We start from the raw sequence: 72089 nt of genomic DNA, 5'->3' as shown, positions 1-72089 counted from the left end.
AATGGCTGCCGTCTTTACAAGTGTATATCAAAAAACACCCTAGGTTTTTGAAAAGTTAAACTAACTATAAAGGACGCAACTTGACCGCGATAGTTGACCTTTGCAAAGGCACAACCTATTATTGAAAAGGAGTGTACGTAAAACACGAGCTGCACGAGAAAAAGGAAATAAAAATTTGTGTAACTATAAATTAGTGTATTGGAAAGTTTTAACTGATCAAATGTAAGTATATATACTTTGATACTGCACTGTATACAAACTAATTCCATATAAATATACACGGCTGCCTTAAGCACCCTTGATTTCTACAATGAAATAATCGATATGAATAATCAGCCTATCGTCAACCATCGCGGTCAAGTTGCGACTACTATAATTAATGTGTGTTGTAACTGTTGTAACTGAATGGACTGTAAACGGACTATGTACCAGATTTTGCACTTGTATATATTTGTAAATAAATCTTTTTTTTTTCTACCAGCTGTGTTACATTTTATGAAAATGTCTTTCAAAATGAATTCCCTTAATTCAGCTTCGTCACCTAACTATATGAAATTAAAACACAACACAATTTACATTTCAAATTCAATTTGTAATTTGTAAGTTACTGTATAGCACTTGGGTTACCGTATGAATACACATGGCTGATAAATCATGTTAAGTAAAACATCAATATTTATCATCATGAAATTAATAATCATGGTTCACATCATCAGCATAATACATTTATAATCACGATTTCGCATTCTACCAGCTATATCATACATGAATACTACTGTATATTATTTACTCTCCATTTTTAATGTAAACATTATTTATGTTAACCGGTCGGTTACCCAAAGCTGAATGACTTTACACAATACAATCACCGCAAATATCGTGCAAACCGTTTCACGCTTCACGACGTCACCTACCGGTGACTACATTACACTTAAAGGAAAATAATTTCCTTCTAATTCGTTCCTTAAACGAAGAAAATTATATTTACCGCTACTAGACCTACAGTATTTATTTTTAACTCTGATTTTTGATCATGAACGGTAATGATAAGAAATCGGATTTAAACATAAATCAGCTGCGTCAACTTCACTGTTGACCTAGATAATGCAACCAAGACATAACTAACGAGAACGATATGCATGTGAGTCGTTAATTATTACGTAGTAAATGCGGTAGCTATTTCCGATACACAGAATTTACTTCCGTTTTATGCAAACCGCAAAAATTAATTCCTACTTTTATCGAAGGTCGCAGAAGTAAAAAACGCAGAAATAAACTAGACCCCTTTGAGGACAAAACCGCAGAATTTTTTGCCCGCAGAATTAAGACGCTATACGGTATGTGCATTTGAAGTCGGAAACCCCACTTTTCCGAGAAGACCCTAAAGAAGTAAATTCCTAGCTACACTAAATCTTGTGTAATTTTACCAAATTGAGAAATGAACTGGTAAAATGTACCTTGTTGAGTTTGCATGACTTGACTTTTTATCTTGCGTTACTCATTGTTTGCAATTCTTCACACACAAAAAAGAAATTCAATGTAATATGTGAGAATATTGACCCTGTGGCTCGTGCCTTTTTTCATGTCAAGTCCAAATACACAATGCTTTGACTGGATTTCAAACTCTTTCTATATATTTTCACAATATCAAACCAAAATACAAATTTTCCACCTTAGGTAAAGGAAAAAATATAAAAAGGAAAAACCTTTACCGTCTACTTAGTTCAAAACACACTGTTATACGACTTTGGTATCAAATTTCAAGGGAGACAATTTCAGGTAAAATTTCAGATTTATCTTGCCTTTGTCTCAAAATATCAAATAATGATTTAGCCTCGGCTTAAATATTATAATGAGACATACAATACAATAAAACCACATATTTGAATCAGAAAAGACATTCTTTCCAGAATAAAATCATGTGTTTTATTCAATATCTATAACAACAAAGAATCGCCTTTTCTGTATGTCATTCTAAGTCTTAGGGAGTTATGGAAGTTGTACATGAGACAATTGCCACTGTTTGTTGAAATAAGGTGAGCACATAAAGGCTGTGATTAAAATTCAATTATTCCTGAGCCATAGAAATCACTGTGGGGAATCACCTGATTAAAATAATCTCTAAACAAAAATAAATTTATGAATAACATGGGATAATATTAAAGCAAGTTTTGCTGTAAATCTAAAATATAGCCTATCATATGGAAACATAGATGTATCCTAAAACTACACAGATTTCAATAACAATCACCTTCTGATTATCTGGAACACTTCGAGGAACTGAGACTTCTTATTTTCCTTAGTGTTTGTTATTACAGGAAATCTATCATTATTGTTAACTATATACTAATTTAACAATTTTCATTAGTCGTATGTTAGGCTATGTTTAAATTTCATATTTCATCATGGTAGGGAATTTATTCATGTTCTTTAAAATATAACTTTGGTTTAGAGATTATTTTTATTATGTGATTCCCCACACTGGAAATTACAACCATCCCCAAAAAGTGAGCAAAAACTATTGGTAGAAAGAAAAAAATGGTTTCAAGTCAGATAGGTTAAGAGTTCCAAGTTCAACTACACAAAACACTAAATGTTCACAAAGACAAAGCTTAGAAGGAAAAAAAATATAACCTATTGTGTGTGTCATGATATCTGCAGATACCAGTAAAGCATAATCCGACAGTTGTTTCTAACAAAAATCAATGTATTTACAATGTGACGTTATAGTTCGGACCTTGTCTTTGAGATAATTTTAATTCTGTAACTAAAGTCAAAAGTAAGTATCTTTCAAAGAATAAAATTAAATCTCCTTGATCCAGGAACATTATCAGAAATATACTGCTTTGTTCTAATGGAAAGTTGTTGAAACTCATTTTCAGTATAATATAAGAAATAAAACATGAAGATCCGTATATCATCGCTGCCACAGATGCGAGTTCGGATCTTCCATAGTGCTTACGAATTCACTAAAAACACAAATTTGAACTATGCACTGTTATTAATGTACAGCAATGTTGGAACAGTTCAGCAAAGTGCACACATCTTCAAGAGCATCATGGGCATTATACTGTATGTAGAGAATGTCTTGTACAAGATCTCCCTGCTTGTAACTACTTCTGCCAGAATAGGTCTTGCGAAACATAGCTTACAACAACACTAGCTGTAAAAAAATCTTCCAACTTCATCACATTAGAAACTGCAGTAAGAAGCACTGAGAAATCAAACTCAAGCTCAAATTCTCTCAAACTCAAACATTTTTTTTTTCTGAAGGCCACCGGCCCATGACAACATAATATAACAAAATATATAAAACCTCCGCCCATTGAGTGCCAGTAACTCTGCTTTTTCATATTTTTTCAGCAGCTTTATGAAATTTTCAATAACACATTGTATGTTGACAATTTCTACTCTGGTTCCAAAAACATACATAACACTATCCGCTATACTAATAACAGTGATATGCTCTGCACCTTCTGATATAGGTAGCGTAGGAGTAACATATGTTGAAAACTCGCTACCACTGTTTACTTCTCTAACAGCAATCGGAGTCAAATGAGGAGTTTTCCCATTTCGTACTGAAATAAACAGTAAAGCATTTCATAATATTCCAGAAATATTCCACCATTCTCAAGTTACATGTAATAGGTGTGAAACATTCCTAATGTTAATGAAAAGCAATACAGTATCTTACTAAATACAGGTCTATAGTGACACAAGTAAGTAGCTATACAATATACTAACTAAGATCTATAGTCTCCAAGTCCAAAACAACAAATTTTGGCATTGAGTTTTTAAGTTAATTTGAGAGGCTTAATATCGCCACGAGGTACAGCATCTGGTATTTTCTCAACATCTACTTCATCCTGTAGACCAATTTCTGAAAGGTTAAAGTAAAACATTTGTCCATTCATATGTATGTAAAACAGCATGGTCTTTGCAAAAGTGTTATTTTGATAGACACAGTAAAAATTTAACTGTAAGAATGTTAGGTCCTTCAACCTTATTCAGCACAGTTGAGTGATCACACAGTTCATGTTATTATGTAAAACACAACAAAAAATTTTGCATGGATCTTGATCAGGTCTATGACCATACCATTGATAGAACTCATAATCTTCATATTCATGGCTTGGTACTCTAGTATAAATACCAAGTGCACTAAGCTACCTCCCAAGACCACTGTGAATTAGGTTGTCTAGTGACTTTGAATGTTTTAGAGATGGTACCTAAAATTTTAAATTATGAAAAGCAATGAAAAAAATAACTTTGGTTGTCTAAATATAACATTTAAGACGGAATATAATACATAAGTCTTGATTTGATGATTTTGACACATGTTGTTTAAAAGTTTCTTAAACTTTTTATTTAATTTCCATGTATCCCCTCTTGCAGACAGTCCTACCTATCAAGTCATTGATCAATCTTTAATCCCCAATTATACCTGAACTCAATCCAAAAATAAATGAGCCGTGCCATGGGAAAACCAACATAGTGGGTGTGCGACCAGCATGGATCCAGACCAGCCTGCGCATCCGCGCAGACTGGTCAGGCTCCATGCTGTTCGCTTTTAAAGCCTATTGAAATTGGAGAAACTGTTAGCGAACAGCATGGATCCTGACCAGACTGCGCGGATGCGCAGGCTGGTCTGGATCCATGCTGGTCGCAAAGCCACTATGTTGGTTTTGTCATGGCACGGCTCATATGTCAAGTACATGATGATTGTATGACATCGGAAGATGTTTTAAGTATAATGAAATAAATTCAGATCCACTATTTAAGCTGAAATTTAGATATAATGTTATTTCTACCATATCACACCTCAAATATAAAAACAAGAAAAAAAACTCTTCAGTATTTGCCATGAAATTTGAAATTAAAATGAAATGACTTCATTAAGTTTTCAACCATACGGTTACATCATTCCTCCTGTTAACAGGTGTCATACAAGTGTACAAGTAAATGCAGGGAAGGATTATTATTTGTGTCATTGATTGATCTCTAGTACTATATCTAAATGTTTGTTCTTTAATTTTGTTTTTGCAACACGGCAGGCAAAACAATTATAGAAAAACAAAAATCAAACCATATACAGGGTGCTTGTATCGTTTACAAAGAGCCTACAAATTCATTTACAACAACCCCGAAACAAAGAAAGGAAGCCGTTGACAATAACTATTTTGTTTTGTTTACTTCTTAGCTTCACATATTTCTACAAGTAAAAAGCTAACCTGACTGATATGTGGCACCTCCTAGAACTTCAGTAGCTCTTTGACTTATATATCTCTCTTGTTTCAATGTAAGTCTGCAACGCTTGGAAGAAGGAAGACTTGATCTTTCCATTCTACGTTTCGCTCGTCCATACACTTCTTCGAGTACTTTTGTGTGTGAAAACCCGGGGAAAGGCCAACATCTTCATGAGCCTGACATAGTTCAAAGTGCGACAATTTCATACATTTACTAATTAAGATAATTTGATAGATCTTGTCCAGGTTTGGTTGCCAGTCTATGTCATAATGTGGTAAGTTGTTGCGGCAACATGGGTTACCATTACTTTTATATTGTTCAATGCAATAATTCATAAGAATCGAATGATGCCCAATAGCTTTTACCAATATGATCAAGGTCTCATGCCATGTTGTTGATGCTTTTTTAATGATATATAAAAATTTGACAAGGACTTGACTATTATTAAGGCAGTATTTAATAAATATTCACTTTGGGAAAAGTTACATCACTATGCCACTTTGCATATAACTTATGTTGCTAGTAATAAAATACAATATAAACATATAAAGATAAATTTGAACAGTACTTACTTATAGAAGACACCATATGCTTGAAACAGGACATGAAAATATCCAAACAATATAACTGTAATACAAACAAATGATACCAACATGAACTGTAAACATCAAATACATAAGAAACATGAGAAACAAATAATCTTGGCAAAACCTTTCAGTACTTTCAGAATTGAAAAGGGAATACCTTGCTTAACTCTTAACCTGCTGCATTTATGCAATGGACTTGGCTTGCTTGGAATGTGGAAGAGTTCACTCTACATTTTAGGACTATCAAAACAAATATTTGTAATGTAAAGCAGCTGACAGTATAGCCGTACATCCGTGCAGTCTGACCAGGCTCCATGCTGGTTGCAATGTCTTTTCATTGCTGTAATTATCAGGATAAGTGTTGACCTAGGACATTTTTGAATCTTCTGATTTTGTTATTTGATACTAACTGATAGCTACGTAAAATGTACAAAATAATTATCATCTTGTAAGAGAGAATGATATGTCAAAACAAGAGGGCCATGATGGCCCTATATCGCTCACCTGAGTAGAGTTGTTTGTTTGAACAAATTTCTTAGCTAAAGCTTTAAAAACAAGAACATTAGGGGAGCGGGTCAAGGTAAAGATTATGCAAGATTACTTTTGAAATCTGTAAAAAAATATGTCAAGGGGTCCAACTCCTTTTGTTTCAGCTTAGAAAACAAGAAAGTAGGTCAGTAGGTCATACTGATGGTCACTGAAAGTCTGTTTAAAGATCGGCATGCAAAACTATACATGTCATACAAATTTCAAAGCTGTATCTTAAAAAACAAGAAAGTAGGTCAGTAGGTGACATCGATGGTCACAGAAAGTCAGTTCGGTGTGCAAAACTGTACATGTCATCCAAATTTCAAGGCTGTATCTTAAAAAAACAAGAAAGTAGGTCAGAAGGTCAAGGCAACAGTCAAGTGACACCTAATTACTTGGGCTCTTAAGGAGGTAATTATAATTTTATAATAAAACATTCTAGGAAATATTATCAGATAATTTTTGAAGTATTTTCTCCTGTATTTCTCATATAAAAACTATGTTACCCTCGGAGCGGGGTCTCTTTTCACCCCAGGGGCATAATTTAAACAATTTTGTTAGAGAGCCACTAGGCAATGCTACATACTGAATATCAAAAGCATAGGCCGGCCTTGAACTTTCAGTCAAAAAGATTTTTAAAAGTTTTCCTATGTAAGTCTATGTAAAACTTGCCCCCCGCCCCTTGGACCTCTTTTTACCCCAGAGGCATAATTTGAACAATCTTGGTAAGGGACCACTAGGCAATGCAAGATACCAAAAGTCAAAAGCCTAGGCCTTGCAGTTTCAGACAAGGAAATTTGGGACCCCCGGGACGGGGCCTCTTTTCACCCAGGGTCATAATTTGAACAATCTTTGTAGGTAACCACAAGGCAATGCTACATACCAAACATCATAGGCCTAGGTCTTGCAGTTTCAGACAAGACGATTTTTAAATTTATTTCCTATATAAGTCTATATAAGTCTATGTAAAACTTGGGACACCCTGTGCGGGGCCTCTTTTCACCCCAGGGGCATAATTTGAATAATCTTGGTAGAGGACCACAAGGCAATGCTACCAAACATCAAAGGCCTAGGTCTTGTGGTTTCAGACAAGAAGATTTTTAAAGTTCCTATACAAATCTATGTAAAACTTGGAATCCCCTTGGTTGGGCCTCTTTTCACACTAGGGGCATAATTTGAACAATCTTTATAGAGGACCATTAGATGATGTCAAATGCCAAATATCGAGGCTTTACGCTTTGTGGTTTTGGACAAGAAGATTTTCAATATCTTAGCTATAGGCCTATAAGTCAATGTGAACCCCAGGGTGGGGCCATATTTGACTCTATGAGGATAATTTGAATAATCTTGGTAGAGGGCCACTAGATGGTACTATATGCCACATATTAAAGCCCTACAACCTGTGGTTTTGGACAAGAAGATTTTCTAAAGTTTTTTTCTTTTCGGTTGCCATGTATGGAATTCAATTCTTTGAAAAACTTTTAAAGAAGACCATCAAAGGAACATCCCTGTGAAGTTTCATCAAAATTGGCCCGGTGGTTATGGAGGAGATGTTGTTTAAATGAAAGTGTGGACGGCCGGACGGACGCCGGACGGTGAAAGATCACAATAGCTCACCCTGAGCCTTTTGCTCAGGTGAGCTAAAAAAGCTTATTCTGTGTATTAGCATTTAAATTTCTATCACAGTTTTAATACAATACATGTATATGATTTCATTCACAAAACAGTTTTGTTACATGATCACCTTTTACTTAAGATTTGAAGATTTGTTAAATAAACAGTAGAAAGCTAATAAAAATGACAAAGGGTTGGATATCAAAATAGGTACCCATGAAACTTTTATTTCATATTACAGTTTTTTTATAAATTTGTGGCACTTTTACAGAAAGTCATCTAGATTAAATAGGTATGTTTTGTGTAAAGGTATTTTATGTCAAAGTGAGATCCAACCCTAAATAATAAAAAACAAGAGGGTCATAATGACCCTGGATCGCTCACCTGAATAATATGAGCTACATGTTTCAAATGTCAAACTGATGCTAAAATATTAAGAAAGTCAGTAGGTCGCATTCATGGTCAGTGAAATTCAGTTTTACGATTGGTGCGCAAAACTATGTATTTCATCCAAATTTAAAGGCTGTATCTTAAAAATCAAGAAAGCAGGTCAGCAGGTCAATGTCACAGTCAAGTGACATTATATTACTTGGGATCATCAGGTAATTATAATTAAATAGTCTTGGAAATAGGATCAGATAATTTTTCAAGTATTTTTTCCTATATAACTCATATAATAACTAAATGACCCCGGGGCGGGGCCTCTTTTAACCCCAGGGGCATAATTTGAACAATTTTGGTAGAGGACTACTAGGCAATGCATCATACCAAATATCAAAAGCCTAGACCGTGTGGTTTTAGACAAGAAGATTTTTAAAGTTCTCTTTCCTATATAAGTCTATATAATATTTGGGACCCCCAGGGAAGGGCCTCTTTTCACCCCAGGGGTACATTTTGAACAATTTTGGTTGAGAACCATAAGACAATGCTACAAACCAAGTATCAAAGGCTTAAGTCTTGTGGTTTCAGACAAGAAGATTTTTAACTTTTGTTCCAATATAAGTCTATAGGCAATATTTGATCCTAGGGGGATAACTTGAACATTCTTGGTAGAGGACCACTAGATAATGCTACATACCAAATATCAAAGCCCTATGCCGTGTGGTTTTGTACAAGAAGATTTTCAAATTTTTGCCTATATAAGTCTATATAAACCATGTGACCCCCGGCGTGGGGCCATATTTGACCTTATGGGGATAATTTGAACAATCTTGGTAGAGGACCACTAGATGATGCTACATACCAGATATCAAAGCCCTACGCCCTTTGGTTTTGGGCAAGAAGACTTTTAAAGTTTTTCCTTTCGGTTGCCATGGCAACCAGAGTTCTGTATGGAATTCAATTCTTTTAACAATTTTGAAGGGGGGCCACCAAAGGATCATTCCTGTGAAGTTTGATGTAATTCTGCCAAGTGGTTTTCAAGAAGATGTTTTTTAGGAAATGTTGACGGACACACGACGAACGACACACGACGCACGACGGACATTGAGCGGTCACAAAAGCTCACCATGAGCCTTTGGCTCAGGTGAGCTAAAAACAGACTAACAAGTCATAGTGTAAAACCTTCTGTTGAATACCTGGCTGATATAGCTTCTTCCTTCATTGATGAAAGCTGCTGTCGCATGAACTCGGAAGTCTAAGGGCTCAGAATTACCATAGTGGAGTGATTTAGGGGCCCTGATTGTCACCTCCCTGTTAGCGTGTTCACACTGTTGTGAAGAACCCAAGTCAGAGTACTGTGCTGCATTGCCAATGACAGGTGCAAAGACTTTGTCTAGCTCTTCTCGCAACTGACCGGTTTCATCTTTAATGGGGTCTTTGTATGGTAGACTACGGTGAACATACTTTACACTAGGGTCTCTCTTGTAGCCACAAAATTTCGGGTAGAACAAGCTGTGGTCTCCAAACTGATGGGGTATTATTGCTCTTAGATTTTTTTTCCAGATCTTCTTTGTTGCCTTGGTTTTTGGCAAAGGCATATTTGAGACACTTTACTGAGACGAACTTTCTTGGAAGCTTGCAACTGGAACAAGCGTTTACCCACATTCTTCACTACATGGTTCCTATCAAATCTCTTTTTCATACCGATATTCTGAATTGTGTTTAGTCTGGCTATTAAAGTATCGTCCCCATCACCCTCACATACTCCACTGGTACTCCTTCTTTGGCCAAGTCTAATATACCCTGTTCCCCGCTAGCACTCTCTATCAGCCTGGCACTCCCACTATGGTTATGAACACAACGGTGTTGGCGTACTGGTTGACCCGACCTGTTTCTTGTCCACCATTTGCACGTTCCGCATGTTCGATGTTTAACAATAGACTTTAAAACTTTTTCCCATACTTAGCCTTGCTCATGAAAAAGGTATGTGCTGTAAATAAACAAATAATGCAGTAAGATTAAGATTAATTTCAGGGATTTTATACAATGTATACAGTTTGACACAGAACCCCATTGCTACCCTTGCATTCAATTCTTAGTTACAGTGATCTTGGATGACAAGTATTTACTCTAAAAGGCTGTACACAAAGATAAAAAGTATGACCGGAAAAACCAGTGACATGTTTCACAATGTAGTGACAAGACAGACAACAAGTATGTTTGAAAGACCATGCCGCCTATATCTATACAAGCAATGGACAGACACTATTTGGATTAGCAGCTGGAGTTGTACTAGCTTACATTTATATGTATACATGTGTAAAGCATGTGCAACTAATTATAATGTTTTCTGCAAGGTGGTCTTACTGTGGAGGTGATCTTCATGAAAAGCTTAACTTTATATGATTATTTACACATATACATGTATATAAATTTTAACTTACAAGTAAGACTATCAAAGTTTCGTTTTTGCCAGGCAGTGTAAACAGCACAAGATATACTAGAGCGGGTTTAACATGGAAAATTCTTCACCAGACTTTTCTCAGTTTTGCTCAGCTTATGTCCATGGTTTTCTGTAATAAAAGGATGAATTAATAGAATGGTTTTATTATCTTTATTGATTTGTCTGAACATGCATGAGAAGTCTAGTAGGCTCAGTTTTATTAGTCTTAGTGAGAACACTTAGATTTGATAAGGGAGACAATTCCGTCAACCTTGTATCTCTTACCTGTCAAGAGTTGCCTGTTTGCCACAGTACATATTGGTTTAGATCTACACAATGTGTGGATTTGATGCCTAATGGTTAAGATATTTTTGACAGAATGACAAGTGGTGTATAACCTTAATCTGTAACATATAGCTCCTACAGTACAATGTAAAAGTTTTACAGATTATAAACTTTGAAGTCATTTTTTCAAGGTTTGTGTACATTTCATTGAAATGTGTACAATGTACTTGCAATTAATTTATGTTAAATGATACCTACCTTTTCTTAACAACCTTCTTTTGTGAACAGATTATAAACTTTGAAGTCATTTTTTCAAGGTTTGTGTACATTTCATTGAAATGTGTACAATGTACTTGCAATTAATTTATGTTAAATGATACCTACCTTTTCTTAACAACCTTCTTTTGTGAAGATTGTGGACTCACTTTCTCATCTGTTCAACTGATGTCTGTACTGCAACTTGGCAATATCAATTCCCTGAAAAGGCTAGAGGAAATAAGGTAAACAACTAGAGTCAAAACTTATGCTAATTCAAAAACATTTTTCTCATGTTCTCATTCATATACATGTGCAAAGTAGTTATGGAGTGTACATTAGTTTTGCCTTATATTTCAAACCAGATACGAGAGAAAAAGAGTCTGATAAAGTCAGTAATATGTAGCTCTTTGTAACTTACTTTTTTATTGGAGATGCCTCTGGGAGAACAGAAACTCTAAGGTCATTTATAAGTCATTCTCGCATACCAGAGGTCTACCGTGGTTCCCCGGATGAACCTCTGGCTCATTTCGCCGATATTTGTGGTTTGGTTACATTACAGGTAAAACGTTTCAGCCAATCAGCGTCGTTTCGCGATAAAATGTAGCGAACCAATCAAAATCGTCCGTGAAAAGCGTGACCGCGTCCTTTCATATCGATGCCGACTTACGAGGAATATTTTGTTTTCAGGTAAATTTCTTAACATCGAATAACAGAAATAAATCTTTATTAATCGCAATCATGGAATATCGCCTTTATCCATCGTTAGCAACTACCTTGCTTACATATTGTTTGAAATTCCAATTCGGCGTGCCAAATAGTGGCGAACATTGATTGGCTGAAACTTCTCCCGGTAGTAATTACGAGTGCGCATGCTCAACAAATAAACGACAGAAATAAACCAGAGGTTCGTCTCGGGATTTTGACGGACATCTGATGGATGAGAATGTTATAAGTAAGTCTGCAGACTCCTCTATTTCCAAACTCTCACACAGTCCCTTTAGAAAAATAGAAAATCATGATAGCATGGACACTTACTAGTTAAAAGCTATGGATATTCATAAGACACAAGGTGTGTTCAAGAGAAAAAACTTTAACCTGGTATACTGAAAAAATTCAGATGTGAAGTTCAATTTAGTTTTCAACTGTGAAACCAAACCATTGGCAATGTTTATTTCATGCTTCAAGTAACTTTCAACAACTTTTTGAAGACTGATAGTTGTGATAAACTTACTCCATTTCTCTCTGATATGCTTCTTTCGCTGCCGCTTTCATTGTCTCTGAAGCCACTTTTTCAATGCTCTGTCCTGCCCTTCTCTCCATCTTCTTAAGTTTACTATTGCTGATAGTTTGTATGTTCAGGGCTGCTAGCATGTTAATGACCTTATTCGGTCCTCCCAAATTGTCAATCATGGCTGAAAACACACAGCAACATCTAGTTCTAGTTGAAACTTAATGGTTACAGGTACATAAAAATGAATCCTAAAACATCTTACGTGTACTTAACCTTGTTCATTTAATTCTTCCATTGAAGTGTTTACAGTAGGCCTATACTGCAATGAATTTTATTCATGGCCGAGGCCGAATAATATAATACGGACACGGCAGCCGTGTCCCTACTTTGTTATTCGCACGGCAGCCGTGTCCCTTAGAAACTATTCGCACGGCAGCAATTGTAAGGGAACACTGGAGAGACCTATGGAAAAGAATTTTTCTGCTGAAAGTACGGAATTCGCAATTTATTTTTAGATAAATTTTCGTTCTATGATATAGGAAGGCCCGGAATTTAAAAGTGGCATATAATCCCCCTGCACAATTTAAGATTTGTGATGCATTATTAAAAATACACATTTACGTAATTTATACAGTTTATTTAAAATACACGACTTTTATTTCACAAAATTAATTTACACAAACTGATTTCCGACCACCATTCGATTCACTCGAATTAATCCCGACTACCTTTTGATGGTGCGAAAGAAAAACTTATATCTAAATTAATTTAGTGGAAACAACAAATTATAACAAAGTTCTCGACAGCCAAACGACAACTTATCTAAAAATAGATTGCAAAATCCGTGCTCTACTTTTCCGCCATTCTCCGTATACAACCGGTGATTCTTGAGTACGATTTACGGTATGGGCCGACTAAGATTGCCGTGACCTAAGAAGTTATTCGCGCGACTGTCGTGTAAATAGTCACTTCGTTCATTCATAGTAGCTAAATGTGTATGGTGTGTATGAATTATGCTTGCTGATATTTTAACATAATTTTCAAACTGTCTTGTCCGATTTGTCTATGAAAGGTTAATATCCGGAACAGGCAAATGAAAATAAAATACATAGCTAGATCTCTCCACCAAAATTGTAATAGTTTCTGTTCCGTTTATTGTCAGTAAATAATAGTTCTTTTAAAAATACAACTGCAATTACGTCAATGCACTTTGAATTTGGCTGACACGTTGTGTTTTCCAATAACAGCTATCTGACACCGGTGCATATCGTTAAATGAAATGCGCCTACAGTGACGTAATAATTTAAGGATATTGCTATTCGGAAATATTTTCTTTTCGCCATTAAACCACATTTCCATGTAGATCTACGTCATCTGAGACATTGCTTCACATGTATCATATTATGTATGCGAAACACAGTATGTTGAAGTCTATCGAGCGTTTCATGACAGAATTCGAAATTTTGATATAAAATTATCAAAAAGGAACCGATTAAAAGATATTTTAACCATATTTTAAGCTCATTTGCTTCGATAAAAACGCTTTCAGGCATGCACTTATTCTAACACGAGGTAGAAAAATAAAATTATCGTTGTCTAGCCTAAGTTCGTGGTTTAGTATAAGTTCGTGGATTCCCACAACATATATGACGTCACACTCCAGCTTTGGCATACGTACGCATTTGCCATCAGAAAATCCGGAAGTAAACACAAACTTTTGTCAACCACCAAAAAAGTCAAAATATGATGACGTTATCCGCGAACTTACATGAAAATGAAAGTAGGTTAACTAACAGCCATGCATGTTTTGTTTTGCATATTTCTGGAAGGTTTTAAATCCTACCAGGACTGAACTGTTTTGATATTTGTCTTCTGGCCTGTTTCGTCGGGCCCTTAAGGGTGTTTCTCTTGTTGCACTGTCTTCTGAAAAGGCATTGAGTACATACGTTTTTGGTTCTTAAGGTTTGTTTTTTATATATTTATACACGAGCATTTTTGTGTTTTACATTACATGCCTTTTTGTTTCCATTACGTGTGTAAGAGATTCACCTGGAGGGGATTACTTTTATTTACACTGTCCCATGTCTTTGGAACATGGTGGGGGCAAGAGTGAGGTTAGGTGCACCATAAACCGGTTTAAGCTCCCCAGTGGTGTTTTTGCCACTGACCGTTCCAAGGCGGTGCCCCACTGTGTTCCTTTGTTTGTTCGTTTCGTCTTATGTTTTGGCTTTGTGTGCGTGTGTTGTTCGTTTTGTCCTTATGTGTTGGCTTTGGGTGTGTGTGTGTATGTGTGTGTGTGTATGGTGCACGCGTCTGCGTGCTGGGGGTTTCGTTTTGAGGAGGCTACGTTTTTGGTGCGTGGCATTCCCTGTTTGATATTTTTCTTTGTTTTTTTTGTGGTAATTTCACGCATTTTGCATGTCTTTTAAAAGGATATGGATTAAATATTTAATTGTAAGTATACATTTGTTGTTGTCTGCTTATTTTATTCAAGTATGAAATGGTTGTTTCTTGTATCCATGAACTTTTACCAGACAAGGATACTTTAGATCTAACCTAATTTTTCGTGGTTTTATATAATGTTACAGTTTAGCATGATATGTTAAGTTCTGGGTACCACTTGCTTTAGGATGATACTTTTTGAAATACGTTTAAACAATATACAACACCAGAATAGTAAACAAAATTTAAACATCATTAATAATGCATTTATTTTTGTAAAATGTAACAAATATATTATAACAAGTGTATTTTTTTCGAAATTCTAAATCAACATCTGTATTATCGGCTCATCATTTATAAATAGTACCTGCTAGCTGCAGAATAGCTCTAAAACTGTTTCTATGTGTGTCTATAACAACGATTTCTGTTAATAATATGCTTAAAAGAAAATATCCCCTCGGAATCGGTAATGGAGAACTTAAGAAATGAACTGACTGAAAATTCGTACATGTGCAATAAAACTTGATTTCAAATAACAAAAGATACTTTTTGTGAAAATATGTATACGTATTTACTGTTGGAACAACTACCGAATCACCTTGTGCTTACTAAATAAAACTTGACTTCTACATATATCATGTTACGTCAGAGCCTCGGTATGTTAAATGTCGCACCTGCAGGATATTCCAAAAACTTGTAGAAATCAAAAGGAATTTATAATTTCCGATCAAAACGTATTTCTCTCGGACATCAGGTCCACACAGACCTGATACTTCTGTCTAGAATACAATGAATGCGGTCAACAAAAGCCAACATAATGCTTTTAAGAGGTGTTTTTATTTTTGGAAGGTGATTTATCAAAATCAAAATCACATTCTCTATGTAACCGCGCAGAATTAAATCAGGAATAGGCTGGACTGTCTCACAGTATCTATCTATCCGCTGTACAATGTAGTTCGATGCAGAATAATTTACCACCTCTGACATCATTATCGTTACAGACCGGAAATTTTGGCCTACTCTATTACCACCTTTGAGGCAACTGTGGACTTGATCACAAACTTACAAGTACTCATGCCTAGTAAAGAATAGTTCAACATACTTTGAATATATATACCAATGACACAGTAATTTCCTACAAATAACTATCGGCTGCGTGCCTTTACTTAACATCTTTGTTTACTTTACAGGGGATTTGAATGCATAACTGTATATATCACCAAATAACAAAAGATACTTTTTTTGTGAAAATATGTATACGTTTTTACTGTTGGAACAATTACCGAATCACCTTCTGCTTGCTTAATAGAACTTGACCTACTTATATCACATTACGTCAGAGTCTCGGTATTTGTTAAATGTCTCACCAGCAGGATATTAAAAAACTTGTAAAAATCTAAAGGAATTAATCATTTCCGATCAAAACATATTTCTCTCGGATATCAGGTCCACAGGCCTGATACTTCTGTCTGGAATACAATGAATGCGAGCAACAAAAGCCAGCATAATGTTTTTAAGAGGTGTTTTGTATTTTTGGTAGGTGATTTATCAAAATCAAAATCACATTCTCTATGTAACCGCGCAGAATGAAATCAGGCATAGACTGTCTTACAGCTATTTCGTATCTATCCGCTGTACAATGTAGTTCAATGCAGAATAATTTACCACCTCTGACATCATTATCCGGAAATTTTGGCCTACTCCATCACAACCTTTGAGGCAACCGTGGACTTAATCACAAACGTACAAGTACTCATGCCTAGTAAAGAATAGTTCAACATACTTTGAATATATATACCAATGGCACAGTAATTTACTACGAATAACTATCGGCTGAGTGCCTTTACTTAACATAATTTTACTTTACAGGGGTTTGAATGCGTAACTGTATATATCACCAAATCACAAAATCGCAGTATCATCATATTGATGAATAGTTAGCCGAATCATATCCTTAATGTCTTGGGTTTCTAATTATCAAAGCGCTGCTAGCGCTTGTGCCATTTTTGGAATTGATTCTTTTCATGCACGTACTAACAAATCACCTTCCATCAGTACTGTACTCAGTACTTTGATTACTTCTGTATTTTGCTGAAAGACCTCCTAATGGGCACAGATATATACTTAATTGCCATAAATATTTCAGTAATGGCATCATAAAGGTACAGTTTGTTATCTCTTTAACTAGAAAACCAAAAACATTATTGTCACAAAAATCAACAGTCGAAAGTGTGTATATCAATTTAGTATATACAGATGTTGATTTGGAGTTTCGAAAAAAAATGCATCTGGTATAATATATATGTTACATCTTACACAAATAAACGCATTATTAATGATTTTTAGAATTTTTTTTACTATTCTGGTGATTTATATTGTCTAAACGTATTCCAAAAAGTATCATCCTAAATCTGTAACACATCCAGAAGTAGCACCCCACAACTAACATGTCATGCTAAAGTGTAACATTTTATAATACCACGAAAAATTTGGCCAACAATAATTTTCCACCTGGTGTTATAAGTGCATAAGATATGGTTGAAATATCTTTTAATCAATTCCTTTTTGATGATTTTATATCAAAATTTCGAATTCTGCCATAAAACGCTCGGTAGACTTCAATATACTGTGTTTCGCGTGTTAAGCCATGTCTCAAATGACGTACATATCATTTATCTAGAAATACAATTTATATTTTTTGCAAGAAAGAGATAAATCTTTACCATTTCTTTAGTCAACAAGCCACTACCAGCGATTATTATCCTTCATATGCTGTAACGTTATCCGGGAAAAACTGTAGCAGCAGCATCCTAAATCTGTAACATGATATCCTCCATAACCGAGTCTCGTGTAACAGTTTCTCCCCCGTGATTACGCCGATTTGGAATAATTGTGACTCTGTGGACGGACCGTTAGGGGAGGTAACTACGGCACATAGCACGTGGTCAAATTAGGCCAATATACATAATTATTCAAATAATTCTTACTCTTTTCAGAATTTTTGCATGAATTCATTATAGCTGATGAAATAACACTTTCAATCGAGGGTCTTACTATTCGTGGGTTTTTTTCGAACATATGTACCACTGGGTCCCATTTAAAGGCGAAAAACTATAGTGTGAATTGACAGAGGACGGTTCGATATCAGCTTTCAAAGAACAACAAAATGTCGGGAATATTCCGAGAGAGTTTTCAAAACTTTACAAGGAGCGGTTGAAAGCCGATGGAAAGCTAGAGGCAGTAGTTGTCACTATTATGCCTAAAATACACAGAACGAAAGGAGATGAAGTGCCAGTAATTTATCATTTCACCGGAAAGGATACTCCTCTGATGACAAATATGAAAAAATCAATCGAGATAAGGTAATTTTGACAATCTATTTGGATGATAATATGCCAACAATGGTTCTATTCTAATTGCTTATAGTTGTAATAGTATGGAATGTTCATTATATAGTTGTAATAGAGTGGAATGTTCATTTTATAGTTGTAATAGTGTGGAATGCTCATTATATAGTTGAAGTAGATCTAGTGTGGAATGCTCATTATATAGTTGTAATAGTGTGGAATGCTCATTATATAGTTGTAATATTGTTGAATGTTCATTATATAGTTGTAATAGTATGAAATGTTCATGATATAGTTGTAATAGTGTGGAATGCACATTATACAGTCGTAATTACTAGTATGTAGTTCTAACTATAAAGTTCTTATAGTATGTAATGATCTTTATATAAGTAATAGAAAGAGTACGGGTTCACGAGAATAATTAGATGATTTCAAGAAAGCGTAGCCTTCGAGGAATAAGCTCATTATTCGAAAGGCCCCTACTCTTTATGTTTTGTATCATGGTCCGCCAATATGAACAACGCATTTGGCTATTATTTTTGATTGACAAATTACCTTTCCATTTTAAGCGTTGGTACTATCACGTGACAAGAGTACCCTCACTGAAATAGAGAACGGTTTCAGAAAGTTCAACATTTCCCTACAGTATTCTATATGTACAGTAGGCGGGACCTAAGACATGTTCTCTAACTTAGTTATAGTAGGGCTTATAGTCACGCCTCTTCCTCAGTTGCAGAATATTAAGATAGAAGTTAACACTTGTAATGACACTGCAGGTAAACCATGATACAAATATAGTTGTAATAGTATGGAATGCTCATTATATAATTGTAATAGAATGGAATGTTCATTATAATATATACTTGTAATTGTAATAACATGGATTGTTCAATATTGAGTTGTAATAGTGTGGAATGTTCATTATATAGTTGTAATAGTATGGAATGTTCATGATATAGTTGTAATAGTGTGGAATGCTATTTATATAGTTTTAAAAATGTGGAATGTTTATGATATAACTGTAATAGTTTGTAATGTTCAGTATATACTTGTAATAATGTGGAATGTTCATGAAATAGTTGTAATAGTATTGAATGTTCATTATATAGTTGCGATAGTGTGGAATGCTCATTATATAGTTGTAATAGTGTAGAATCTTCATGATATAGTTGTAATAGTGCGGAATGTTCATTATATAGTTGTAATAGGAATATTCATGACATAATTGTAATAGTGTGCAATTCTCATTATATAGTTATAATAGTATAGAGTATTCTTGATGTAGTTGTAATAGTATGGAATGTTCATTATATAATTGCAATGGTGTGGAAGGTTCATCATATAGTTGAAGTAGTGTGGAATGCTCATTATGTTGTTGTAATAGTTTGGAATCCTCATTATATAGTTGTAAAAGTATGGAACGTTCATGATATAGTTGTAATAGTATGGAATGTTCATAATATAGCTGTGATAGTGTGGAATGCTCATTATATAGTTCTAATAGTATGGAATGTTTATGATATAGCTGTAATAGTATGGAATGTTCATTATATAGTTGTAATAGTGTGTAATGCTCATATAGTTGTCATAGTGTAGCATGTTCATAATATAGTTGTAATTGTGTGAATGCTCATTATATAGTTGTAATAGTGTGGAATTCCCATTATATTGTTGTAATAGTGTGGAATGCTCATTCTATAATGTAATAGTGTGGAATGTTCATTATGTAGTTGTAATAGTACGGAATGTTCAAGATATAGTTGTAATAGTATGGAATGTTCATTATATAGTTTAAATAGTGTCGAATGTTCATTATATAGTTCTAAAAGTATATAATGTTGATTATATAGTTGTAATAGTTTGAAATGCTCATTTTATAGTTGTAATAGTGTCGAATGTTCATTATATAGTTGTAATAGTATGGAAATATTTTTCTTCAAGTGTTCACTTATTTATTTTTTTCCCTTACTTTAAACGTAAAATGCAAATAAAAGTACTTGGCAAAAAGGTAAAATGGGACTTCGTCGGGCCCTTATGGGTGTTTCACTTGTTGCACTGTCTTCTGCAAAGGCATTGAGTACATGCGTTTTAGGTTCTTAAGAATTGTATTTATATATATATATACAAGAGCATTTTTGTGTTTTACATTACATGCCTTCTGTTGCCTTTGCATATGTTAGGGTTTCACCTGGCGGGGATAACTTTTATTTACACTGTCCTGTGATTTTGGAACATGGTGGGGGTAAGAGTGAGGATAGGTGCACCATAAACCGGTTTAAACTCCCCAGAGGTGGTTTTGCCACAGACCGTTCAAAGGCGGTGCCCCACTGTGTTCCTTTGTTTGTTTGTTTTGTCCTTGTGTGTTTGCTGTGTTGATCGTGTGCGCGTTTGGGGAGTCTACGTTTTTAGAACACGGCTTTCCCTGTTGGATATTCTTCCTTGATTTTTCTGTTTTGTTCTTCGGTTCAGAAGTTATTATAAAATATGTTTACTGGTATAATGAAAGAGTTAGAGAATTTAAAGAGAAGGTATGAAAGGATGGAACTCATTTTTAAACAGGGCGATTTCCAGAAAACACTAACAACGTTATCAAAGCACTTATCGAAGTGCAAAGGATTACGTATATTATTCTTTGTCCTGCACTGGTAATTTCTTATTGTTCCTTCGATTGAGAAGGAACACTTATTGATAACATTTCACACTTGGCTAAGTAGGTAATGGATACAAGGGTACTGTCAAATGCATCCGAATACGAGTAGGGCGCTGGTTACCTACATGATGTTTTATAGCTTCAGATATAATCTGTGCAGTTGGAAATGTTGACGTTCAGGTTTGCAAATGCTTCTTTTCATTCTTCCAACCTGTCTAGACCCTTTTCTCGCGTTTTGTAAATGAATATGTGAAATATGTTTGTGTATATTATATGCAGGGGCTTGTGGGAATCACGTGACAAAAACATACAGGAAAGCGCTACTTCTGCACAGAATTTCAAAGATTTTAATATTAAATATAAAATAAACGAACAAGACTTTCTTCACCCTTATATGAAACATCTGTAATATGATAAAATCAGATTTTCTTTAAAGACAAATCATTCCATTAGTGCTAGAAGGAACATTTTGGTCAGCTACGTCTTGTAACACAGACTCGTTTAAGTTAAGTCACATTTCAATCTGTTTGGTCAATACGTAGCCTACGTAGAGTGTGCATACGCGAAATTTACTTCCGTTTCCAAGGAACGAGCAAAGTGTACGTATACTAACTTGTGTGTCTCCAATGTAAAACAAACTGCTTCCGTCATTGCTTAAAGTCAAGCTTCTGATTTGTCCATTACCTTTGGAGACATATGATCGAAAACCGTGACCGAATTTCCAAAAGTGGAGTTGAATAAAATCTAAATAAAGAAACAGATATTAGTCATTTAGATGATTTATATAAGCAATATATTTATATAAACTCTGTCGAAACTGTATGTAAGAAATTACTGGAAATAAATCTGAAAGCAAATTCACATCGTTCTATGCATTTTGTGTAATGCTTTGGTAAAAGTTTAAAATTACTATATTAGTTTAATGGTAAATTTGGGAATTTGGTTAATGTGGTGCGCTTGCATATTTATGGTAGAAAAGTATGTTTTTAATTACCTTTTCCAAAATTCCAGAGTCGGTCCCAAGATATACGACGAAGATGTTTTCGTAGGGTGTAACTACAACTGATGTGATCTTCTCTGAGGGTTTAGAAAGGACTGACTTATCGGTGTTTTTTAACGAACCATCAAAAACAATGCGCGTGTTCTTGTCCGTATAACCACACTCGATATTAATTAAGTCCTGAAAAGATTTCATGTTCATAGTGTCTGATAAGCATTTTCTGTCATTTTTACAAAGTACGATCTATTAGATCGAAAATGAGACCATGCAATCCACTAAAACATACGCTCAAAGTCACTTACAAATTAAGATCACTTATTTATAAGACACGTGTAAAATTGCCTGTGCTAAGAGACAACATGTCATCAAACATTACGTTTAACTGTCAAAAATAAATACATAAGGAAACTGGGATTCTACAAAAGACATAAAAAATGACACAGATAATGTCATTTTTTTTCATGATATTTTAACACTTTTAACAATAGTATAATAAACCTTTAAGAAAATATCAACAACACTAATTAAATATTTATATTTTCTGAAACCTAACTGTAGAAAAAAGTCACAATGATTAGTACTGAATGTTATCGGTGTACAAAACATTATAGCTCAAGTAAAAAATTGAATGCGCTTTTGGTCTAAAAAGGATTTTTTACCACTTTTTTGACGCATGATTCTCCAGGTGGCTGTATCCAACTCGGAAAACTGCCTTTCTTTCCGTCAAAACAATCCCGCTGTTCATCCTCAAAGTATTCCTTTACGGCGTTCATTGAAAATTTACACAAGATAGAAACAGGATATTTCATTTGCGATCCGCTAAAAGATGCTAGAAGAAAATCTTCCGTTTGGGTCTGGACATGGAATACCGCTATCAGGGTTGTATAATCATTGCTTTTTAGCTTGCTCTCCATATATGACCGGAAGTAATCACGACCCGTTCTATTTGAACACATTTGACTAATGTATGCTACTCTTCTTCCGTCTGAAGTCAATGTGTTCCTCAGAAAGTAAACGAAGCCCTTTCTTGAATAAAATGAATATATGAATTCAAATTTTTGACCCAGTTTTGATTTAATGTGATGATGTCTTACGTTCTCGTTTCTATAGTATATATTTAACTCACCATCGGCCTTATACAATACACGCTCCGAAAATGTTTCCACATCTCTGCTGCCACTTATAGCTAAATAAAGACGACATGATATTTCAGACTCTGGGCAAGGTACAAAGACAACTTGCGCCGGATGCTTTCCCCCTAAAGAAGATCCCTCCAAACTCTCACCGAATGTTTTAACTGGTCTGAACTGTGAAATATTAGAGGTATTGTATGTGATACATGACGTATAATTGCATTGCAATAAGTATTCTTCGCCTAGGTATTTAAAAAGCTTGAAAATTGAAATCTCTCCGGTTATGCCAATTTCAGATTGTAAATCGTCCGGTGAAATACTATTGTTTTGGAACTGGCGAATGTTGCTACCAGTAGCAACAAAGACATTTCCTATCGGAGAAACCGCAAGGGTCTTCACTGGTCCATTTTTACAGTCTTCTTGTCCTTTCAGATATGTTGAAGAGTAGCAAACGACACGAAATGCTAGCAAAACTTCAGCGAGCGCATAAGGTCCTGTCTTACTAGCTGCATCATGTCTGCAACATTATACAACCATACAGTTTTTTGACTTTGTTCTAAAATAATCTGTTCAATCGATCTAACTTTATCCATTTTTCTAACAAATGGTTATAGACCTTATAATTTGTGCAATGAAATAAAGGTAATATAATTTGTGTCCATTGTTCAATGCATCTGTGTCTATATTTTGTAACAAAGACGTTTGATGTAATTCAGTGCATTTACGTAGAATACTGCAATATTCTTTGCTTTTTCTGTAACAAAGGTTGCTGTTATGATTTTACTACTATTCTATGCCTTCCGCTCTGTACCAAAGTTTGTTCTTCTAATAGTATACCTGTAGTTTTCAGTACATTTATGAACAAAAGTGTTTGCCCATACAGGTCAGCAGCAAATCATTACGTTTGTTTTTCTAACATATTTTTGTATGTTATGTATGTAACAAAGGTTGTTGCTCTTATATTGAATGCATTTGTTTTCTATTTCATTATTTCATTGATGCTGTTGCCATTACAACGTACCTATCGGTAATTCTATGTATTTGCGTCATTTTAGTAACACAGGTTGTTGCTTTTTCGATTTACCGTTTATAGTTTTGTTTAATCTTAAACAAAAATTATTCAATGCCTTTGTATCTATCTGTTGAGACAAAAGTTATTCAAATGTTGCATTTGTTGTCATTTTTATGAAAATGCTATTGCTGTCACAACTTAGCTTTGATGAAATTTTTAGTGTCTTTCAAATATTCAAATATTCTTCAATGCATTTCTGTTTATTTTGTAACATGCGTTGTTTGCAAGGGTAAATATTGAATAACATGCAACTGACATCAAATTAATTTTGCTATTGTGCTGTCATTTAGCTCATTTCTGTCATTTTAGGAAACAACGATTGTTGCGCTATCATTGCCTATGCTATCTTATGCATGTGTGTCTTTTTATCCAATTAATGTAGTTTTGTATTTATTTATAATAAATGGTGTGCAATGCATTATACCTATTTCTGTGCCGCAGGTTTTGACTCTTATGATTTACATGTAATAGTTTCTGTTCTTGTAACAAATTTTGTTCAAAGCATTTGTGCTTGTTTTTGTAACACAGTGTAATACAAATTGCTCTTATTCAAAGCATTTCTGATTATTTTTGTAACGAAAGTTATTTCCTTGCTTTTACGCCTGTGTTTCTCAATAAAATGTATTCGAAGCTGTTCGCTAATGGTTTCTCTTATTACAGTAGTCTTTGAAAGCGAACAGCATGGATCCTGACCAGACTGCGCGGTTGCGCAGGCTGGTCTTGATCCATGCTGGTCGCAAAGCCACTATGTTGGTTTTCCCATGGCGCGGCTCATTTATTGTCAAAACAAGAACACTAAGTGTTCATGATCATTTTAATGATAGCAAATATACTTCAACGTAATTGATCAGAAAAGATGCGGGATAAGTTTAATTCCGAATAAATGCGTATGTGTTTGGTCCAAAAGAAGTCTATCCTGGTCAAAACGAAAGTAAACAAGATAGACAAATGGAAAAGCAGAGCAAATCTAAGAATACTGTATTTAATCGAATCTTAAACGTTTATTAATTCCCATAAGATGATCTTGCAAATTCAAAATACAAGATCAACAGTAGGATATTATGATGTAAATAGTAATAACAGTACTCCAATGACTATATACAAATAATAATTATAACATTTGACACTCAACACATCCTTTCGGATGTAATCAACACATCGTCAAATACATATATGAAACATATTTGTATAACTTATAAGACCCGCTAATAGCCATGCCTTTATGCATTAAAGTACTCATAGGACAGTCAGAACAGCCTCTGTCAATTATGTGCAAATTATCAACAACAAGCGTAAGAGAGTCTTTTCGCCATTGTATGTAAGTGTCTTAATGTAGACTTGAAACATTTTACTTTCCGAGTATCGTTCATTTCGAACGAAACTAATCCTGATATTATTTCAATGATCTGGTCCCGTGGTTATTATTGCACAGAAACGTGTATAATTTACGTTACCTAAATATTTGTGTAACGTTAGCCATAAACTATATCTTATATGACTTTTTTGTGAATAATACATAAGCAGATGTTAAGCAATACATTCAGCATCTATTTTGCATTAAACATAGATAATTGTATATTTCCTTAAAAATAACATACTAAGTGGAATTACCAGAATCATACAGTATGGTAAGTGATCTCTGTACAACTGACTGAAGTAACAGATGCTACAGGGCATCATTATTTCATTTTCTATCTGATAGAATTTATTAAGGCTCGCATCACAAGCTGCGCGGACACAAACCTCTAGATTCAATTCAAGGCTGATTGACTTCTTAACTATTTCTTTCCATAATAGATATTTTTTCGAGTTATTTATTCGTTTTAAGAATATATACCAAATATACCGATTTCAATTTTGTATCAATGTCACACACGCTGCATTATGATACATGTATTCATTTTATTATACCAAACAAAATTAAGTACATAAACAGTTAAAAGTGTTTTTTAGTTCTTTTCTTTTTCTTTCTGACAGTTACTGTCGTCCGAATCGCCTGTGTACACATTGAATAATACCATCACTACTATATGTGTACAAGGGAGGCAATCTTGATTTGACTTAAAAATTGAAGCAGTTATTTGCCCTTATATGGCATTCAAAATATCATCACGGTCGCATGACCTGGCAGTCACTTTCGCTTGGTCAGGCCAGCATTTTGTTATTTTCTGGTTTACGTGAGCGCCGCCCCTACTTTTTGACAAAACAAAATAAAAATAAAGGTCAATTTCAGAACTTTTATTTTCATTTTACCCGCCGACCGTCCATAATTGCTACTGATAAAAATAAAAGTTTTACTGTATGGTAGAGGGATTTTCGTTTCATCAATATCAGCAGACGCATGAAAAATGGTGACCTGCATGAATGTAAAATATGTGTGAAATTAAAATAAGAAAATATACAAGTTAACAGAAAATAATCTTTGGAATAAGTTGACAGATTAACAAGTATTGTAAACAAATTGGAGACATAAAGACCAGCTAAAGCTCAACATTAGGAATAATCACGTAAAAATACGAAAAATGACCTACACTATAAACGCTGTCCAGATGTTGAAAAATCAGGCGTATCACATGTACGAGATCTGTTGTCAGTACATTATAATTGGACAACGATCGAATTCATGCTGGACTGTCAGAAAAAATACCACAATTGATAAAAAGGTAAGAAACCAGAGAATGGAAGAGCAAAAGTGAGTATCACTTGCAAATACATTTTTCTTTTTACTTTGAAGTCTTGAGGGTCAGGAAAAAAAAACTATAAATACCACAATTTGTAGAAGTTCTGTTCAAAGCAAATTTAATGACACATGTCCACTGCAAGGGTTTTTTTTATCAGGAGGGGAAGGGGCCCAGGCCTATGATTTGGTGGGTGGGCGGAATAGCTCGGTATATGGGCAAAGGCAAAGGGGAATAAAAAACCTGATGTAAAGTCAATTTTGGGGGAAAACTGCATGATTTAAAAGATTTTTTTCTGAGGGGAAAGGACCTGTTAAAGGCCCCTTTTATGAAGGGGAAAACCCCTGCTTGCAAATGCCTGACAGAAATTGATAATTGATACATGTGATAAAAAGTTCAAACTAGTCAAAATATAATTGGACTGTCAGATTGTTAAATATTTATGAAGGACAATCTAACCGAGTGGAGATATTGCCCATATGAAAAGATTATCTCAATATTTTCTAGGTTTGCGTCAAATTAGTTTGACTAAAGTTCAAGCCAGGTACCGTAACTCAAAAGATAAATATCAAACATAAAACTCCCAGCAATATTCTCTTGTCCACTCTAAGTATACCAATAAAATCTGTAAGAAGACCCTTTGAAAGTAAGTATGGGATGAACATTGAAACACTGTATGCCGCATGTGCCTTTGACACTGAGGAACACATAATGACATATCCAGTAATAAATTGTTTTTCGGACTCATAACTTACTAAGTCCAAGAGAAATATTATAAATCCCACCTCATTGAAGAGTCTTCTCTCAGAAACTGTTGTTTGAACATCAGCCGAAAAGGTTGTTATTTTGTACACATTTTAGCTGAACCAAAATTCAGATTATTTCGGATTGTCGTATTTTTGCAACAATATATGTGGCACTGACAGTCGGCAAAATACAAAACAATATTCAAGCAACTGAAACTTAACCAAAGCTACAACAATATTGATGTTGTTGGTTAAATTACTGCTGAATCAGATTCCAAAAGCCAGTTGATAATATTTATCAATTCGTAATTTTTGCTTTCTAGTGTGACAATGCCCGTCTTTTTAAGACTGCGTCTCAGGTCAATTGCATTATGCAGGATGCAGACCTAAAGTAGTCATTGCATATCTCCATTTTAATACCAGTTTTATTCATGTTTTTATAATACACATAAATGCAATGTTCTTATGTTATGTCAACTGTTGTATCTGTATAGTTTATTATGAAAAATGTTTCCACAAGTCTATTTTACTACAAAATAGATAGGTACAAAAAAAAAAAACCACAAAATTATAATACAAAGTCATATCCATGTTGACTTTGTAAGTCTATACTTGTCATGTTAATAAGTCTCTTTTATTAAATAAAAATGACATTATGCATGAAGCTACACATAAAGAAAACAACAATATATTGAGATGATGAGATATAAACCAGTTCAGAATAGTTCATTTGTGATTGTGTATGCAATTTAAGCTTGCAAGCTTTTGTTTTCTATGGTGTACTAAAATAAAAAAAAAATCATTTTGGACGTTCTATCTTTATTTATTTGGCCGACAGCTATTTTTATTTGTTTCCACCAACCCTTGAAAAATCTCCCGTAAACCAGAAAATAAAAAAATGCTGATGTCACGTATCAAAAAGGTTTAAAATATACTTGGTTTTTGATAGTCAAAATATCTCTTTCTCAGGTAAAGAGAGGTATAATAAATGGAATTCGAAAAAGATACAGTAAATAAATGATACATATGATATTGAATACACAAAAAGGGAAATCTAATCTATATAATAATATTTTGCTAACATATAATGAAATGTTGGTTCCATATAAAGACAAAACGGTTCCATATATATTATTACATTTTGAATGCATATATATGTAGGGTAATCTAATCTATATAGCAATGTTTTGCTATCATATAATGAAATGTTTGTTCCATATAAAGACAAAACGGTTCTATATATTACATATTGAATGCAATTATATAGGGAAATCTATGTAAAAATGTTTTGCTATTATATAATGAAATGTTGGTTCCATATAAAGACAAAACGGTTCTATATACAGTAAACGTCAGGAGAATCGCTGGTGACGTCGGAGTAACGTCGGCACTTACACGCGCTTTCATGTATAGGAATAAACACAAAATATTTTATTTTAGAACTTTGATCTTTAGTTTGTTAATTCAGGGATACAATAAAAAGAAAATATATTATATCATCATTAACATTTACCAAATACTAAACGATTATAGACTTATATTTAGTCAAGATTTTGTTCGAGAGCTACATGTATTAGGTATTTCATGTGACACAATGGTGAACGAAAATCAATAACGGTCATCAAGCCTTGGGATATTGATATTGTTCATTATTGTCTCAAACTATCCTAAACAGATGTACTAATTACGTGTGATTAACAATGACAAACAGTCCAGTTTACCAAATTTTCAATTGTAAACATTATAGCAGATGCTAAAATGGACAAAAGGAAAACAATATAGATATAATTTACACTTTAATCTGTATGTATTGGTCAGATTTTGCTATATTAATGGGTTTCTTCTTATATAGATTTGAGTCCCTTGTCTATGTACATGACAATGTGTGTAAAAATAAAAATTTGAACATTAATATTAGTATTGATGCCTGTTCTCGAGCAAGGTAAGGGGAGAAACTGCAACACAGCTTATAGTTATAACGTAGCGCTCTCTAAAAAGAGCATAGAAATAACCGACAAAAAAAAAACAACAACACAAATTACGGCCATTCTTACCGACATACATTTTGGCTTAGTTTAACGCCGTGTTTCAACACTGTTTCAGTCATATGTATGCAGGCAGTTTACCTAACCACCTCTCCAGGAAAGGACCGGTACTACTATTAGACTCGCAACTTTCTCACAAAGATTCATGATCGGCCCATAGAATGAGTGAACACATAGCCCTTTTCAAACGTCAGTCAAATAGTTTTCACTATACAAATTGTGTTCGTTATACAAACCTCGGTTACAAGGAACTAGTTCGCTATACGGATATAAGGAACCTCGGTTTAAAGGAGCAACTTTAGAGGTCCCAAGTTGTTCATTATAAGCGAGGTTTACTGTAGTTTAAGGCTCTGATTCATGCATTTTGATGTCACTTAATTGACTCGTCTGCCTTTCTCTTTTTTTCTCATCTGGCTTCCCTATGCCGTTCCCTAATGATGGGAATGTTGGAAACATCTTTGTAGTTGGAGGCGAAAGTGGTTGCCACTTGTTTTTCCATCAACATTTCACCATTCTCTTCCAAAGTTGTTGAGCCTCTCCCTGTGTTTTCATCGTTCAGCTGTCTCGACAATCCCCACAGCTTTTGACCATCTCGCTCTAGGATGAGCGAGGCTGTTTTGTTTCTCCAGTTCTTCCTCTGTGCTTCCAGTTTGTGCCTGTGGAATGCGGTCTCGGCTCGCTGTAGAGAAAGGTTACTTTCTTTTGAGGGGTTGTTTTCCGCTTCCTCTCATTAAAGGTCCAACTGGCCTTCTTGTAGTTCCATCTGGGGATGTTGGGTGAAGTAGAGGCTATACTGTCCATAGTAAGATGGACTGGGCGATGGTCGTTACCTCCTAGTTGCTCACCAACTTCTAGTTTGACATGTCCGTGTATGTAATCAGTATATATATCAAGGTCAGGAGTTGACGTTGTTTGCCAGCTTTTGGAGTAAAACGTTGGGGAGTCGTCCGGCTTGTTGATAAGGTTAAGCTGGTTATCATCTTGCCAGGTCTCTACTCCTCTCCGCATTTATCCAGGTGCTCATATCCCCAGCTTTGTGAGTGACTGTTAAAGTCTCCTACAATGTTGAACCTGGTTTCGTCAGTTGCAACTTTGTCCCTTTGTCACTTGATGAGTACATATTCACAAATTTCAAGTTAAACTCGCTTTTTTTCTGAGGCTCAGAACTCGGAGTCATCCATATGCATGTTGGTCTGGACAACACTGATGTTGTTCCAGACCAATGCCATGTCTGCCAGTTCTGTCACAGCGAAAACACTGGTATCCTCTGACGTTAAAGGATTTCTCTGGTTGCAGGTGAGTTTCCTGAATGCAACATAAATTGATATCTTTGTCATGGAGGATATGCTCAAGTTCAGCCTTCTTGTTGACACCCTCCACATTCCAATGCATCAACCTGAAAGGTTGATGCTGATTAGTTTCCCTCCTTGATTTGTTCCTCCTTCTCTTTGCATGTTGTGGATTGAAGTTTGGATCCCCAGAAGCTGTGGGTATACTCTGTCGAGGTTCAGAGTCCGGCACTGAATCTCCCTGGAGGGACCTCAGAGATTCAACATCACATTGCTGTATACCGGATAGTTGTCATAGCAATATTGCGAAGTGGTATTGTTCGTTAAGTGCGTGCCAATGGCCCAGCACTTCTGCCTTCAACTCTCTAGGTTTCTGTCGGTTTTACCACACCCTTAGTTCCGAGTTCGTACGCTACCCTGGGAACACAGGGGCTATTTGTCCCATTGCTGGGAGTTTGTCCATAGGCATAAGGACGTGTTCACACACAGATGGGCCTGACATACAATATTTTTAGGGGCAGACCTTCTCCGAGTCCCCTGCAGTTCTGCCTGAGGCTGCAATGTGCTCAGTTACAGTATGGCGCCATCTGGGAGCCACTGCAAAGGGCTTGTCTGCAGGGAGGCTATGTATTGGCAAGAAAAACTTACGGACTCGACTTCTTTTTCACCAGAAGGCTAGCCAGCGGCGGAGGCTGAAAGCAGAACGTGACTAGCACACAACACACAAAACACAACACACCACACTTGATGCATCTACAGACCAATGCCACACGATCACCCCTTAATTTTATTCCTTCTATCATTGGAAAATAAAGTTTCATCATCATGTCAGTTTTTTTGTCCAATTTTATTGTTTGGATTTTATATGGGACAAGATTATAGCAAACATTTTATTCAAAACTCAATGTCGGTTTTGTCGCTCTTACATCACTGTAACGGTTTTTTTTTTTACTTTAACGTTAAAATGAACTCCACAAATTATACACTGATTAAAGAGATTTTTAAATGAAAATGTAATAAGTAACAACCAAATTGATTCTTATTGAATGAAAAGAGCGATTTACGAAAGCAGTTTAACGGACGTGAAATCATAGCTCATCAAAAATGGATGTCAATGGTCTTGTTTGAAGATTTGCAGAGATAAAAATACAGAAATAGCAAAAAGTAAAATAAGCATTATATGAGGAATTTCCTATATTTCATATTAAACAAAATGTCGAAACGGAACCCAGTAACTTCAACTTAGGCGCATTTCACCTTAACAATGACATGGCGTCATTTTTTCTAATTGATGTCGCGGAAACTGGAAACTTCACCATGTAATCTTGTTGATTATTGTACCTCTTAAGTGTCTAAACATTAGGTTTTACAAACGATGGTCCTCCACTCTTAACACATTTCTGTGAAATGAATTTCATAATAAGGAGTTCAGAAATTAAAGATTTTGAATTTCAAACTCGTAGGGATGTTACATTTCCATACGTTACAATGTCCGGCGTAATTACAGAATATTTATTTCATATATGGTACAAAATATAACCAAGTTGTTTCAAGTCGCAAATTTCTACATACAACATTGTGTGAACTATTTTCGTCGCAAACTTTGTTAATGCAATGTTTCATCCTAAACGATTAAAATACTTTAGAAGATAGCATTTTAATACAAACTTGCAAGCTTTTCTTTTCATCTGGGTATTTTTATTTGATTATACGCATATTTATAACAGCAGTACCAGAATTGTTTTCCGTTTAGTAGTTTTCTACCGGTGTTTCACCCATTGTTTCTACCCACTTCACACACCCCACCCTTAAATCTATCCGTCAGTTCCGACTATTCACCTCGCCATTTGACACAAATTCAAGATTTTGTGTTAATTTTAAAAGCATTTTTGCACGAAACCTGGTTTATATACTGAACAAAAAAAGAAACTTCCGATTTCTATACATATCTTTTAATGTTATGAAAAAGAAATATACATGTGGCCTACATATCGATATGTCCGGGCGAACTATTATGTGTCAAATAAAACCAATTATAACTGGATTAGACTACGGATTAGAAAACGTTGAACTCGATTTCCTCGTGCATGCACGGACCAGTATAATCTGTGTTTATAAAATCAAACCTTTCAGTTGGACTTTATAGACCTTTTTGTCAAAATAAAAAAACGTTAAGAAAGATTTTAAAAAAGATATTCAGTTTTCTTCTTTTTTGATATGCCTGGAGTTCCATCAAATTTACGAGAACGTGCCGTTGCTATGCTTAATGCTTGTACAGCGACGAATAAGGTTGCTAGGGTTGTTGACAGTTCTAGCCTTCCTAGTCGAAACCTTATGCAACGTTTTCAAGCAAGAGGACGTAGGGAGATTTACCACGTAGTGGATTTCCGCGCATCACGACGCCTGGGCAAGACCGCTGTTTCATGAACACGCAACTACGCAATCATTTCTTTAAATTCAAAACAAATCTCCTTGAAAATGCTACAAAAATGTTAGTTTTTTTGTCCATAATGAAATAAAAACAGGCCCCGGCTTACATAAAACAAGAAAATGCCACTTTAACTGGGAAAAAATGAAAGGAAGATTCTATCTCTCCGCCATATGCTGCTTGATTATTGTACAATTTATTTGACCTGTCAAAACTTGTTCCCGGCTTTCCTTATATTCTGTTCACGTTTATATAAGATTTACATGAAAGCCAGAAACATGTTTTGACAGGTCAATTAAATAGTACAATACCAATTTAGTACTATTGTACCTATAGGTAGAAAATATAAGCTTAAAAATAACAAGCTTAAGTTTTCTTACCTATTTGAATACTTAATTGGAAATCCCTTTCTCTATTATTAGAATGGCGTGGACGGTATCATGAGAGAGGGTTAACAAATAAGGTCAGATAGATTTTTACTGGCGACAGAGACCCATCTAAAACTATTTTCGAGTGAAGAGAACATGACATTTATTATTTTTATTTTATTGTTGAATAAAAGCATATTGGTTTTTAAAGCGATTAGAAAAAGTATATGATGTCATACACAAGAACTTTGATATACCAAAATAAAAGCATACGCTTACCATATGTTCTACGTAGACACTTATAGACCTGGAATAAAGCAATGAAATAAACATCTTTTAACAACGAAATGGTTCAACTCATGGACCATGATTAAGAGTATGCTAGAATACTCGTTCGGCTTAATGAGATGGTGATACTTTATATCTGTCATCCCTCTTACAGCGACAGTCAAAAGTTATCATGCAGTCCCAAAATGTCTTATTAATTGGACTTAAGGTATACGAGACCAAAATTTTATATTTAGGAGTGTGAAAAAAATACTATATAAGTTCATAAAAATAAAATTTAACACATTTACTTGACATCAACAGTACTATGTATTAGGTTAAAAATAATATGTACGTTTGTAAAAGGTCACCCAAGACCTATTTCAGTCAGTAAAATCATTTTGACCGGCGCTTCAAGAGAAGCTTTTCAAAGGTTTCCATACAGCCAGGTGGTGCAATTAAGCCCCATGCCCTAGCGGCCATGTTTTTAAACAAAATCGAATCAGCTGAATGAAAATAACAAAATGTCACCTAAGATACATTACTTTAAATTATTTCGAAAGAGATTTCTGAGGATAAGACTTTTAAGGTAAATCTGCATGAATGGCCTAGATTTAAAGGAAACTGAAAGGGGGACATTTCAACCAAACTTTAAAGGAGTAATCCTTTTATTTATTTATTTATTTGGGTTTTACGGCGCACCAATACAGTATAGGTTATATGGCGCCTAACAGGACTACAAATTTTGGTTCCGCATCTCATTTACATCGAAATAAAAACATGAGGTAAAAGGATTATTCCATACCTCATGTTTTTATTTCGATGTAAATGAGATGTGGAACCAAAATTTGTAGTCCTGTTTGGCGCCATATAACCTATACTGTATTGGTGCGCCATAAAATCCAAATGAATAAATAAATAAATAAAAGGATTACTCCTTTAAAGTTTGGTTGAAGTTGGCAAGGTAGTTTAGGGCGGGTTCTTTAAAGACATAAGAGAACGACGGACGAAAGGAGGACTGACATCTTTAGATTTTGAAACATGACTATGAGCACTTCGTGCTCAGTTGAGCTAAAAACTGTTGTTTTCAAAATGTGCAAGCTTGACAGTAAACACCTAATATCATACGAGGTCCTCGTATATCTTAAGTTACATGTACAGTTCATGTAAAGGAAACAATATCAACAGATATCAGGCCTATGTTCATAAATAACGTGTATGTGACATTCAGCTGTTACTCATATTTTTAAACTTATGATTTTGTAGGGATTCACTCATATATTTGCACTGAAAAATACGCAACAGAATTAAGGAATCAGAATGACTGTATTAAAATTGAACTAAGTTTAAGTTTTGAAATAAATGTCTTTCAGATTTGTAGGCAAACTTTCTATTAAATTCCTACTTTTCACTATTTTAGGAAGTATTTATAAAAGCTGTGGAGACTTTCCTTCCATGTAATATCCAAAAATAGTTTCTGTCTATGATATTCTTTTGTCACAAAATAAAAAGTATATATATATTTACATTCATAGCCTGTGTTTGCAAAATAAAACAAACAACAAAATAAACAATTCTAATATAAAATTGTGTTTCCTAATATACTAAATCAATAATACATTTCCTTTCCAAAAATGTAAGTAGAATGTTGTTGAATGATTTTGAAGTTATACATTTAAAATTCAAATGAATAGACACATATTCTAGGAATTTAAATAAATGTCCTTTGTCATTCTTTAAAGTATCAGCCACATTATTGATATGTTCAGACCAATTTAATCACCATTACAGATGTAAAGAAAAGAAAAATGACAATTTTGCCGGAAGAAGTGTTCCCATATTTCTACAATATATACATATGACAACTACTTTCTGTAGGAATATGTGTTCAGTAGCTTGTTTCTAGTTGTTTTCGTTTCTCAGATGCTCTCTCTAGGTTCCTGAGTAACTCGGGGATTTTGATGGTCAGATCACCAAACAATGGCCTTTCATCTGGATTCCAATTCCAACATTGCTGCATAATGCGATACCTTTAAAACAATTAGAGGTTAGCTCTACCTGTTGAAAGTAGTATTCAAAATGGGTCTTAGTACCCAGGAAAACTATCAAATATAAATTTGTACAGAAGAGCTTTTTTATGTGATTTTTATATAATATGAAAATAAATTCAGCTATTTTTAAACCTTTATAACCGATTAAAATACAAAAACAAAAATGTATTTAATGAACAAAATATCAAAAACTGACAAATGATACTGGTAAATAAGTTAATGTTAATGTTGGGTTAACTTACATTTCATCAGGACAAAAGTCAGGTTTGTACAGTCTTCTGCCTGCTTTAAGGTACCTCAGAATATCCCAGTTATCTACTGTTGGGTAAGGGTTCACACCTCTGGTCAGAAGCTCCCATAGAACCACACCGAATGACCACTGTAATACATTGTTAAGCACGAGGAGTTTGTTACTACTACATTCAGGCAAGTTTCATACTGTCATCGAAAGTAAATCGTTCAAAAAAGGGAAAGAAATAATAGTTTACCAACAGCTACATTATCATATATCAAGCAGAGTATTTTATTCAAAAGTGAAATGATAAAGTGGGCGTTATAACTGCGACTTCACCAGGCGAATATTTATATTTTGAAGTTATGAACGATAGTTAGGAATACACAAGATTTTACAGTTTACAGACATTGTTGTTTTAGCATCCACCAGAATTAAGACAAAAGTCGTGCGAAATATTGTTTGTATAACTTACCACGTCCGACTTGTGTGTGAACAGCCCAAACTCTAGACTTTCTGGACTCATCCATTTAACCGGAAGTTGCGCCTTTTTGTCACAAGAACTGTAGTATTCTTTCTCATATACGTCACGTGACAAGCCAAAATCTGCTACCTTTACCCTCATGTTATCGTCGATCCTATAACATTTTGTATATGTAGTTTGATTGTAATTTAATGTTTCTTCGTTGCGCCTCATTTCATTTCTCTGTTTCAGAACTAATTCTACCTCTAAATACAACAGTTTAAAGTGCACTTTCGCGGCCATTGAAAAAAAAGACCTTCCAATACTTTTTTAGTATTCCGTTCATTTTGGACCATATAGTTCATCCAATGTATCTATTCAATAAAATTCGGCTTAAGCGGTACCAGGAGGTGCACATTCATTTCCTTTTAAGAACAGACTCAGTCAAATCAAGTCTGCTATTATTTTGCTTAGATGCATTCTAGGGGTTCAAAGACTTACTCAATGTGAATCATACCCTTTCCGTCTCAGCCAAACATTGATGCAAGTACATAATACAGGAGCTATCTCTTGTGTACTAAGATTATGTTTTGCACACATTTACACAACATGGCCTATTTCATGACAAGGTCTAAATTTGACATTTTGTTCAATATACTATTTTATTTAGACTCACTTTCAACAGAGAATATAACGAGATTTCGACAAGATTCGTTTTCAGCACAAACACAGGGCATGGTCTATATTATCCAGAAACGATGCTACGACAATTTGTTATGGCAAATCAGGGGAAAACATTGCTAATAATGGCTTTACTTACATACAATTTCTTGCAGCTAGGTCGCGGTGGATGAATTTCAGTTGCGAGAGATAATGCATTCCATTTGCAATATCTACTCCAAACACTACCAGCTCCTTCACTGTAGGTTGCTGCGAATTTAAAGCGAATTAGCAGTCTATTAAATTTAACAATTTATTACATTAAGTAACAAGTAACAGAACAAGTCTTTAGATTATGACATTGTCAGGTTTTACTGGACTTAATTTGGTTCTACACCATTGCGTAATAATGAGTGCCAATCTTTATTTATAAAATATGGACATCTTAAGACGAGAGTAGATTAATTGACTAATTAATTAATTAGTTAATGAAGTGGATTTCAATTACAGGCATAAAAAACTATAGGTGGAACAATTCACAAGTATTGGGATCTCCTGAACATTGCAAAGAATACAAATGTTAAATTTGTTCATGACGAATACAAACCTATAGTGGCGTACAGACGTACAAGAAATTTAAGCGACTACTTAGTAAGTTCGGACTTCAAATTGAACACTGAAACATACATCACGCAGAAATGTAACAGGAAACGATGTTCCCACTGTCTACGAATCAACTCTGGATTCTCATTTAGCAGTACAGTTACAGGAGAAACATTTTCTTTACGATATGATACAAACTGTCAATCTAAAGATGTTGTATACTTAATAACTTGTAAAAGATGCAATATGCAATATGTTGGACAGACTATGCAACCGGTTTCACGGCGTATGAATAGCCATAAATTTGACATATCTAATTTTACAGATCCTGCATATTCCACGTTGGTTGCTGATCAAGATGACCATAGTATTGACTTCACATTTATGCCTATTGATGTGGTAAATAATCAAATTAACCGGTTATGCAAGGAAACATTCTGGATTCATAAGTTAAAAACACTCAATCCTGATGGACTTAATACAAAAACATTGTTAAATGTGTAATGAATTTTACATGTATATGTGTTTGTTTAGTACTATTGCGTTTTTTCCTATTTATGGTTTTTTATATATACTGCTATAGGAAATCCTGTATTCTTATATCCGTAATGTACTAAACTTGCTAAAAAAAACAGTATATGTTTTTTTCCGCCATTCAACGTAACGTTTACTTCATGATGTCACGTCCGTTGTTTTATTAAGTATTTATCCTGATGAAGGCGTAAGCGCCGAAAAGTTGATAAAAGATAAATATTCACGTGTTGTTGTTGAATTTTACCATCGAATTACAGACATACTAATACTCCTTGTAAAAGTAAATCTTCATTTATGTAGTACGAAAGGTAGTTTAACCTCTTCCACTCAACTGGCATGTTTAAAAAAATAGTTCTAATACATTTAAATGTTCCTCACAGGTCTTCATCCTTTACCAAAGTTTGAATATATCTCACATTATTGACGTCCCTGATGTAAGACAGTACATCTCCCTTCCTCATGAAAGGCAGCACGACAAGCGGAAGTTTGTCAACTCCAAGACAGATCCCTATCAGCTCCATAACATTGTTATGATGAAAATCCTTCATTAGCAAAGCTTCTTTCAAAAACATGTTCACATCTAGGTCTTTGGGGTTGTTTCCTGAAAAATATTCGTGTTTCATTTTACCTTTGTTATAAACTTAAAATAAAGAAATTCTTGAAAACGTAGTATTTTTCTCAAAACTGTAAACACGAGGTATCTTCTTTACAGTGTAAGCATGAAGTATTTTACGTGCAGTGTCAAATTTAATGTTTTGTTTTCGAAACGTCAAAAAATCAGCAGAATATCGTCTTTTAATGTTAAGAGTTTGAATAGATGACAGAACATTTGAACTTTTGTATTCTTAAACAATTCTTAGATTAGTTCTGGACAATGCATAAAATGAATAATTATTTGTTTTGAAAAGCTACAACTTGATGGTTGCTAACCTTTAGCCCGTTGCCGGCAAGTGATTCTGTCCATTGCGACCAGTGCAGGCCAAGATCAGCCTGCATATCCGTGCAGGCTGATCATGGTCTGCACTTTTCGCTGTTCAGTCAGTAAATTTTTACTGAAAGTCCCTTCGAATAATAAATGGTACTGCCCAAATTGGATGATAGACTAGTCCGTTTTAGAAATTTAGCAGCGTAAAGGTTAAACCTTAGAGAAAATGATGCGATTAGACAAATACTTAGGATGGAGCGTTTTACAAGCAACAATGTTCTCCGCCTTCTCATTTGGAAGAGTGAGATACCCTTTATACACGCAGCCGAAGTGCCCTGAAATGTAACAGAAAAGACTCAAACGGCTACGTCTTGTAAAAACGTAAGTTTATTGCAAAATTATGGACTGCCAAAAAACATGTTTGTGAAAATCATACTAAAGATATTGCATGCTAGAATTATTTATTCTCAAATTCTTGACAGAAATCGTTTTATGAGTGAAAATGTGGCAAAACATTATCCATACCTTTAGCATTGGGTCTAGTTTGTCATTTTTGTCTGAAAATAAGAACAAGAAAAGATAGAACATGCCGCTTTCAGTTGATTCGGAATTGTGATCTGTTTCTATATTCATGCATAAAGATTTAAAAGCAAACAGAAGGCAATTCGTGAAAAGAAGTTTCGAATACAGGTTTAATAGAAGAGGATCACAAGTTTGAAATAAAATTGTTTAAAAGACTTCGCCTTTTGGTATACCTGGAAATCAGTCAGTTTCATGCTACCTATAAAGAGACAAAATATATGCAGCTTTAAACTGGAGAAAATACAGAGCCAGACAATAGAAACGACTCAAAGTCATGAAATAATTGAAACAAAGATGCGGCACGTTTGAAAAACCTATCATGGTTGGAAGATTATCAACCAATACTAATAAATAGATTAATTGAACTCCCCTCTCGTCCTCTTCGTAAGTAGAATCGTGCTATTTCTATACTATTAATATACATGTAACTGTTTCAGGTGATGCACACGTCTTTGACATATGATGATGTTTTCATGATGTCACATTGTCAAAAATAGCTTTTAAGTAGGTGGTTATATTAAAATTTAAAAAATAATTCAAGTATGAAATGTATTTTGAAAGGAACTTCGACGATAAAAGGGCGAGCGGAAGAGAACAAGATTAAGCAATATTCTTTTTTGCAAGTTATGTATTTTCAGTTAATCCCTTTTGACCTGCAGAAATCTGCGCATGCAAAAAAAAAATATATATGAATAAGACGTATGTATGCGATCGTCTGATTACGGCGAAACACACAGGAAGAAATTTTAACTTGATTCCATGCATTTTTGTTATTTCAAGAAATCAAAGTATTTTTGAAAAAGAGAAAAGGTTTAACCTTGTCCTATTATTTCTCCCAGAATAAGGCATTCATCTGAAATAATAAGATTTTTCTGTGCAAACATAGCTCGGGTCTCTTCGTCAATGGCTGAAAGGAGTGGTTCAGATTCTTTTACAAACGTATTATCCTGTGCTACTCCTCTCAGATTCCTGTGCTCTTGGTAATCTGAAATGAAATTTAAACGTGAAAATCGTTGACATGCTTTTTTAGGAAAGAAAGGAAAGACATAATTTCAAACAAACAGATAGTTCAAACCAATGAAGGACACACTGTAACTAATAAATTAAATGCTTTTGATATGTAATTTAGGCAAACAGACGCAATGCCATTGTTTTATAAAGATAAATGTAGTCGGGGTTTCTTTTATTCAATCAACGCAAGATTCAGTCATTTTCTTTCAATATTATCTGTTTACTTATTCATTCAGTGATCCAAGAGTTCACTTGGTTTCTTTGATCAATCTATCTACTAACTCTCTCACTCTGTTCGCTCACTTATTTACTCTTAATTAGTTATAGTGTTAAAGAAGAGTTTTTTAGAAAGAATGTTTACCATTTTGTCTATTCTGTATAACGTCAGAGGTATGGCTCTCTGACAGGCCGTCCAGTGTGAGAACATTGCTGTTCCGACGGTAATGCACGTTGTATGGCTCATCTAGAGATCGGTGCCTTTTATTTCTAATTTTCTTCATTCCAATGCCGACGACGGCGATGACAAGCACACCGAACATGACGGCGACGACGACTACTACGCTATCATAGTTGCTCTCAGCTTCAATAGGAGGGCGACTGGCTTCTGGATGTGGCTGTTGCTTAGTCTTGAACGCAACTGTTCCCAAGTCGTAGGACCGATATCCTATTTCACACTGTTTGATTATAAATTTATATAAAAGAGTATATTCATTCGATGAAATCATTTTAAAACTGTTTCAGTTGTATACATGTTCACCAAGGTTTAGTATACACGTAGTGTATTTATTTTATATAAACTGAAAAATATTATATTAAATAAGCATACAAGTATTGAATCTAGTATAAAATCATATCCAGTTTTTGTACAATTAAAATTTGTTAAGGTCGAAGAAAAACATAAAAGTGTTCAATTTAATTTTTTTTGAAGTAAAAAGAACGATTTAATTTTAATGGATGTTTGTTTATACACTGTATGTTTAAATTGTGGTAGTTTAGACATATCATCATATCTGATAGACATGTTAATTTAAGTCGCCTGCAACAGATTATCTTGATAAAAATAAACACTCTAATATCGCACTCATGAATTTTGCAATGCTATATACTGTAAACATATTTCATATTGTTTCTCGACTTACAAGATCATTTTATTTTGCCATTTTTGTAGTAATTGCTACTCTTTCTCAGCTGTAAGATTTTTACATGTGTATTTCATTTGCATAATTCGAACTGTTCTATAGTCGTTTTAATGATGTTATATAAAATTTACAGTTGTCAATTTGAAATAATCACGACTGTAATTTTGAACAAAAAAAATACAGGTCTTTTACAGCTATAAAATTTCGTACAGGACTACCTTGACTCTTTCCTTTAGCCCATCTGTGGCAGACACAAGAAGATCAAACACTTCACACAGTATGCCATCTTCCTGTACTTCATTAACAACGCACCCAGTTATGCCAGTTGATATTCTGACGTCATGTTTACTAATATTTGCCAACACTGACCCCTTTAAAGATAAAAATAGAATTTATTTTACAGTGGACACATCGATGTTCGCTATACATGTAATGTCAAACACATATTTATTTAATTTAATGCATATCTCAATGGTTTGTACTGACTTGAGACACAAACTATTGTGATATTCATTGTTAATTGTTATGGATTAGATATATTTTATAAATTATTATAGATTAGATATTCATTGTAAATTATTATAGATGAGATATTCATAGCAAATTATTATCGATTATCGTAGATTAAATATTCATTGTAAATTACTTTAGATGAGACATTCATTATAAATTGTAATAGATCAGATACTCATTGTAAATATTAATATATTAGATATTCATTGTAAATGATTATAGATGAGATATTCACTGTAAATTGTAACAGATTAGGTTTTCATTGTAAATATCAATAGATAAGATATGTTAGATATTCACTTCTAAATTCATCATAAATTTGATTGAACATATTAATTATGACGCATACCTTAAAGTAAATGTCTGTTTGATTTGTATTTACAGAGATCGGGATGATTTTGTCGTCGCGATCCATGACAGGGTCTTCTACAATAAGAACCGGGAGCCGGTCGATCGTTCGCAGCTTTCCATAAACATTAAACAAAGTTGGAACTGTCCAAAATGGGAGGCTATTCAAACTGTCAAACGCTGTTGTTTTACACAATAAAACGGCATCAGTTGCTTCGTAAGCAATCTCACAGAAACTAACATTCTGTAAAGATAGTGAAAGAATTATTTACAAGATAAGAAAAGAATTATTCACAAATCTTAGAAACAGAATTGACGGGTTATTAACAAACACAATTTAAGAATTAACGAGTTGTGATTATTATTAGAGATGTATTTAGTATAAGTTTTTCATCCAAAACTGCTTAAGAAGATACTATGTTTTTCATGAATCGAACATTATTAAAGAAAAATGATTTTTGGATTTACCATTGCAGTACTGTTGTTGTCTTCCAAATTCAGCTGACAATTTTGTCTAAATCCTTCTAGATTTTCCCCCGATATGGTCAATGTCAGTCCTCCGCTACATAAATATTGAATAACAATTTTACAGAATGTAAAGTCGGTTGTAATGACATTTAGATAAATAAATATAATTACCCTAAATAATATCTATGAAAACACTTGATGAGTAAACAGTGTTTAAATATATATTATGCCCATATTTCGTATAATTTGAATAATACTGTTAATACTAGTAGTATCCATGTGAACACTTGTATGTGTACAGTACTGTATGTAAGACACATGCACAAGTAAACGCAGCATGAATATATGTATAGTAATGGTTGTTACTAGTTAACATATTGTTTTAGCTCTGCATTGACATGAAGTATATATGTTTAATCAAAATTGATACATTTAATGAGTATTTTGTATACTCCAGTCATGATAAGCTTATGATAAAGCAATTTAGTGAAGAAGCAAATACAGTTGTCTGTTCTATAGGAGAAAGTCTCGACCTAACATGTTTTAATATGTTTCAAGAAGCAAATGCAATTGTCTGTTCTATAGGAGAAAGTCTAGACCTAACATGTTTTAATATGTTTCAAGAAGCAAATGCAATTGTCTGTTCTATAAGAGAAAGTCTAGACCTAACATGTTTTAATATGTTTAAAGAAGCAAATGCAATTGTCTGTTCTATAGGAGAAAGTCTAGACCTAACATGTTTTAATATGTTTCAAGAAGCAAATCCAATTGTCTGTTCTATAGGAGAAAGTCTAGACCTAACATGTTTTAATATGTTTCAAGAAGCTAATACAATTTTCTGTTCTATAGGAGAAAGTCTGGAACTAAATGGTTTAAGGGTGAATTGTAAATAATATAATTGTCTTTTTGGAAAGTCAGCTATAATGTTGGAGATGGGAATGCGGACAGAAATGTACAAACTTCTCGGACACATGTGTTCTTGATCAACAAAAAAGAACAACGTCAAGAATCCAGTAGGAATTGCAAGCGAAAGTGGTTGACATGCACATATCAGTAGAAGAATATGATGAACAAATTAAGGAAACAGAAGGGTATCGCTTTTGAACGGGCAAAACACTATCTTACTCACTTCCTTACCCACCGTATTCTTTATGTAACAATACAGTGTAAAAAAGTTATTCCTTAAACGGCAAAAGGCACGAAAAGCAAAGACAAAAATGCTCATCTAAAATTAGAAAAATAACCCAAAGAAACATTAACGCAAGTACTAAGTGTCTTTGTTGAAGCAGAACCATACGAGAAACACCGTTTAATGCTAAAAAGGCGAAACAGGCTTGAAGTCAAGTACTGAAAGTAAACACTTCCATCTGTCTATCAAGGAGTCTTCACCTGTCTCTTCAGGCATAGGTCAAAGGGGAAAGCGTATCTTATAAAATCATGGCAGAACGAAATAATCAATTCTCATTAATAGAACGTGCAATGCACTCATAAATCATAATATCTGAAATTAGACCAACCTTACTATAGATGATCTAGGTTGTATGTCGTGGACTACAGGTTCAGGCGTGTAAATTACCACCGGACCAAACACTTGAGTATTGTCAACCTCATAAACTATCGTGTAATTTCTGGTATCATTCAGTTTCGGAGAACGACATGTTATCTTATTGTCCTCGATTCTTAAAACAGATGAATTGCAAATATTAATGAATTATTTAACTTTGATATTTGTCTTTGATTTTTTATTAAAGATTCTTCTGACCGTAATTACAAAGAATAATACGTATTTTACTCGAATTAGTATTTTATGAATGAGAAATATCACATTATGTTCTGAGAAACATGCTTGATTTTTCTTTTACAGTGGGCAAATTGCTACCAATACCAATATTTAACAAAAATAATATGTACAAATGTGCGTATTATTTGAGCCGCGCCATGAGAAAACCATCATAGTGGCTTTGCGACCAGTATGGATCCAGACCAGCCTGCGCATCCGCGCAGTCTGGTCAGGATCCATGTTGTTCCCTCACAGTTTCTCTAATTGCAATAGACTTTGAAAGCGAACAGCATGGATCCTGACCAGACTGCTCGGATGCGCAGGCTGGTCTGGATCCATGCTGGTCGCAAACCGACTATGTTGGTTTGCACATGGCGCAGCTCATTTATCAGTGGTGTCTATATAAATCCCATGCTAAACTTGGTGGAAATGAACATGAACATTTTTGAGAGTTTATCTTTTAAGTAGAAGGTTAAATAAGCCAGTATCATAGGTTTTCCCGCTATGATACTTTAATATATATATAAAAAAATTAAAGAAGTAATGTATCGTAAATGCATTTGTCGAAAGTGTTTATCAAACATTTGGAAAACAAATTGTTTTGGGAGAAAGTGTCATATTTGATCATGAAATACGCAGACCTAATTAAAATTTTAATTGAAACTATTATTGGAAGTGGGTTTATTGTTGGTGATATGGACCAAGCCATCGATGACAAAGGATGATATATTAATATTTTTTCATATTTTATTTTTAGGAATACATTAATTTTACACAATTCATGCATCAACATTTAATGCTATAATTTCATATTATTGGTACAAGATATTTATTTACTCAATGTATAGTTAGTATAAAACTGATCTAAAAGACGGCAAAGACAAGACCTATGCAACAAGCAAATTCGATGAATTGGTATCCCCCGCCGAAAGGGTTTGTGGTGAGGAATGGCAAAAAATATAACCGGCAAAAAGTTAAGGTTGTTACTAAGAAGCAAATAATTTCAATAGTCAAAATATGAGGGTACAAAACATCACATGTTGATTATAAATATTTGATGGAAAATTAAAAATTAAAAGAAAATTGGTGGTTGGGGGTGATGCATGATCGGGGTGGTAGGCATGACTCAGCGGGGTGGAGAAGTGAGGTGGGGGAACAGTAAAACTTTGCTTGTTGATAAATATTCATGGAAGGTTTGAAAAAAAATTAATAAAAAGGAATGATTTTTTTTTTGGGGGGGGGTGTGGAGGGGGGTGATCAAGGCTAGGTGGTGACCAGGTGTGGGTACAACTTCACATGTTTATAATAAATGTTCATAGAAAAGAATGAAAGAAGTTTAATGAAATTCTACCAACTGGTTGGTTTGTTATGTACAAATCTGTAGAATTTTTAAACAATTAAAGGCAATACATAAGGAAAATTACAATTAAAAAATTACAGCATGATGAAGTATGTGGTTCATATTTATTTAAGTTCATGAATTCTACCAGCTTGTTACTGAGAAATGGCTGCAGATGTGGATTTTTCATGAAAGCAAGGGCAATAACTCTAAGGGAAATTGACCAATAAAAAAATGATGGGCATCATTGCAGTATGTTGATGCATGTTTATTTCAAGTTTTATGAAATTCTACCTGATACTTACTGAGTAATGGCTGCAGACGGATATTTTGGGGCATTTTTCATTAAATCAAGGGCAATAACTCCAAGGGAAATTGACTAATCAAAACAAAAACTTGACAGGCATCATTGCAGTATGTTGGTTCATGTTTATTTCAAGTTTCATAAAATTCTACCTGCTACTTACTGAGAAATGGCTGCGGACGGACATTTTTGGGCATTTTTCATTAAATCAAGGGCAATAACTCTAAGAGAAATTGACTAAAAAAAACTGGACGGGCATCATCACAGTATTTTGGTTCATGTTTATTTCAAGTCTCATGAAATTCTTCCTGCTAGTTACTGAGAAATGGCTGCGGACGGACGGACGGACGCACGGACGGACAACGCCATTTCAATACCCCCCCTCCAGATTTCATCGGCGGGGGATAATAAATGCATATGTACACAAACATCTGTATTTTAAAAAATAGTGATAGTCTTAACTAAAGTAACTTTGGCTTTAAAAAGGTAATATTTCTACGAACACCAATACTATTCAAGAATTAGCATGTTTCACGCGTATGTTCTTAAAAACAAAGTTTACTTACTTTAAGAACATTTTGAATTTTAAATAAATCTTAAGCTAACCTGTCAAATTCAGTAATAAGACAGTCATGTCTACCAATAAGCACGCGTCGCTTATTACCAATGTCAAGATTTTTCCCACGAATAGTCAGTTGTATATTCCCAGACATTTTTACGCTCCCATGGACAACCCCGCGATCAAACAGCACCGGATTCTGTATGAAAAATAATATAAAACATGTAAGTCCCAAAAATGCACATTTGTTGTTATTTCGAATCGCGCAAATAAAATTTATTCAAAACATTTTGAATAAATGCTAACACATTGTTTTATATAAAATGGCTTGTAGCTTGCTTTCGGCATTTGTAAATGTCGTGATACTGTCCAATGAGAGTCTTATACGAAGAGTCATGTCATCGTGACTACGTGACGCCAACTCTTGGGGGCTACAGTACAAAACAAAACCACAAAACGCAAACTATAAGACGTTCATATAGCAAAATGATGAGGATTTATTGTTGGGTTTCGTGTTAGTCCGCTTCTCACAGGCACTCAAATTTCCATATGACAAGACTCCACTGGTATGAAATACAAGGATATCGTTGTTTGTAAGCATACGTATAGCAACGAACAAAGTGCTTGACTATTAAATAATCTTATTCTGCATACTTAATTTTAACTTGCTTATTGTATTTTCCATACTTTATATTAACAACGGGTGATAGGGCACAAAGCGGGTCGAAACTGTAACACTTCTATCACTTCTCTTATCATAGACAGTTATATTATATTATATCAATATTTATAACAAGGGCTTTTGTTGATTTATTTAGTATAGCATTTTACTACGGGGGTGCCGGCAATGTTTTATACTATGAAATAAAACACCCCACCTTACATGTTAAAAAGAACATGACATAATAGTAACAGTAACCATGAGTCTTGAAGACTTTACAATAACACTGTTTACTGGTCCACCTCAAACAAAAACTAAAAATAGATAAATATATAAATAAATAAACTCCCCATTCTGTAATGTTAACAAAACACGCATATAATTCAAGGTAGTGAATACATTCAAACAAGCTTACCAAGTAAACAAACTCTGGTTGGTAGTCGGCCCGACCTTTGGACACTATTGTTTGAAATTTGTCCCGAATGGAAGTATTTGTGACGTTATTGTGCATTTCTAATGAAACAAGGAAGGCTCCTGCTGTTTGTGCCACGGGTGTTATACATTCCAGTCTGTATTATATAGTAAAAAAGCATTGTCTATAGTTAAATGGTCTTATCGGTCTATATTTAAACATAAGCCGTCGCCGAACAGTACGTAACTATTAAAGAATGAGTGTGTACTTAGTGTGGAGAAAAGGACCTATAGAACTGGCAAATCTAAATAAAAACGGTTGTGGTTATGCTTGTGTATTCTTGACATTTAAAGAGAATTCCTACAGTTTTTTCCTTTCATAGAATTTTTTTCAAATTCACATATATATTATAGGAAATTTTGTGCTGCAAACAATGAACAAATAAAAACAATGGGCCACCAGGCTTGTTTTTGTGAAAGAATGTTTTGAACACACCCACTGTTGCTGAAACTGCCAGCGATTTTTCAACATTTTCATAATTTTCTGCTTTTTTATATATACCAACCAAAATATACATCAAGACAGCACAATAAGGTTGATTCTTTTTACAGATTTTATTATATACTTATTAGATATCATAATCGTATTTGTAATACTATATCCTTACAATAATAGGTACAAATAAAAAGTAAATCTTGTTTCCTATTCACTTTTGTGAACTTTTTTTCAATGAAAAATACCCATGGTGAAGAATATTTTTTTTTAATTTTGAAAAATCTGTTTTATAGAATTTTTTACTATTTTTCTTGTGTATGAATAATTGTATTGTGAGAATGAAAATGTCTAAAAATGTATAGGTGACTAAATTTTATGTTAAGACCGCTTGAATACAACACCTGTTCGGACGAAAAATGGCACGGACATGACCAAATTGATTACATGTACACTTAACAAAATTCCTAATTGGTCAGTTTATATTGTATTACTATTTTGTTAATAATGCATGTATTTACAAGAAATTTCAGATACGGATATTTAAATAGGTACTGCAGCTAATTATTGATTTATTTTTGGCCGACTCACGGCCAGCGTAACCGCACTAGGCGTTTTGACCAATATTGCATATTTTGCACGTGCAGGGCATGCGCAATAATATGCACATGTTAATGAACATTTTTGACATTACTGACGAAAGTCCTACTAGAGAAACACATATCGTTGTGAAATTGACACAAGAGCAACGCGCCCGCGCTGTCAGAAGTTTACAACAAAACTCAAAATCGGTCACTTCAATGAATTGTCCTTGGGTTAAATTTTGCCAAAAGAGCGCAGATGGTAGATAACCAACGATTGAAGGTTCTTGTAAACGGAAATAAGGTTAATGGAAATAACCATCAAAGTAACAGCTGCAAACAAATTATATCAAAATTCCTTTGAAATTGCAAAAATAATTACACACGTGTCGTAAATGTGTCCCGGCTAGCAACATTCCGACAGCTCGATCGCGTTGCTGTTGTGTCAATTTTACCATGGTATGTGTTTTTCTAGTAGGACTTTCGGTAGTAATGCCAAAAGTGTAAACGAACACGTGCATGTTGGTGCACACGCCCTGTACATGCAAAATATGTAATGTTAGTCAAAACGTCTAATGCGGTTACTTTGGCTGTAAGTCGCCAAAAATAAATCAATAATTAGCTGCAGTACCTATTCAAATGTCGGTATCTGAAATTTCTTGTAAATACATGCATTATTAACAAAATAGTAATACAATATAAACTGACCAATTAGGAATTTTGTTAAGTGTACATGTAATCAATTTGGTCAGGTCCGTGCCATTTTTCGTCCGACCAATTAGGAATTTTGTTAAGTGTATATCTGCTAGAAGTTAAAAAAAAGTTTTAAAAATTCTTAATTCTTTCTATAGTGAATACTAAATAATCTGAATGGTGATATTGTCTTATCAGTACTAAGTCAATTGTCTTACATTATATGAACAACACTGTCTTTGTACTAAAATGCGATGTAAAAACACATTTGTTCTTAAGCATGTGAGTGTCACAAATGCGTTTTTGATAATATGATATATATTGTCAAAGTATTGAAAGGGAGCGTTAGAAGCTAAGTTTGTTTACACTGGTGGTACTGAATTAGTGGTAAAACACCTAATGTATAAATGAATGTAAGACGTACAATTCAAGTCCCTCTGTCTGTTTTACGAAGAACTGCTTAAAAGGGTGATTTACCAAACCTGTACTTAGTTGTGTTTTATCGATGTCTTTCAATAATTTTTAACACTTCTGAAACGAATGTCATGTTTGATTTTCCCTATTTTATGTACAAAAGGGTCAATTTAAAATTCCATTTATCGTGTTTAAGATACATTTTAGAGTAGCTTGTACTTGTTGAAGTCAATTTATAACAGAGACATTGTCTTATCAAACTTCCACAATTTATATTGGTGTTGAACTTTTTCAAGAGCATTTTAGATTCAAACATTTAATCCGTAACAAAATCATTTTGTTATTTCCAGTTAATTTTCCAGATTTTTAAGCTACCTTTCAGGAAACTGTGTAACGTCACTGACATTGCATCTCACATCATTAATAATGACGCTGACTGGTACCCGTTTATTCTGGCTATTTTTTCCATATCGAGTTGGATTGTCCATCAAGCCAGTCAACGTCAACACAGTTCCACCACTAGTTGGTCCTTTATTCGGGTGAACGTCATGAACCTTGAGCAGAACAATTTGAAACCGTTATTATATTTCAATGAAAATAATCGGCGCGCAGACGTCGTTTTTGCTGTCGCCTTTAAATCAGTCATTTCAAAATATTTACTTTCACTAAACAATTTGCATAGAAAGAAGAAATTATTTATTTTCTGTTTATTGATGAAATAATATCAAGAACAGTCCTCACCGCGTAATCTGACGTCATTCACAAAAACAAAACGTGAACAAAATGGCGTGATTCGAAAAAATCTTTCAAAATATTTCGCCAAAATTTCAAAAAGGACATTAAATTATAGCTTAATTTTTTCTGAAGGTGAAGATCAAAATTGAATCGACACGACTGTATGATTTACAATATTTTATAGGAACTGTATTTTTAACGGACTGAACGTGGGCGGGTATATTTCGCTGTTTTATAAAATTATATATGTTGAAAAGTCCGATATCCTGCCATTTCTTTTGATTTTCTGATACTCCTGGAAAGCCTTATTTACTTTGGTAGCAGTCTAAAGAACTTGAATTTTGACAGAACATACCAGTGGTGGACAAGATGAATTGAAGACAACAGCTGTTTTTTCTACACGTGTTTCATTCGAAATACACCTTCCATTAGGAGGTTGTACACCATCATACGGCTCTTGCTGCCAGATGCAGGAGACTATGTCGCTCAGACATCCATAGCAAGTAGTATGTACCTCACAATCCCAAGTCCTTGTCATATACAGTCGAGACGTCACCTGAAATTATGATTGTAGTCATTTATTAGCTGTTTCACTATCTTTAACATTTTCTTGTGCGTGTGTATGTGCGTGTGTGTTTTTTCTCATATTAAGAGATGTTTGAATACATATACTTTTAAGTTAAAAGGTTTAAATAAATAGTACTGTATATTTAATATTTTCCTTCTTAAATCTAGCACATTTTCCTGTAGAAATATATACGTCTTTTTATAAACAAAAACTTTCACAAGATCCTTCCTTTTCTTGTTAATAAAGGTGCTTTTCATTACTATTTTTCTTCAAGTGTTAATTTATTTATTTTTTCCCTTACTTTCAACGTAAAATGCAAAAACAAGCACTTGGCAAAAAGGTAAAATGGGGACTTCTGTTTTGTTGTTCGGTTTAGGGGTTATTATAAAAATATGTTTACTGGTATAATTAAAGAGGTAGAGAATTTAGAGAAGGTATGAAAGGATGGAAATCACTTCTAACTAGGACGATTTCCAGAAAGCACTCACAACGTTATCCAAGCAGTCTCTTGAGAAGGAACACTTATGGACAACATTTCACACTTGACTGAGCAGGTAATGGATACAAGGGTACTGTCAAATGCATCCGAATACCAGTAGGGCGCTGGTTACGTACGTGATGTTTTATAGCTTCAGATATATCAGTGCAGTTGGAAATGCTGAAGTTCAGGTTTGCAAATGCTTCTTTTCATTCTTTCAACCTGTCTAGATCCTTTTCTCGCGTTTTGTAAATGAATATGAGAAATATTTTGTGTATATAATATGCAGGTGCTCGCTTGTGTTAATCACGTGACGAAAACATACGGGGAGTGCAACTTCTGCACAGAATTTTGAAGATTTTAATATTAAACGTAAAGTAAACTAACAAGACTTTCTTCGCTGTCATATGAAACATCTGAAATATGACGCTAAAATCAGATTTTCTTAAAAGACAAATCATTGCATATGCGCTAGAAGGAACCTTTTGGTCAGCTAAATCTTGTAACACAGACTCATATTGACCAAACAGATTGAAATGTGATGTAACTTAAACGTAGCCTACGTCAAGTGCGCATATGCGAAATTTACTTCCGTTTCTAAGGAACGAGCAAAGTGTAAGTATACTAACTTTTGTGTCTTCAATGTAAAACAAACTGCTTCCGTCACTGCTTAAAGTCAAGCTTCTGATTTGTCCATGACTTTTGGAGACATATGATCGAAAAACCGTGACCGAATTTCCAAAAGAGGAGTTGAATAAAATCTAAATATGGAAACAGATATTAGTCATTTAGATTATTTATATAAGCAACGGTGATTTAAACTCTGTTGAAACTATATGTAAGAAATTACTGGAAATAAATCTGAAAGCAAATTCACATCGTTTTATGCATTTTGTGTACATGCTTTCGTAAAAGTTTAAATTACTAAATTGGTTTAATGGTAAATTTGGGAATCTGGTCAATGTGGTGCGCTTGCATATTTATGGTAGAAAAGCATGTTTTTAATTACCTTTTCCAAAAAGCCTGAGTCAGTCCCGAGATATCCGACGAAGATGTTTCCGTAGGGTGTAACTACGACTGATGTGATCCTTTCTGATGGTTTAGAAAGGACTGTCTTATCGGAGTTTTTTAACGAACCATCAAAAACAATGCGCGTGTTTTTGCCCGTAAAACCACACTCGATATTAATTAAGTCCTGAAAAGATTTCATGTTCATAGTGTCTGATAAGCATTTTCTGTCATTTTTACAAAGTACGATCTACAAATGTATTAGATGGAAAATGAGACCATGCATTCTGTAAAACATACGCTAAAAGCTACCTACGAATTAAGATCACTTATTTATAAGACACGTGTAAAACTGCCTGTGCTGAGAGACAACTTGTCATCAAACACCTATACTGTTATGTTTGCCAGTAGTTTAAACTACATTTCAAAAATAAATATATGGGGAAAAAGGGATTCTACAAAAGATATTTACAAAAGACATAGATATTGTCAGTTTACAGGATATTTTAACACTTTTAACAATAGTATAATAAAGCCTTTAAGAAAATGTCAACAACACTTATAAATGTTTATACTTTCTGAAAACTAACTACAGATAAAAGTCACATTTATTAGTACGGAATATTCTCATTGTACAAAATATCATAGCTCAAGTAAAAAATTAAATGCGTTTTGAATCTAGGAAGGAAATCTTTACCACTTTTTCGGCGCATGATTCTCCAGGTGACTGTATCCAACTCGGGAAACTGCCTTTCTTTCCGTCAAAACACTCCCGTTGTTCATGAGCAAAGTAATTCTCTACGGCGTTCATTGAAAACTTACACAAGATAGAACCAGGATATTTCGTCTGCGATCCGCTAAAAGATGCTAACAAAAAATCTTCCGTTTGCGTCTGGACATGCAATGCCGCTATTAGGGTTGTGTAATCATTGCATTCTAGCTTGCTCTCCATATATGACCGGAAGTCGGTATGTCTCCTCTTTGAACACATTTGACTAATGTATGCTACACTCCTTCCGTCAGAAGTCAATGAGTTCCTCAGAAAGTACACGAAACCGTTTCTTGAATAAAATGAATATATGAATTCAAATTTTTTATCCGGTTTGGATTTTATGTAATGATGGTCTACGTTCGATTCTCTATGGTATATATTTAACTCACCACCGTCCTTATCCAATACACGCTCCGAAAATGTTTCCACATCACCGCTGCTACTGATAGCTGAGAAAAGATGACAGAATTCTTCAGACTCTGGGCAAGGTACAAATACAACTTGCGCCGAATGCTCTCCCCCTAAAGAAGATCCCGCCAAACTCTCACCGTATGTTTGAACTGGTCTAAACTGTGAAATGTTAGAGGTATTGTATGTGATACATGACGTATAATTGCACTGCAATAAGTATTCTTCGCTCATGTATTTGAAAAGTTTGAAAATTGAAATCTCTCCGGTAATGTCAATTTCAGATTTTAAATCGTCTAACGAAATACTATTATTTTGGAACTGGAAAATACTGTCACCAGTAGCAACAATGGTATTTCCATTCGAAGAAACCGCAAGGGTCTTCACTGGTCCATTTTCACTACTAAATTCTTCTTGTCCTCTCAGATATGTTGAAGAATAGGAGACGACAGGAAATGCCAGCAAAACAAACTCCAGCGAGCGCAGAAGGTTTTGTCTTACTAACTGCATCATGTCTGCAATATTATACGAACAAACAGGTTTTTTTTTACTTTGTTCTAAAATGCATCTATATGATTAAAACCTGTAATACGACCTAACTTTATACACTTTGTAACAAATGGTTGTAGACTTTATAATTTGCGCAATGCACTTGTGTGTTGTAATAAAGGTAATAGGATGCATTTTTAGGAAAGATTGTTCAATGCAATTGTGTCTGTTTTGTAATAAAGACGTTCGCTGTTATTAAATGTAGAATAATGAAATATTCTTTTCTTATTATTTTGTAACAAGGTCTTTTCCCCTCTTGTTTGTTGTTCTAACAGTATACCTGTTATTTTTCAGTGCATTTATGAACAAACGTGTTAGGTCAGCTGCAAACCACTGCGTTTGTTTTTGTAACATATTTATGTATATTCTGTAACAAAGGCTGGTGCTCTTATTTTTGAATGCACTTGTTTCTATTTCTTATTTCATCGATGTTGTTGCCATTAAAATGTACCTATAGGTAATTCTATGTATTTTCGTCATTTTTTTTTTTTTGTAACATATGTTGTCGCTTTTTCGATATACCGTTGATATTTTTGTTAATCTTTCAAAGAAAAAGTATCCAATGCCTTTGTATTTATCTGTTACTGGTATAACAAAAGTTGTTCAATTGTTTTATTTGTTGTCATTTTTATATACATGTATATAGAAAAATGTTACTGCTCTCACAACTTAGCTTTGATGAAATTCATTAGTGTCTGTTTTATATAAAATATTCTTCAATGCATTTTTGTCTTTTTTGTAACATGCGCAGTTGGCAATGGTCAAAAATATTGAAAAACAGGCAACTTATATTCCCCTAAGCAAATTTACTTTACTGTCAGTATCTTGCTTCATTCACCTCATTTCTGTCATTTTAGGAAACAACGATTGCTGCATTTTCAATGCTAGTCTGCCTATATATCCAGAAAAGAGGCCTAGAAATTGCCTTTGATGGCATTATTTGTTAATGCCGACAGCCATGTTCATTGTTAACTTTATAAAATTTGGAAAAGTTTCAGGGGGAGGGGGGTGCTGTCGCCTTCTAGGGGTCATAGTAAGGTCACAGCACAAGGTCAAAGGTCAGTAAGTGCATTTTTGTTATAAACGTCAAATTTTCGCCATTTTTGCTACCTTTTAATATAAACTTGTAATTTTTCGGTGATAATTATGAAATTGAGAAGTAAAATAAATTACTTCGTGTAGATTTATTGCATTTGAGACTGGCAAAATTCAAAACGATTAAAGTCATTTCTATAGAATGAGCAAACTTTTCGTACGCTTTGATACTTTGTGCATTTATGAAGACTATCTTTTTCGTGTTTCTGAAACTTCCGTTTTCAGGCTAACAATTTGATTACCTGTAGGATTGTCTGTATGAACAGTACAGGTAGTTAAATCTATGGCGCGTAATTTATAAAGACTTGTATAGTCAAACTTCATTTGCTCGAATTCGGATTATTCGCTTACTACTCTTGGCTCGAACTCATAGTCAGGTCTATATAATGTATACTTCACGTTGGCTTGTACTATTAATATCTCGAACACATTTTGCTTGTCCCGTCGAACTCTAGTGAACATAGTTTGACTGTACTAATTGTTCACAGATCTAAAGATTCCTTCGGAAGCATAGAACTCAAGGACGTAAAAATAGCAAACTCGGTTTGATTAAGTCTGTTTGTGAGATAGTATGAAATCTGCAAATTCTCTCAAGCATTATCTAAAATACTCTATGCTGTCAATCAGAACTCTATTCCAGTGGTTTACGCATGTGCTGTAGTAATTTCAGGCACGTGTGGGCATTTAGAAATACCATCTATGTACAAAAATTAAGCGATATCAAAGTTTAGTTGTAGATATTAGATAACCGCAAATGTTATGTTTTTTTTTATTCCATTAGCATGAAAATGGTACTCTTCATATTTTTGAGTCCGCTAAAAAAGTTCTTTGCACATTAACATTAGGCTATTATGAGAACTGGTAACCGCTCTTCAAATGTTTTCCATTACAATTTTGTAACTATTTGTTTATGTTCGTTCTATAGATGGCAGAACTTCAAAAAGGCTTAATAATTTTCAGTGAATTTGGAAGTATATTTAATGTTATTAGTATGGTCTTTATGACTGTGAATATAGGGGTAAAGCATGTTTTGTTTTCCTGTTACAACACCTTTAGATTTCCGAGTGATTGGTTGGTGATAGAACCGGGTAGAGCAAATGTACCAATGTATCACGAAGGAATCTACTGATATTATAATATGAAACAAATGTGAGCTACCGCTACTGTAGCCTTAAACGTGTAAAAATAAATATATTGTTAATTAAATTCAGTGCGGAATACTAGAATGAACTACCCTATAAAAATAACTTCTTACCCTTATTTAAAAAAATGAATAAACCCCATGATAGTCTCACTTCACAAGCTATAGACGTCTTAGCCTGTCATATTTAATCGGCAGTGTGTGTTTATTATAAATCTATCGCTTTGAATTTCAGATCTCTTCTCCAGGCTATATACCAATAAAAGAAATTGTTCTTTGTTTCATATAAAATTCAGCTACTTCAGAACAATTTTCTTACAGTTTATAGATTTTCGCTCCGACGTAGACCTATTTTCCATAAGATATCCATACATTTGCTTTATGAAAACGAAATGAAAAAGGGGTGTTGAATAGTATGCATTGAAATGCAAGTCAACTGAAGTCAGGTACCCTCATTTGCTGCATTTCAGAAAGCGGTCCGCAGAATAAAGACCCTACTTTCGTTTTCTAGTAAACAACTCCAAACCATGCGCATATTAGCATGAAAAGTGTCCTATTTTATGTAAAATTCATTCCACGAGTGAAATAATGCCCATTTGGCCCCCGATTTACGCGCAAATGCGCGAAAAATGGAAAAATTAGGATCTATTTATAAGGGACTTCTTTCTACACCACGGAAGCACATTTTATGACCGAATTACTGCATTATAACTTAGAATGGCGGTCAATTAAGCTAATCAGTGTTTCTAGCGTCTCTACAAGTGTTAACCTTTCCCCGCAAGTAACTGTCAACTTCTCCATATGATTCAGAAGTTGAGGATGAAATTACTCCTGACAATGTCTATTATCAGATTGTCATGGAGAACATGCACCTCTCCCGGGGATCACACCCACGACCCCGCGATCCTTAGATCTGCGCTCTCCTTATTGAGCTAAAAGTACTTGGCTGTATACATGACAGTAAAGTTATTTTAACTGTTTATGTGTAAATTTTTATATATTTATATGTAATTCATTTTCCGTTGTAGTCTTCCTCCTCGAAACCTACCATATTTTCTCTTTCACACACATTTATCAAAAGGTGTACAATATTTAAATGTTCTTTTGACAGTCAATTCAAAGCTTAAATTCAAATTTATTGCCACCTGAGGTGCAAGACATGCATTTGCAGTGTCATTTTATAATCATTTTCTCAACAATTTTTCTAACTCGACAACTGACTTTTGTTTTTATCTCTGCCAAATTTTGAATGATTTGAATGACAGGTGGACACATTGTTTTATGACCAGTTCAAGTAAATAAACATAACAGCGACATCAACTGTGCGTACATTCATTGAGCCATGGCAGTTCAAACAAGGTATAACCCAAAAATAAAAAGTCACAAAATTAATGCAGCTTGGTGCTGGTCTCTATGCAAAACTGATATAATATTATATTGAAAATATTGACGGATGTTCCATTTCACCTAAACATAGTTGAACATTCAGAATATAAAAATGTGAATTGTATTAAATTCATAGGATCAAAGTGTACTGTTGGAATTTACTAATTATGTGACTTTTAATTCAAGGGTAAACTTATTGTTACCCTTACGGTTAAATAAATATATATCAGGCTATGATCGTTTTTTTATGTTTTATTATAATAAAAAAAAATCATTAACATTGTGTAAATCATTCATTCAAATCAGTCAAAATTTGGCGATAAAAGAAAAAAAAAACAGGTTTGGAGTTAGAAAAGTGTTTGAGTATATTGTTAATATACGCACCATTTTGCTTCCTTCAATACCTTAGAAGTCATTTTCAAAAGTTTAGTTTTGGCCTTGAAATGTCTGTGACCTTGAAATTACATTAAAATGACCCTTGGATACCACAGTTCCAAAATATTTCTGCAGTTGATCCACATAAATCAGATTAGCAAACATGTCAAGTATAGCACACTTTGCCATCGTGTGCCACTTTTCACAGAAATATATTATTCTATATAATATAATATATATAATATATATTTTCAATATTATCATCAGTTTTATTTGCAAAATACTAAAGGGCGTTGAGACACAATATTTAAACCAATTTAGATGGTTATATGAAAATAAAACGAGTGCACAGCGGCATAATTTATTTGTAAATGCACTCATTTGACCTTTGACCCCATTGTACTGTAATGAGGAACCCTAGAAGGCGACAGCCCCTTTTAAATTTCATGTTTGATCCTAATGAACACTTTAATGATAATATCCGAGCATTAACAAAAAAATGCCATTAGAAGTCACATTTTCCTCAGATATTGGGAGACTATACATAGATGTGTCATTTTTTAACCAATTAATGTAGTTTTGTATGTATTTGTACGCATTATATCTATTTCTGTTGCACAGGCTTTGGCTCTTGTGATTTACATGCAACTGTGCCTGTTCTTGTAAAAAAACATGTTCAAAGCGTTTGTGCCAGTTTTTGTAACACAGATTGCTCTTGCAATTTACAAATTACAAGTATTCAAAGCTTTTCTGATTATTTTTGTAACAAAGGCTATTCCTTGCTTTTACGTCTGTGTTGTTTAAAATAAAATTTATTCGAAGTATTTTTGTTACAGCTTTTTTTTTAAACAAAGGAAAGACATTTAATTAAGAGAGAAGCTCTTAATACACAATTTATATATTTATACAAGTTAAATGCTTTTAATGAGTATTTTCTACATTTGATTTAAATAAGATACCTTTAATATTGTTGTATAAATATGTGCAAACATAAACTCATAAATGATTAAATATCTGTAAAACGGACTTTGTATATGTTATATAGTACATTCGCATTACATGTATTTATTATCATATAATCAATATGAATTTATTTGTAAATTGAAATGCTTACTTCTTAAATAATTTCCGTTTCCATACATCTACTTTGAACACAGTTTGTCTTATTACAGTGAAGAAATTTGCGAATCAAATAAAAGTATATCAAAGTATACAGCTAGAAAACTCTTGCGGAAGTTGAGCAATTAAAATTCTAAAGTGTCTAAATCAAATAAAGGAAAAGAAATATAATTGTACTTGCGGTTATGAACAATACACAGTCTAGAAATAGTGGAGATAAATACAAACCGAAATTCTCCAAGGGTTTCAGTGATGCTGGTCCAGACGGACACGGAAGTATATGAAATTATGTTTACTGACAACAGTACTGCAGTAGGAGGACGTTATCTGCTGAACACATCTGCACGTAGGAGGACGGTACTTCGAAATCTGCTGAACACATCTGGACGTAGGAGGAAGGTACTTCAAAATCTGCTGAACACATCTGCACGTAGGAGGACGGTACTTCAAAATCTGTTGAACACAGACGGTACTTTGAAATCTGCTGAACACATCCGGACGTAGGAGGACGGTACTACGAAATCTGCTGAACACATCTGGACGTAAGAGGACGGTACTTCGAAATCTGCTGAACACATCTGGACGTAGAGGAGGTACTTCGAAATCTGCTGAACACATCTGAGTAGGAGGACGGTACTGTCAAAATCTCTGAACACATCTGGACGGCATGGAGGACGGTCGGACTTACGAAATCTCGCTGAACAAATCTGGACGTAGGAGGACGGTACTTCGAAATCTGCTGAACACATCTTCTGGACGGAGGACTGTACTTCGAAATCAGCTGAACAAATCTGGACGTATGTGGACGGTACTTCGAAACCAGCTGAACACATCCGGACGTTGTCAAAAGAAAAGTTACAGATATGTTTTAAGCAGGGAAGTCATAAAAACTTCGTCGTTGCGTCAGATGCTGGTGTATAAAAGCTTAACAATGACATGGCGTCATTTTTCTTATTTATGCCGCGGAAACTTTACCATGTAATTTTGTTGATCATTATACTTCTTTAGTAACTAAAAATGAAGTTTTACAAATTATGATTTGAAATGACTTTCATAATAAGGAGTTCAGAAATTAAAGAGTTCGACTTTCAAACTCGTGGCGATGTTACGTTTCCATACGTCAAAATGTTCGGCATTACAGAATATTTATTTTTTATTTAGGGAACAAAATATATCGAAGTTGTTCCAAGTCGCAATTTTCTACATGCAACATCGTGTGAACTACTTTCTTCACAAACTTCGTTATTACTTGACTAGCTTTGCTTTATCCAATACATTGCATTTTATACAAATTTTCATCTAGGCATTTTTTTACATGATTATATACAAATTTACAAGAGTAGTACTAGAGTTGTTAACATCATTTTGAATGTAATTCGTTTATAACTTTTCTACCGGTGTTTCGCCTGTTTTCTCCATCCCCATTCACCATCCCTCCCTCCATCCTCAACCTTTGATATGTCCGTCAGTTTTGACTGCTCATCTCGCCGTTAGACACAAATTAAAGATTATGTGTAAATTTTAAAAATACTTTTTGCACGAAACATGATATATACATGGTGGGTTATTTGGATAATATACAACTCCTTTAGTTTAGTTTCTATACAAAAGTACGGTTCCTGTTGCAGCAATTAGGTACAAATACCGCTTCCGATAGGGAACTTCTATTTCTGGATAATAATCTTAATTTAGTCAGAATATATTCCGCACGATATGCAAGGAGACAAGTAAAATGGTGGATGTAATTGTTTTTTTCTTGATGTATTTCTGTTCGTTCAACCAAGTCTCACAGTTCGTTTCCTGGCAACTTAAATTAAATAAATATCATAAATAAGTGAGATATAAACTATAGTTAAATTTCATATTGAATGCGAGACTAACGGCTATTTACATATTTTACATATTGTGGTGAGTGGGTGTTTTTTCTGGGTCATATTATAAATTCTTCCTCACTTGAATACAATTACTAACTCTTAAAAGTAAACAGAAACTTCAAATTTAAAAAGAAAGAAAAACTGGACAAGAATCTAGAAAATCTTTAACCACATTTCACATTGTCAACATCTAAGATGTCTGACAGGAAGGGAAAAAGTGGTCTCCATCCCTGAGAAGGAAGAAACATCATTGAAGACAGTAGATATTACTAATTGTTGTCAATTACTTTCATAGATTGATCATGTCTTAATTCTTGTTATAAGTTTTGGTTTGAATGGTTGCCAGTATTTATTTTCATTTTTGTCCTGTTTGAAAATGAATCATATATCGGTTATTGCGTTTCTTGAGAAATATTAGAAGTACAAAGATGATTGTCACACCCGCCCCTCCCCCCACACCTACCCCAACCTCCATTTCCTGCTTGTTGCGTAACGTCTATTTAGACAGCTGCTTTATCTTTTATTTACACAAAATTTAAAGCCATATGGAATCTAATGTATGAATATATTTTGCCAGCGAGAGTAACAGTTTACAAATGCGACCAATAAGCAATAACATATTGAAAAGACCCTTTGGACGCATAAAACGCAACCAACCAAAATAATAGCAGCCTCGGTTTGATTGAGTATATACGTGAGAGGTAATGAAGTGTGCATCATTTTTCCTCTCAAAGTTCCTTGAGCTTGTATGTGAATTTCTGGAACTCAGATAACCAGGTTATTTCCGTTAGACTGAAATCAACTGGTAACCATATAATAATGTTTTAAGTGCGAGGGGTAGTCGGAAAATATCCGGACATTTTGCTCTTTCTCAAAAACCGCTCAATATTTTTTCAAAAATTATTTTTATTCTTTTTAAAGTGTTCCCCATCTACGTCTATACTCATTTGCCATCTTAGTTGGCAACTTTTGTATTCTCTCTGCAAACCATGAAGTAGACCTACTGCTGAGTTACCGATTTTCAGCTGAAATCAAAGCCGCCCTGGTCTCATATTCGTTTCCAGCGTTCTGGAAACAAATAAAACTCATTGGGGCAAAAATCTGGGCTGAACGGAGGGTGGGACAACACTTGCCACTTGAAGGAGTTGATAAGTTCTACTGCAGATTAGGTAGTATGAGAAGGGGCATTGTCATGCAAAGAATTTTTCTGAGCTAGCCTGGAGTGCAATTTTTTCAGTTTTTCCTTCAGTTTATATTTTTCTAAATTACTTCTTAAGAGTATCTAGCAGTGACAGTTTGACCTTTTGGCATAAAATGAGCCAGTAAAAATGAGCCAGTATTTCTTTGGAGGTGGGGAAGCAGCTCGTTTCCACTGCTTTGACTGAGCTATTGTTTCAGGTTCAGCATAATGAACACCCCCCCCCCCACCACCACCACCACCCGCCCAGTTAAAAAAGCTTATGTTCATCAAGGTTAAAACGGCCCTATTGTTTTGCTATGGTCACCCTGGATACGTTTTGGCAGCTGTTTCGGCATCCAGCTAGCACGTACCTTGCTCATACCTAATTTTGCGTGTAAAATCTGATGTGCCGACGCTTTACTGATCATAAACTAATTAGCTACCTCCTGCAATGTCACTCTGTGATCTTTATTGACAAAAACCTCAACATTCGCCACCGTTGTAGAGGTCACTGCCTCAGCGGGTCTCCCTGGCCTAGGCTTTGTCCCTCACGCTTGTCTTGTCCTCTCTAAACTTTGAAACCCAGCTATAAAAGGTTGAACAGGATACGCAAGCTTTAGAAAAACTTCTCTGCAACCTTTGAAAAATGTGGAAAGTTTTTTCACTCTCTAAAAGCATGGATTTTGTTACACATCTCTGTTCTAGCTTAGAGTCCATGCTAGCCCTATCACCTACCTTGTTTAAATACTCTCATTAAGAATAAACTAACAGATCTATAGGTGATAAAATGTATTTTTGGTCATGTATAATATGTATAGGTAGCTGCACGTGGAAGGACAGGAGCATGAAAAGACCGGCCATCGTATTGTAGACAGGATGGCCATAACTCATCACTTTCAAGGAGTAGGTACCTATATATTTATCTCGGACCCCTTTCAGGGAGAATCTGGTTCATGGGATATTACATATTAGTTTTGAGACTTGTTTGTTCTTGACAAGCAAAATTACTATAAATGGCCGTGACCCCCGCCTCAGGCTGTCCATTCCATCATCGGAATGTTTGAAAGTTAAGGAAAGATTTAAGGAGTTTTATCTCGGGTATAAGCCATGTGTCCATACAACAGCTAATATCGGGTTTGATTGGTTTATAATTTGATATTTTTGTGGGATTTGTTCTTGATTCTTGAATAATCTACATTTAATATATAAGGCATTTATTCTTTCAATAGTTAAGTTTAACACACTTTGGAGTTTAAAGGGACTATCCCACACTTTTTGGGCGAAAAATAATTTCGCTAAAATCCATAAAAGTAAGTACTCTGAAAGTGACTAGTTGTACAAACTTATTGACATAAGATGTTTGCAAGATATTCTGATAAATAACCAAAACTAGTATGCAGAAGTTGGTAAACCGTTGCTGCAGAACGCTTTTGAAATAATGCAGAACATTTACATTCTTCCATTTTTACCAATATATAACTTTTATTTTCACCCACTTCATCATATTTCAGTGTCATATTCACATTCGCGACACTTATTTTTGAGGAAAATTGCTGCAGTGACATGCATTATTGAAAATGCCCTATAACCTTGAAAAAATGATTTTATCAACCTGAAACTTGGTATTTTTCATGCAATTAAGCTATTGTTACTACATAAATGAAAGTGACACTATTACAGACACCTACATTTTGTTGTTCTACGTAGGTAATCAAGCAGCACCTCCGGGCTGAAGATTGTTAATTTTATATAGAACATAAAGCAAATTTATTTACTACTTTATATACTAGAACCACCGACCTTCCGTAAGCCAGCTGAATGTCTTCCTCAAATGAAGAATTTAACTCACCGAGCGAGCCTCGAACCCTGGTTACGTCGGCCAGGGGTACGTGATTCGAAGTCAGCGACGTTAACCGCTCGACCACGGAGGTCACAGGAGATGGTACAGAATGCTAAGGCTGTTAACGTGTTTTGTCACTGATGAGGATATTATAGAATTATGATCCAGACTTTGCAAAGTACACATGTACTTGGTTAAGGGCCTGTAGTTTGCTGGGTCTGACCTGTTCTTGTAGACTGGGGTTACGTTTGTATTCAAGAATGCATCACGCATCGTCCAGATTGAGGATCGCTAATTGAAATATTGTTGTTTTTTGTACTCGCATGTGTTGACAATCAAACGCAAAGTGTCAAAGACGTAACTGCAGTGCTAACTGGCTGAATACAATCACCTCGGATAATTTGATTAGCTTTCACACTTCTCGCAAAAATCTCACAAGTACCTGAAGTAGGCGGAGATTAAATTAAGCTATCAGCGTGTCACCGTGTGTATGTCGGTGTGTATTCGGCACTCATTTTGACATCTTGCAAATTGTCAACAGTCCGAGTAGCAGTAATTGGTGAGTGCAGATCCTAATAAATCGGGCGTTTGAGGTTAGATTTCGTTTGGCAAGGATTGACATGTCCGATGATTTTGGACTCTGGCAATGCTGATATGGACTATCTAGAGTATTCAGAGTTAAAATTGTTTGAAAACATGGCAAACATATATGTCTATTTTTATTTCTTCAAACATGCATAGATGTCTGTAAAACAAAATGCTATATATGGTGCAAAAATTAAGTATTTTATGGTGTTAAAGTTCGGGCTAGTGAAATTGGTGTCAGGCTTGGAAAATTTCCTATCTGGTAGACCGAAGGGCAAGTTGATTCAAATCTGAATTTCGTATACTGCGCTTGTACAGTATTTTAATCAAATTGTGAGTATACTCTTCTAAAGTGAGGCTGTTACTGAAGATGATGATGATGATTTAGCCCGTTCCCCTATATTATTGCGGTTCTAGTGACAATAAATACAATTAGCAAGCAAATAAAAAATATAACAGTTATTTCGTTTAATAATAATTTCAAATAATTCGTTATCTATCAAAACGTACAAGTTTTGACACAAAATATAATTAAAATACTTCCGACAACCACATGTCACATGTACACTTTCTACCATTTTGATTTTGTATGTCCTTGGTATTTTCGCGTTAAAGATGTTGTTCAACTTAATTGTTGTAGTTGTAGAATTACTGTTAGGTTACATACCACTGTATTTGTTTATTTACGGTACACTAAGGAATACTGTGTCTGTTTGTAATAATAACAGTTTAATTATAAAAACATTGGTAAAATTATGTGAAATGTTCCACACCCAGTACTTAACAATTTACTCTGTAGACCTGAAAGAGTTGTCCCTTCTCAGCGCCCTGACCTTTGAACCTTTGTATGTGACCGTTTCGGAAGTTATGGTACCAAGGCGGGAAGTAAAGGGAAGCGGGGCATTGTGGGATGGTTGTTCATCCGAATCGGGCCTATTTATAACAGACGACATTAACAAAAAATTGGGCCATGGCGGAAACAATGTTAACAATAAAAATACAGGATTTTCGTTTAATTGGATAGATATTTAAGTATTTCAACTATTTTGAAAGTCTTCTCAACCAAAATTCTATGCATTCTGGATAAATTGATTAAAATTTGAACTGAAAATGAAAGTAGGTAGTAGGTTCTTTGTAAACAATGTCCAGATGGCGCTGCAGTGCAAAACGGAAATAACGCAAAATTACCAATGACACGAGCATACCCTAAAAGGCTATACTATGCAAGCTTTCATCACTCGACATCAGTTTGAGTTTATATGATTTGCCTGTTCTGCTTAGCAATCTTTAAATTGACAACTGGCACATAACAAAGAAACGATCATGGCTGTACGAATGTTATGACTAAACAGCCATTTTTTAAAAGCTTCTACAAATGAATTACAACCACATACTTGTAAGTTACAAATATATAACAAATTATTATTGACAAAAGCTTCTCTCACTTGGACTTTAACGGATGTAGAGTGGGCAAACCAATGCTTGGTGTATATCACCTTTCTCTGGGAATTTCTCAATATATATTTAAAATATCATCTCTTGTGAGTCCCATTTGTTTGTTTACATCACACGTGGTTTTATCCAAAGTGCGGTTCATTTCCCGTATAGTCACGTGTTAAGTTTCGTGTTCTACTCCTATTAAAACAGATTTTCTGGTAAAACAGGTATTAAAGAAGTAGCTGGCGGATGGAAATTTGGAGAAAAAACATTTTTCTTTTCAATTATTTTATTTTTTTTATATTAAAATAAACTATAGACCCTTATCATGGCATATGATACGGACCCACTGTACTTCACTTTATGTAGCGTATGCTGTTCAAGTAATTGATACACTATGTGGACAAATGGCCCTTTTGAATAAATTTCCAAGAATAATGGAAATATATCATCAACTATCATCAGTTATTGATTTCATGTAGTTAAGAGTCACATAATTGTGACAAATTATCTTCAAAAAAATTTCCTATTTACTTAAAAATTTAGTTAATCAATATTTAATTTTGTCTTGTGTTAGATATGTCTTATACTTCACTTTATTGCATAAATAGTTCAAAATTAGGACCTGCAGATTAATATGATGTACGCCGAGTGTTGGTATACTTCAGCACGAACCGCACAGGTTTTACTGGTACTATTTTGAGCTCCCCCATTCATACTGAAGAATTGGGCAAAATTCGATTCAAAAAAGTGACGTCACCATGTGACTAGAAATATGTAAACAATATGGTTGAATACTCGGAGATTGTTCTACAAACTGACGATAAAGAAGTATGGTAAGTTAATGTTAAATCATTTTTTATGTTAAAAATATGTAGTTTTTACGCCGAGCATTGTCTGCCCACTCTTAATTTTCATTTGTTTCAAATCTTGTTCACTTTCGTTGCCAATCTACGTCACATTAGAGTTACTCCCCTTAGAAACTTGAACCAAGAAAACAAAATGTTTGTTCTGGTTGTGTCATAAAAATAGAGCAAATTGAACAATATTAATAACAAAGTCAAATTTCGTTTACAAGGCACATGTAAGGTATGAGAAACTTTTGTAAATTTTATGTATTTGTTGTAAGTTAACGTATGTGGTTGTATTTTTATTTGAGTAGTTCTGGTTAAATTATGATAGAACTTTATTCTTGTTCTTAATGGTAGATCAAACATTCTGTTTTTTTTTTTAGATACAATATGCATTACAGCACACCAACTTATATCCATCCAGGTAAAAATTGTGTTGTCTTTTTCATTGATCTGTGACATCGTATGTTTTTGTCTGCTTAACTGTTGTATTTGCTTAACTGTGTTATTGTTACAAGGGGTGGAGTGCGATTAGTCAAACGAATTTGACATGATCCTAGCACTATTGAGATAATATTTGGGCAATATCTTCGCTAGCGTCAAACACTCGAAAGACCAAAATAATGGAGGAAATTTCCGATGAAAGTCGTTTAACATGCTATAGGTTTAAATGCCGATTATGTCATGAATTGGCCATAAATTCAAATAAAACTTATATGTATCAAAAGGGGATTCAATTACTCATTGATTTATGTAAAAATTATCAAATAATTTCCGAAATTACGAATTTTCTGGTGATTTAAACTGATGTATGTACTGTACACGATTAACGTTTACTGCGTCTGCACAGCATTATGCGCAAGCCAATAACTTCACATGACTGTGATTTATCCTCCATTATTTTGGTCCTTCGAGGTTTTGATGTTAAGATTGCCCCATCACAAATATAAAACAATCTGAATTTCAAATTATTTTGACTAGAGCGCGATATGAAAGAAAGAAATTGTGAGTGAGAGTTCACTAAATTTCACGTGCCTGACCCCACATAACCTTGCTAATCCCACAAAATATCTCATTCCCGCCATACTAACATCTCTTGAGCATTTTTCTACAGCTGTTCTAAGTAAGCGGACTGATTTCAAAATCGTTCAACTTTTAATAAAATCTTTATTTATGATAAGTTTTATAACTTAGTTATAGTATATTACCGGTAAGTGAATACTTGGATACAGGATTCTTGTAATTATTGTTATATTTTATTCTTGTATCATTTGTACTTATTTTGATTTACTGTATTAAAATGATATCGATTGTATGCATTTAGAATTTTATATTATTATTGTGTCAGTATTTTTATTTTTATAAGTTTTATTATTGTTACAGCATCTTGCAGTTAACCTTTTACCACCACCATAATATAATAGTCGTTTTTAAAGGATATAGAACTAACATTTTTTAAATAAAAATGACAACAAATATAACAATTGAACAACTTTTGTTATACCGGTAACAGATAAATATAAAGGCATTGAATACTTTTTCTTTGAAAGATTAACAAAAATATAAACGGTAAATCGAAAAAGCGACAACATATTTTACCAAAAAAAAAAAAATGACAGAAATACATAAATTACCTTTAGGTACATTAAATGCAACAACATCGATAAATCGAAATGACAAGGCTTCGAAAATAAGGCACAGCTTTGTTTACAGAATATACAAAATATGTTACAAAAAAAACGCAGTGTTTGCAGCGACCAACAGTTTGTTATACATGCACTGAAAATAACAGGTATATGTTAGAAACATTTTTTGGTAACAAAGAGGGGAAAAGACATTGAAACAATATATCGATCATGAAGGCAACCCTTGTTACAAATAATAAAAAAGAAAATTTCATTAGTCTTACAACGTCCTTGTTACAAAAGACACATATGCATTGAACAATTCCTAAAATGCATGTTATTCCTTTATACAAACACACAAGCATTGTCAGAATATAAACCTACAACATTTGTTACAAAGTGTATAACGAGTGGTATTGCTTCACTGACATTCCTATCAAAGATGCCTGAAATAATAACTTGTTTACTGATTTCTACAAACACAACAATTCTTGAATGTAAAAAGAGCGCGCCATGAGAAAACCAAATCAATGGCTTTGCGTACAGATGATCAGACAGCCTTGCGCATTCCGCGCAGTCTGGTCAGGATCCATGCTTTTCGCTTTCAAAGCCTATAGCAATCACAGAAACCGTTAGCGAACAGCATGGATCCTGACCAGACTGCGCGGATGCGCAGGCTGGTCTGGATCCATGCTGGTCGCAAAGCCACTATGTTGGTTTTCCCATGGCATGGCTCATATATTTAATATTAATTATATTGTTAATAATTTTGTTGATTATATAATTTTTTTTTGGTAATTTCGCAGAACTGTTGTACTTTTTCAATTTAAAGATTTGAAGTAAATGGGTTGCGTTGATAAAATCAGCAAACGTTGGTTCAAGCCATTTAAAGCAACAGAAAGAAAATGTTTTTTTTTTTTTTACATTAAATATCAAATGATAACAAGACAGTGGTTCATGCGGAACACCCAGACCAATACCCCAAAGGTCAAGGTTGCACTTGGAGTTTAAAGGTTAACTTCGTCTCTTCGTGTCACACTTAGAAGTGAATTATTTTAGATCATTTTTAAGTGTTTCATGCATACGCGGATATTCAAATAACTTGATATAAACGTTCATTTGTAAGCTGATATGTCAAATGGGCCCAGTTAAAAAAGGTTGGTGCATTTTCTTCGGAATTACTTCTCTTTGATATGATAAAAGGATGTAACCACATTTTTATTTCTCATTTTTACCCCACCAATTTAAAAATGAAATGTTATTAAAACAATTTCTTTTGTATTAAGAGATGTTTAAAAGCATTTAACAACTGTAGATTTCCAGACATGCAAAATTCAAACCCAAACATTATACCATACATATTGCATATTGTATATACAGCATAATATTGTGGATACATCATTGACATAAATCAGACCATTACTGTCCACCATTTCCATAGCATGAGAAACCAAAAAAAAAAGTAAAGTTATTTCCTTGATTTATATTCAAATATAAGACATTACCATTAAGATTATGCTTTATTCTAAAGAACTCTGAGAGTGGTAATAAGATTTTTTTTAACTCTTACCCTGCTTAGTTTCTAAAATGGATTACTCTATCTTTCAGTTCGGACATTACCATTTATAGGTCATAGTTGGGTATTCACTGAAGATTTACTGACTGAACAGCGAACAGTGCAGATCTTGATCTGCACTGGTCGAAAAAGGCAGATACAATTGTCGCTAGTATGCTAAGAGTTAAATTTCCAAATGTCTTAATTATAAAATGCATGTCAAACTGAATGTGTTCTATCAGCATTAAATATGTGCTTGATGTGCTTTAATAGTTTTATAATTATTTTAGAGGATAGTAAGTTAGCCTACTTTGCAGTATGCTTTTTGGGTAACTCGCCTCTGTAGTCTGTAACAACGTTAGCATTTAGTATTATATCATTGGCTTTTCAGGTCTAACCACTTTAATATCTTGATTTAAAAATTTGTTTAAATGTGAGGCCGATTACAAATTTTGATTAATGTTAACCTGTTTGAACACGTATCAGTTGTATTTGTTTTCTTTTAATGAAGCTTTTGTCGGTTATGGACCAATCCAACCAGCTTGACTTTTCCGTTCTTGGCAAGTCACTCAGGGGTTTCCGTAAGTATAAGAAAAGGTGGGTACCCGAATACTGGAGCCGTCATGAATGTTTTATAAGCCGTCAAGGAGCAGTCGCAACAAAATTTGGCGATGAAGAAGTGTGTGGATATGTACCCACTGACGT

At 34.3% G+C, this 72089-nt stretch overlaps 2 protein-coding genes across 2 annotated transcripts; both read right to left on the bottom strand.

The window, feature by feature from the left end:
• Positions 1-34924: 34924 nt before the first annotated feature.
• On the bottom strand, positions 34925-39220 carry LOC128547657 (hepatocyte growth factor receptor-like). Its single transcript, XM_053520706.1, has 5 exons — positions 38999-39220; positions 37606-37715; positions 36798-36960; positions 36333-36469; positions 34925-36069 (listed from the first exon to the last, which is right to left on the bottom strand). The coding sequence occupies exons 1-5, from the start codon at positions 39203-39205 to the stop codon at positions 35928-35930; spliced, it is 759 nt and encodes a 252-aa protein (XP_053376681.1). The 5' UTR covers positions 39206-39220; the 3' UTR covers positions 34925-35927.
• A 497-nt stretch (positions 39221-39717) lies between these two features.
• Positions 39718-60503, bottom strand: LOC123529552 (hepatocyte growth factor receptor-like). The gene is made up of 15 exons (XM_045309922.2): positions 60433-60503; positions 54290-55287; positions 53594-53779; positions 53214-53345; positions 51894-52094; positions 51179-51357; positions 48627-48780; positions 47598-47749; positions 45086-45247; positions 43569-43662; positions 43102-43344; positions 42458-42610; positions 41462-41774; positions 40907-41074; positions 39718-39842 (listed from the first exon to the last, which is right to left on the bottom strand). Exons 1-15 carry the CDS (start codon positions 60458-60460, stop codon positions 39718-39720), a joined length of 3288 nt encoding a protein of 1095 aa, XP_045165857.2. The 5' UTR covers positions 60461-60503.
• Positions 60504-72089: the final 11586 nt, after the last annotated feature.

The sequence above is a fragment of the Mercenaria mercenaria genome, chromosome 13 (genome assembly GCF_021730395.1).
Source record: "Mercenaria mercenaria strain notata chromosome 13, MADL_Memer_1, whole genome shotgun sequence".
Taxonomy (NCBI): Eukaryota; Metazoa; Mollusca; class Bivalvia; order Venerida; family Veneridae; genus Mercenaria; species Mercenaria mercenaria.
Note: the sequence above shows the minus strand (reverse complement) of the source record. Positions and strands in the feature narration are given on the sequence as shown.

Excerpts from the sequence above, each read along its gene's own strand:
- LOC128547657 (XM_053520706.1), bottom strand. The coding sequence starts at position 39,205 with ATGAAACACGAATATTTTTCAGGAAACAACCCCAAAGACCTAGATGTG. Across the intron at positions 36,961-37,605 it reads CTAGCTGCAAGAAATTGTAT|GATCGACGATAACATGAGGG; the intron begins GTAAGTAAAGCC and ends AAAATGTTATAG. Across the intron at positions 36,070-36,332 it reads GACTTTTGTCCTGATGAAAT|GTATCGCATTATGCAGCAAT; the intron begins GTAAGTTAACCC and ends ATTGTTTTAAAG.
- LOC123529552 (XM_045309922.2), bottom strand. The coding sequence starts at position 60,460 with ATGTATGGAAACGGAAATTATTTAAGAA. Across the intron at positions 53,780-54,289 it reads AATCATGCGCCGAAAAAGTG|GACTTAATTAATATCGAGTG; the intron begins GTAAAGATTTCC and ends AAATCTTTTCAG. Across the intron at positions 41,075-41,461 it reads TATACAGAATAGACAAAATG|ATTACCAAGAGCACAGGAAT; the intron begins GTAAACATTCTT and ends ATTTCATTTCAG.